Source organism: Cucurbita moschata, unplaced genomic scaffold (assembly GCF_002738365.1).
Source record: "Cucurbita moschata cultivar Rifu unplaced genomic scaffold, Cmos_1.0 Cmo_Scf00033, whole genome shotgun sequence".
In the NCBI taxonomy this organism is placed as follows: domain Eukaryota; kingdom Viridiplantae; phylum Streptophyta; class Magnoliopsida; order Cucurbitales; family Cucurbitaceae; genus Cucurbita; species Cucurbita moschata.
In genome coordinates this window covers 1,908,369-1,977,083 of record NW_019268549.1, presented here as the reverse complement: position 1 = coordinate 1,977,083, position 68,715 = coordinate 1,908,369, and the positions used below count along the sequence as shown (strand labels likewise).

At 34.7% G+C, this 68,715-nt stretch overlaps 2 protein-coding genes and 1 long non-coding RNA gene across 4 annotated transcripts; 2 read left to right on the top strand and 1 right to left on the bottom strand.

The window, feature by feature from the left end:
* Window positions 1–48,668: 48,668 nt before the first annotated feature.
* On the top strand, window positions 48,669–50,006 carry LOC111430186 (AP2/ERF and B3 domain-containing transcription factor RAV1-like). Its single transcript, XM_023066350.1, has one exon. It carries the CDS (start codon window positions 48,868–48,870, stop codon window positions 49,840–49,842), a length of 975 nt encoding a protein of 324 aa, XP_022922118.1. The 5' UTR covers window positions 48,669–48,867; the 3' UTR covers window positions 49,843–50,006.
* A 1,448-nt stretch (window positions 50,007–51,454) lies between these two features.
* LOC111430387 (methionine aminopeptidase 1B, chloroplastic) lies at window positions 51,455–68,003 on the top strand. 2 transcript variants are annotated; one of them, XM_023066607.1, is made up of 10 exons: window positions 51,455–51,628; window positions 51,825–51,906; window positions 57,334–57,571; window positions 57,760–57,921; window positions 57,993–58,034; window positions 63,552–63,623; window positions 64,059–64,138; window positions 64,489–64,586; window positions 64,687–64,734; window positions 67,617–68,003. In XM_023066607.1, the coding sequence occupies exons 1-10, from the start codon at window positions 51,490–51,492 to the stop codon at window positions 67,760–67,762; spliced, it is 1,107 nt and encodes a 368-aa protein (XP_022922375.1). In that variant the 5' UTR covers window positions 51,455–51,489; the 3' UTR covers window positions 67,763–68,003. The 2 variants fall into 2 exon arrangements, with proteins under 2 accessions (XP_022922375.1, XP_022922377.1); XM_023066609.1 differs by having other exon boundaries at window positions 51,457–51,550.
* Window positions 57,256–62,211, bottom strand: LOC111430388. Its single transcript, XR_002708321.1, has 3 exons — window positions 62,125–62,211; window positions 61,561–61,563; window positions 57,256–57,266 (listed from the first exon to the last, which is right to left on the bottom strand). It is a non-coding gene; the product is annotated as an uncharacterized LOC111430388 (long non-coding RNA).
* Window positions 68,004–68,715: the final 712 nt, after the last annotated feature.

The following is a 68,715-nucleotide window of genomic DNA, read 5'->3' as shown; positions in this document are numbered from 1 at the left end:
GGCAAAGGATGAGTGATAACCAAGAAAGAGAAAAAAGTGATTTTGAAGAAAATAGAGAAAATGTGAGTTTGGTTATAAGAATGGGAGAAATGAGGAATATGTTAGCCCAAGAACCAAAATTTGTACTTATGTGCAAAGGAATGTGTTTAGCAATGGAACCAAAAACTGATGATGTTTTGCCAAGTGCTTTTAAGTGTCTTTTGCGGGAATTTAATGACATATTTCCACATGAAGATGCATGTATGGGGTTACCCTTTTAAGAGGGATTAAACACCAAATTGACTTCGTACCTGGGGCAACTTCCAAATATGGCTGCCTATAGGATCAATCCCACCGAGACTAAGGAGATTTAGAGATAAATGGAAGAACTCATGGATAAAGGATATATTAGAGAAAGCATGAGTCCTTGTTCGGTTTCTGTGATTTTGGTACCCAAGAAAGATGGCACGTGGAGGATGTGTGTTGATTGTCAAGCCATCAACAAGATAACGGTAAAGTATCGATACCCTATTCCTAGATTGAATGACATGTTGGATGAATTGTATGGTGCTAATCTGTTTTCAAAAATAGATCTTAAAAGTGGTTATCATCAAGTTCGAATGAATGTGGGAGATGAGTGGAAAACGGCTTTCAAAACAAAGTTTGGGCTTTATGAGTGGCTCGTTTGCCTTTTGGCCTTACAAATGCACCAAGTACTTTTATGAGGCTAATGAATCATGTTTTGAGAGACTATATTGGAAAATTTGTTGTTGTATACTTTGATGATATCCTTGTTTACTCAAAAAGCTTGAATGATCATATTTTGCACGTTAAGAAAATTTTGTTTAAACTTAGAGACGAGAAGCTTTACGCCAACTTCAAAAAGTGCAGTTTTTGTCTAGACGAAGTCAACTTCCTAGGGTTTTTAGTTGGAAAGAATGGAGTACAAGTTGATGAAGAAAAGGTAAAAGCTATAAGAGAATGGCCAACACCCACAAATGCAACCGAGGTAAGATCTTTTCATGGTTTGGCTAGTTTCTATAGGAAATTCATTAAGGATTTCAGTAGCATAGCATCACCATTGAATGAACTTGTTAAAAAGCATGTGAAATTTGAATGGAAGGAAAAACAAGAGTATGCATTCAATGAACTGAAAGATAAATTAACCAATGCATCTTGTCTTGCTTTACCTAACTTTGATAAATCTTTTGAAATTGAATGTGATGCAAGTGGGATAGGCATAAGAGTTGTTTTAATGCAGGAAAAAAAGCTCAATCATGTTCTTTAGTGAAAAGCTTAATGGAGCACAACTCAACTATCCGACTTATGACAAAGAGTTATATGCAATTGTGAGGGCTTTGCAAGTTTGGCAACATTATTTGTGGCCAAAAGAGTTTGTTATTCATACGGATCATGAAAGTTTGAAGCACCTCAACAGCCAAACAAAACTAAATAGGAGACATGCTAAATGGGTGGAATTCATTGAGACGTTTCCTTATGTAATCCATTACAAAAAGGGGAGGATAATGTGGTCGCAGATGCATTATCAAGAAGGTATGCTTTATTTTCTTCCCTTACTGCAAAAATTCTTGGTTTTAAACACATGATTGAATTGTACAAAGTTGAAAAATCTGAATTTTATGATGTGTATATGCAATGTTTAGAAGGGAAACATGTGCAAGATCATATTGTGTTCGATGATATGCTTTTTAGGAAGGGTAAACTTTGTATCCCCAAATGTTCTATTCGAGAGTTACTTGTGAAGGAGGCTCATGGGGGAGGACTTATGGGACATTTTGGAGAATTTAAAACATATAGCATGTTGTGTGAACATTTTTATTGGTTGAAAATGAGGAAATATGTTAACAAAGTATGCAAGCAATGTTTTAAATGTAAGGAGGCTAAGTCTAAGACACAACCACATGGTCTTTACACACCTTTAGATGTTCCTAGTGAACCATGTGTTGACATTAGCATGGATTTTGTTCTAGGATTACCAAAAACTAGAAGACACCATGATAGCATTTTTGTGGTGGTTGATAGGTTTAGTAAGATGGCACATTTCATTCCATGTAACAAAACAGATGATGCTACCAATATAGCTAATCTATTCTTTAAGGAAGTGGTTAGATTGCATGGTATTCCCAAAACCATTGTTAGTGATAGGGATGTAAAATTTTTAAGCCATTTTTTGAAGGTTTTGTGGGGAAAGTTGGAAACTAAGCTTCTATTTTCTGCAACATGTCACCCCAAACCAATGGACAAACTGAGGTCATTAATAGAACATTAGGAGCCTTACTTAGGTCACTAATTTCTAAAAATCTTAAGTCTTGGGAAGAGACTCTACCTTTTGTGGAATTTGCATACAATAGAGCAATACATAGAACCACTCAGTGTTCACCGTTTGAGGTTGTGTATGGATTTAATCCTTTAACTTCTCTAGATTTATCGCCTTTTCCATCTAATATGTTTGCTAATGATGCAGCTTCTTCAAGAGCCAAATATATAAAAAAAAAATCACAAAGACATAAAAGAAAGAATTGAAAACAAAAATAAAAAAACTAGTCACGCGCAAGAACCAAGGAAGAAAGAAATTGATTTTTAAACAAGGTGACTCGGTTTGGGTCCATCTACGAAAGGAAAGGTTTCCAAGTCAGAGAAAGTCAAAACTTCAACCAAGAGGAGATAGTCCTTTTCAAGTACTAGAGCGGATCAATGACAATGCATACAAGCTAGATCTTAGAGGTGAGTACAATGTAAGTTCAACTTTTAATGTGCCTGATTTGGCTCCATTTGATGTAGGGAATGAAGACCTTGATTTGAGGGCAAATCCTTTTAAAAAAAGGGAGGATGATATGAATTTAACTGCTGACCCTTTGCATGTACCCGAAGGACCGATTACAAGAAGCAAGGTTAAAAAGATTCAAGAGGCTTATACATTGCATCTTCAAAAGCTAGCTAGTGTACAAGTTGAAACAAAGACTTTTGAGCCCAAAAATCTATATAGCATTAGCATATCAAATCAAGAAGATAATGGAGTGGTTGATATTGGAAAGTAATTAGAAGACTTGTCTTTGGGAGTTGAATTACCAATTAAGACAATTTATTAATGCCTTATTTTCTTCAATTTGTATTTAATAGCATTTATTAGTGATTTGTGGTTGGTAGCTGAACTTATTATGTTAAGGTTATCTTTTGGACCTATTTAAAGGCATGTAATATTCATGTTTGGGATGAATTGTTGAATACAGACAAAACCTTTGTGTTTTCTTGATACCCTTTTTAGTGTTATTCTTTTTCAAACCTTGCTTTAGGTTTGATGTTTAAACCGATTAGTTTTGATCAAGCTAATTCTGGAATTAATTGTCTTGGTATCTAAGAGTGACCATCATAGATTCCAAGTTTGATCTAAGAGTCATTCATCTTCTAACCAGCTCTTGGTTGGAATCAATCCGTTAAGTTAGCTTTCTCTGTGAACGTTTTGCAAGAATTCTAGAAGGACCTCTAGCCTTACAAATTCCAGCATTGTAGGTGCTTATCATGCATCCTCTTTCCTTAACCCCACAATATCACAGTTCGTCCAAAAATAAACAGAAAAAATGTCAGATTTGAGAAAAAGTAGAATGGCATTTCAACAGAAGAAGCAGATATGATGAACATTTACCTAGAGAGATTTTGGTCTATTATTACGGTTGACTCGGATTTCAAAGGATAGAATCAAACTTTCATTAAAGATATATTCGTGACAACAACTTAAGCTAGCCAAGTAAGTGACCTTACTATCGGCATGGTTATATTTGATGTTGACACGTGCCCCGTAGTTTTGCACGTGTCATGTATATTGATACGTGTGAATTATCTGTGGATCGATATGCTTCTTATATGTTATGCATATGTTATAATATGTGAATTGTATGATAATAATTATGGTACGATATGTTCAAGGATATGTTTGAGATAGGATACGAGAAGGATGCACAAAAGGAAATGTAACGATAGAAGTAAAATACGTTCATGAAACGCTAAGGTTAGGTTACATACCGGAGTGATATGGATAAGAGAGATTGATGAAAAAATACGGTTAGGTTACGGGTAGAAAGGGATAGGTTTGTGATAGATTGATAGAACGATAGCATTAGGATTGATAGAACAAGTTACGTTCTTGTGATGATATGATTGAGGTACGTTCACGTAATGATATGTCTGTGATAGGTATAAGAACATTAAGACTATGATAAGTTAGAAAACGATATGACAATGAAGTGTTTACGTTATGACTTATTTATGATATGATACATTGTGATGCAGTATGTCATGGTATGATGTGTATATGATGAAATGTTATGTTAAAAGCATAGAACGTTATGTTAGGTCTCTTAAATTGTGTGTATACAACATGATATGAATGACATGAAATTACGGTAAATGGCATGAAATATAACCCCGTTAGAATTATGTACGATTTGAGAACTGAAGAATGAGAAACGATATGATATGAATGATGAAAGATATCTGAAACGATATGAAAAATGATATGATATGTACATAATGCTAACGAGGTTGTATTAAAGGATAATGAAAATGGAAAAGTTTTGGGACTTCATGCATTATGTGTGCTCATGCATTTGGGGGGATACCCCTATCCCATCACGAGGGTATGGACGCATACATCCAATGGCAGGACAACGATCGTTATGCTTTGCATAGCGCTTCCGTGACGGTTACTAGTTCTAGCGGGTGTCCGGCCTAAAGGGCTCCAAGAGTATGCCCACCAGATAAGGAAAGTGGCCTAGCAGTGTGCTAACTAGCTGGTGAGCTCATACTTGCATGTATGAGCTGTGTGTAGAGTATTTGGTACACGTCCAAATTTACCCGTTAGGACAGCACCGTAGGGAAAACGGAATGAAAGATAGGTTCCATCATCTCATTGCATGTGATTGTTGCATTTAACCCAAATAGTGGGGTCACTTACTGAGTATTTCTTTAAATACTCAAGCTATGTGCTACTACATTTTTTTAGGTTAAGGCAAGAAATTCATGTACGGCTGATGACGGCATCGCAACTCGAGACCATGACACATGCATAGGGTAGTGGTATTTATTTTCTTAGACTTAGCTAGAATAGGATGTTTTTAACTTAAACTCTTATTTATGTTTAAGTCTTTTGTTGTGTCGTTCTAAAGATGTTTTCGAAACACGTAAGTCCATGGCTGTATTTTAAGATAAAGGTTATGTTTTACAGAATTTAAATGAAGTCTTCCGCATTTAATGTTTATGGTACGTATACAGTAGCGACCTTAAATTAAGTTGAAAATTTCAGGTTGTTACAGTTGGTATCAGACTTCTAGGTTATAGATCTTGTAGACTAGCCTACGATGTAGGCTTGGCATGTTCCATGATCCCACCGTCGATGCCCCGTCTTCGTCAGTTATGTCTTTCGTAAGATAAGAAAATGAAATGTCGTTGATTGTGTATGTTGTTCTTGCTTGGTCATTATAAATTATAACTCATAATTGGAATTTTACTCCATTGATTGTATTATAATTTATTGCATTATTGTTGGCGTAATTCTATATTTATTATAATGTAGAATATGTTATGTTTTACCTTGCATGGAATGTGAATGTAAATTTTTGTATTGAAGATGTTTCGATTTACTGAGATTATTGCTGTGAATGAGTAGCTATAGTTTTAGTAAGCTACTAAATGTTAGTGTATGCGTGAAAATGATTTTGCTAAGCAAGATCATATGTTTTAGTTAGACGTCTCGAACATAGATAAACTACTCAGTCTTATGACCATAGAGATGGGAATGAATGTACCAATGTATATTGAAGAGTAAGTAGTTTCAAATGAAATAAAATGACCTAAGAAGCTTGATAGATGTCAATATCTTATAGTATACTATAGATATTAAAAGTGGTAGTGTCTGAAAGAAAATTTTATAACTTTAAGTATGTAAAGATGAAATTAAAGTATCGGTAAGAAAAAAACAATTGAGTTAAGACATAAAAGTTTAAAACATGTATACTTAAATTGATTGGTGAATAACATAAGTGCCTTCAATGGAAGATGAGCTTTGGGAGTATAAGATGTAGAAAACTTTCCTGCCTTAATACGGGTTGAAAATTTAAAAAAAAAATAGTAATACAACCGCAATTATGGAAGTTGTGAGATGATTTAAAAGTATCGAGCCACAGTTTGGATGAGACATTACGATCATGGTCAAAATTTTAGAGGTATATGGAGAGGGACTACGGTATGAGATTGTCAAGGTACCTTAAATTTAAGAAACTATGATTTAAAATGAACTTGGGTGGGGGATACACGAGAATTAGAGTGGGACATTGTTTCAAGATCAACTAGAAGTTTTGTGGTAATCCTCTTAGGGTACACGAATGCATTCAGGAAGCTCAAATAAACAAATTGTTGTAGAAAATTACCAAAAATTTTTCCTAGCAATGTCAACTTGGTTAAAAGGTATTACCATAGTTAAAGTTTCAAGACTATCATTTTAAGTTTGATTTTCAAGTATCCAAAGTTTTATGGCATCTGATGATATCCACCATGCTTATATAATACCAATTTTTAGAAGAGAATTTTGTTAAGCCCATTCTTGATATTACAAAGGCGTTGAAAGAGTTGTGATGTCTTTCCATTATAGTTATAGGAACATTAGTTTTGGGGCTGTACTAGATAAGGTATACCAAGAGAAAAACCTATTTGACAATGTTTACAATGGAAGTTACCAAAATCTCAAACTCTAGCTTGGCCACAAATCAAATACGGTAAGTCGTTTATAGATCCATATGATTTCTAGTGCATTCAATTTGCATTGGGTTAGGGTGGAGTTTTTAACAAGTTTCATGTCATGATTTTGACTCCAAAAGTTTACTAGAATTGGGGTAGGTGTTGGGTTTTATGTGCTAAAGCTCATTGCTTGTAAAAAAAAAACATATTCTATAAAGTTATTATTGTTGTTTATTCAGTAAATATTGTTATTGAATAAAGTGAACTTTATGATCATTAACATAAATACAATAAACTAGGGCATCACATACTCATGCCTTTTCAACCACTTGCCCTAGATTACATAACTCGTAGTCCTAAACTCACTAGGTGCCCTTCAAACACTTTAGCCATGAGGGGCTTTGTAAATAGATCAACAATGTTGTGCTCTGAAGCTATCTGTGTGACGATCACATCTCCTCGTTGCACAATCTCCCTTATGAGATGATATTTTCGCTCAATATGTATTCCTCGCTTATGGCTTCTTGGTTCTTTTGAATTTGCAACTGCTCCACTGTTATCACAATAAAGAGTGACGGGAAGATGCATATTTGGAACGACTTCCAAATCAGTTAAGAACTTCCTAAGCCATATAGATTCTTTCGCTGCTTCACAAGCAGCAACATGCTCAGCCTCCATGGTGGAATCAGCAATGCAACCTTGCTTTATGCTTCTCCATATTATTGCTCCTCCGTTCAGAGTGAAGACAAATCCTGATGTCGATTTTCTCGAATCTACATAGGTCTGAAAATTTGAGTCAGTGTACTCTGTAAGGATCAGATTCTTAGCACTGTACATTAGCATATTGTCCCTCGTTCTCCTAAGATACTTGAGGATATTCTTAACGGCAGTCCAATGAGCACGTCTCAGATTAGACTGATATCTGCTGACAATTCCCACAGCATAGCATATGTCGGGTCGGGTACATAGCATGGCATACATCAGACTACCGACCGCTGATGCATAGGGAATGTGTCTCATATCCTCAACTTCTTGAGGTGTCTTAGAACTTTGTTCCTTCGACAAATGAACTCCATGCCTGAAAGGTAATAATTCTTTCTTGGAGTCCTGCATCTTATATCGAATCAACATTTTGTCAATGTACGATGTCTGAGACAATGCTAGTGTTTTGTTCTTGCGATTCTGAACAATTTGGATTCCAAGAATAAACTGAGCCTCTCCCAAATCCTTCATTTGGAATTGTGTCGCTAGCCAATGCTTAATGTCAGTCAGAAATCCCACATCATTTCCAATGAGTTCTCGTCAACGTACAACACCAGGAAAGCTATTGTAGAGTTGACTATCCTTTTATAAAAACAAGGTTCGTCAACATTCTGTTTAAAGCCATAAGATTTGATCGCAGTATCAAACTTTATATTCCAGGTACGAGATGCTTGCTTCAACCCATAAATTGATCTTTTAAGCTTGCAAACCCTTTGCTCGTGATCTTGTTCAATGAACCCCTCTGGTTGAGCCATATAGATACTCTCTTCAAGATTGCTATTTAGAAAGGCTGTCTTAGCATCCATTTGCCAAATTTCATAATCATAAAATGTGGCAATAGAAAAGAGTATTCTAATCGATTTAAGCATAGCATCAGGAGAGAAGGTTTCTTCATAGTACACCCCCTCTCTTTGGGTATAACACTTTGCTACTAGTCGAGCTTTAAAGGTCTGTACCTTATCGGTTTGGTCTTGTTTCCTCCTATAGATCAATTTGCAACCAATAGGTTTTACCCATATGGTTGATCTACAAGTTCCCAGACTGAATTGAAGTACATTGACTCCATTTCAAGATTCATGGCTTTAAATCCTCTGATCTCTATCTTCATCATTCATTGCCTGTTTATAGGTCAATGGATCCTCAACGCCATCATCAGGTATGATGACTTGAGTTTCTGCCAAACCCAAGTAACGATCGGGTTGAGTTATAATGATAAGCACCTACAATGTTGGAATTTGCAAAGCTAGAGGTCCTTCTAGAATCCTTGCAAAACGTTCACAGAGAAAGCTAACTTAACGGATTGATTCCAACCAAGAGCTGGTTAGAAGATGAATGACTCTTAGATCGAACTTGGAATCTATGATGGTCACTCTTAGATACCAAGACAATTCACTCCAGAATTAGCTTGATCAAAATTCAATGAATCGGTTTAAACATCAAACCTAAAGCAAGGTTTGAAAAAGAATAACATCAAAAGGGTATCAAGAAAACACAAAAGTTTTGTCTGTATTCAACTATTCATCCCAAACATGAATATTACATGTCTTTAAATAGGTCCAAAGATAACCCTAACATAATAAAGTTCAGCCACCAACCACAAATCACTAATAAATGCAATTAATACAAATTGAAGAAAATAAGGTATTCATACAAACTATTAATAAATGCTATTAAATATAAATTGAAGAAAATAAGGTATTCATAAATTGTCTTAATGGGTAGTTCAACTACCAAAGGCAAGTCTTCTAATTACTTTCCAATGTCAGCCACTCTATTATTTTCTTGATTTGATACTTGAATCTTCTTTGTATTGCTTCTTGTAATTGCTCGTTCGGGTACATGGAAGTGATCAGTTGTTGGATTCATATCATATAACCCTCCCACTACGTCGAGACATCCTCAACTCTTGAGAAGGATGTGATTGACCAGAAGTGTCAGCTCCATCAACAACTCTTGTTGAAGGACCAGCTTGATCAACAACTCTTTTTGTTTTATAAGTAGCTTCTTTAGAAATCTCACTTAGTACTAGTTTGCTGCGAGGTTGATGATTTCTTACGTGGTCTTCCTCTAAGAATGTAGTGTTTGTTGATACAAACACTCTATTTTCTTAAGGGTCATAAAACAAACCACCTTTCATCTCTTTGGGGTATCCTACGAATAGACATAATTTTGAACGACGTTCTAATTTCTTGGGGTTTTGCAACAATACATGTGCTGGACATCCCTAAATTCTGAAGTGACGTAAACTACCTTTACGCCCTTTCCATAACTTATAAGGTGTTTCTGAAACACTCTTATTAGGAACCATGTTCAAAATGTATGTAGCAGTTTCCACTGCATATCCCCAAAACGGATCGGGTAATTGAGCGAAACTCATCATAGACCGAACCATGTCTAATAGAGTTCTATTTCTCCTTTCTGATACACCATTTTGTTGAGGCATACCAGGGGCTGAGAGTTGAGACCTTATTCTATGTTCTATCATATAGTCCTGAAATCTTAAGTCCATGTACTCTCCTCCTCGATCTGATCGAATTGTTTTAATAGTTTTACCTAATAGATTCTCAACCTCAGTCTTATACTCTCTGAATTTTTCAAGAGCTTCGAACGTGTGACGCATTGGGTAAAGATAGCCATACCTTGAATAATCATCAATTAAAGTGATGAAATATTCATACCCTCCTCGTGCTTTGACATTCATTGGACAAGGGGCCCCATCCTCTCATTGGCCTGAGAGGGATTCGGTTTACTAGTTGGACCACAAACCAATTGGTCATTAGAGGATCAGTGAGACGTAAGGAACAAGAAGAAACTTCAGGGGTAAAACGGCAAATTGACCCAACTCTAGTTACAAACAACCTCTGAAGGATCGACTTACTAATCATGGTTATATCAAATGGACAAAAATATATCAATAATGAGGGGAGTGCAACTACTAGGCTATAGTGGAGTGTTCTAGTAGTTAATGAATGTTGGTTAACAAGGTTAATGAGTTTAATCGGTTAATCTTGGATCGTTAGAGCCCATGATCTATAGGTCCATTAGGTCCCTCTACTAACTCATATCAAACTAAACCATAGAATAGTGTGACGAGTGAATTCGAAGTGTTCGAATTCAAATTAGGGAATATGCTCTATATATATACAATATATTTAACCACATTTTTGTTTTATTTATGGATTAAACAAAAAGAGAGAATCTGAGATATTTAAATAAAATTTAAATATCTTAATCAAATGTGTCGGAATTGATTGGGATTGGCATTTGAATTAATATTAAATATTAATTAAATAGTTTAATTAATCATTTAATATTACTTTAATTTGAAATTAGTTATTCAAATTAATTGTTGAATTAAAATGAAGAAAGTCAAAATGTTGACTTCGTTCAATGGAAAAATCCATGTTAGTGGAATTTTGAGGTGTCAAAATTTGGTTTAACCAAACTTGCATGCTTGCCAAATAAGCCCCACAAGTTTGAGTGAAATTTTGAGTGTCAAAATTTGGTTAATTCAAACCTGCAGGCTTGCCACATAATCCCAAACATTTGAGTGGAATTTTGAGTGTCAAAATTTGGTGATCTCAAATTTGCATGAACATGCTAACATGACTCTATAAATAGAGTGATCATGCAACATGAAAGGTCTTCTTGGTGAAAAACCTTGAGAAAAACCTCTCACAAACACTCTCTTCATATATACAAAATCCCTCCCAAGTTTAGTCACTCGCTGGATTCAAGAATCCCGTTCTAAGGTCGGAGGATAGTGGAGAAGACACTAGTGATGGTTCGAAACCGATTCATGAGGAAAAAGGAATTTGAACTACAAAAGGTTAGTATCCAAACTCATTAAGTTTTAATACTTGTGAACATGCTAGTTATTTACTATAATTGATGTTCTAAAAGTGCCTAAGATCCAAATTGCTTCCGCATGTGTTATATTAACACCATCAGTAGGTAGCCGAAAGAGAAGAAATATTAAAAATTTCTTGATTTTGTGGGAAAATAGGCAAATTTGTATATTGGATTCATCTACAAAGATGAGACCTTAATGAGGAACCAAATCAATTGGACACTTTCAAACAATACAAATACAAACAATAATGAGGAAAGGAAAACAATTCTTTTTTTTTTTTAATTATTAAAAATATAGAGAACGACCCATTTTAATTGGAAACATTCCTCTAATGAATTCCCTGGGAACTTCTATAGTAAATGGACTATACAGAATTGTGATCAGTCAAATATTGCAAAGCCCCGGTATCTATTACCGGTCAGAATTGGACTATAACGAAATTTTGATCTGTACCGGCACCATAATATCTGTTTGGGGAGGAAGATTAGAATTAGATTTTGATCGAGAAACAAAGATATGAGTGCATGTGAGTAGGAAATAAAAAATATCTATTCTAGTTCTATCATTAGCTATGGGTTCGAATCTTAAGAGAAATTCTCGAGAAGGTTTCTACCCTAATATTTTTTTTTTTTTTTTTTGTCTTTCTTTAATGATAAGGAGAGAAAAAAATTTGGATCAAAAGAAAATGCCATTTTGGAGTTTTATCAACAATTTTCTTGTGTAGGTGGAGATCCGGTATTTTAAAATGTGATTTTGAGGAAGTATGGACAAACCGGTCAATTAATGAACCTTTAGTTAAGTGTAGAGAATCTAATTTGAAGAACAATGTAAATCAGAAACTAGTAAAACTATTGATCCAGTAGATGGAATCATCATAATAAATAAATAAATAATAAAAAAAAAAGAAAAATTGAGGAACTAGGTAAGTTCTCCAACCTTATTGTACACATGAACATTTATTTCAATGAAGTGCCTGAGCCACAAACCTTAGATGAATTATGTTGTCCATAAAATTTTAGAAGAAGACTCAATATGGCATGATAATGTTATATACGAAATTTAGTGACCATTAGGTTATGATAACGGGCTAAACCAAGTATATGTGTAAAATGACCAAAGTGACCTCTAAACGACATGAAATTTGATGAGAGCCTTATGTCATGGTGTAAAGGGATTACACAAAGTTATAAGGCCATTGGAATATGTGGAAGAACTAAACCAAGGTTTGGGGTGGTAAATGACCAAAAGACCCTTATGAAAATTCTATGACGTTTTCAAAATCCTAGAAGACTCAAAATACTATAGGAAAATTATATGAGACTCATTTATGATGTTAAGGGTAAGTATGAAAGATTTTAGGGAATTAAAACAAATCTAGTCACTTGATAAGAAACCAAAGTTTCTATGAATACCAAGTGATAGGCTTACAAAGTTTGATGCATGCAAATAAATGTTTGTGACTCATTTGGATTAGAGTTTACTTGTTGAGAATTTTTACTTATTGGTACTTGAAGACTTAACAAAGAATTCTTAGAATAAGAACCCGAGTTATTCCAAGATTAAAACACTTTCGAGAACGAAAGTTTCTTATAGAGGTATTTGATGTAATAGCCAAAAATAAATAATAATAATAAAAATAAATAAACAAATAAAAATAATTATAAAATATATATATATATATATATATATATATATATATATATATATATATAAATCAAAATAATATAATAATAATAATAATTCATAAATAAATAACTAAAAAGGATTTAATCAAAACATTGCACAAGGAGGTGAAGGAGAGAATTGAGAACCAAAATTTCAAAGTTTCTTCAAGGATTAACAAAGGACGGAAGGAAATCATTTTTAAACCTGGTGACTGGGTTTGGATACATTTTTGCAAGAAGCGATTCTCATCTCAACGGAAGACAAAGTTACATCCAAGAGGGGATGACCCTTATCAGGTCCTTGAAAGAATTAATAACAATGCATATAAATTAATAATAATGCATATAAAATTGATCTTCTCGAGACTTTTCAGTACAGTCTACTTTCAATGTTGCTGACTTGAGTTCTTTTGATGTAGGTGATGAATGTTGCTGACTTGAGTTCTTTGAATCCTTCTGAAGAGGGGGAAGATGATAAGAATCACGGTGTTCCAAATGTTCCAACTGGACCTATTACATGAAAGAAGATTCAACAAACATTCAAGTGAAGCCTAATAGATTTCAAGTTTATTTCTTTAGCCACTCAAATATATCAACATTTGTTAAAATATTTTATAGTTTTTTTGTTTTCATTTTGCAATGGTCAATTGGTCAAAATTGACTTCGTTATTTGTGGAGATTAAAGGGGATCGAGATTGAATCCCGGCCACAAACGTCTTTTGTCGGGAGACTATAAATACCCACAATATGTTATGTAAAAATCATATTCGTGGATGAATGTAATTTAGTTCTCAAATTGAGACGTTCCCCTTAGAAATCCGAGCATCATATTTGCCATTTCTAAGTTTCAAGCAATTCTTGTGGTAGAATTGCACCCGAGCCATTCAATCAAGCTTTGATCAAGTTAGATTATGGAGTGACTCAATTTAGAACAAGGTTCCAAATTTTGCTTCTAGATCTTCAATCGTAAAAGGTAATCTAATTCTAGCCTTGTCTCTTGGTTGATCTAAAGGAGGTGTTGATTACTTTGATTCAAGGGTTCTTGCTAAAACAAAAGCTTGGATCGTTGGGCTGAGGATTAAGGTTGCCTTATCATAATCTTTCCATAGGCGAAAGATCTCAACCCTTATAGTTCCATAGGAGAAAGATCTCAAACCCTAATATTTCCACAAGAGAAAGATCTGAAACCCTAATTTTTCTATAGGGGAAAGATATCAAATCTTAATAGTTTCACAGGGGAAAGATCTCTCAAACCTTAATTTTATCAAATGGAAAGATCTCAAACCACAATTTTATGATCGGAAAAGATTTCAAACCCTAATATTATCATAGGGAAAGATCTCAAACCCTAATTTTATCATAAGGAAAGATCTCAAACCCTAATAGTTCCAAAGGGGAAAGAACTCAAATTCTAATAGTTCCAAAGGGGAAAGATCTCAAACCCTAATAGTTCAACCCTAATAGTTCCATAAGGGGCAAGATCTCAACCCTAATTTTTTCATAGGGAAAGATCTTAACCCTAATTTTTCCGTAAGGGAAAGATCTCAAACCCTAATAGTTCCATAAAGGAAAGATCTCTCAAACCCTAATTCTCAAACCGATCTCTCAAACCCTAATTCTCAAACCCTAATTTTACCATAGACGAAAGATCTTAAACCCAAATTTTACCACTGATTCTCTAATAAACAATTTGCTTATGATCCAATCATAAACCAAGTTCTTCTCGGGTCAATGAGAGCGTGGGCCCCATGGTTCAAGTTCCGAAATCAGTACTTAACAGAACAACTCTTCTAATTTTTCTTATATAGGAAAGAGTGAATTCCATCTCATGATATTATGTTCCCAACTCCCTATTTGGTCAAGTCCCCAAAATGGTAGACATATTAAATTGGCTAAAAGAGCCATTCTTACCCACATAAATTAAAAGACATCCCCTCATACGTAGGAGTTCATAACTCGCTCAAGATTAAAATTGAGTCGCATATGATCATCATGTGAAATATTAAGCTTTTCAATTAATAGATTTATAAAAAGAGATTAAATATTTCTTGGTCTAGTCTTATACAAACTCATTGTATAGGATACCCCCACTTACATGTCTCTACATGAACGATTTGGATCAAATCATTTGTGACGATTACAAACTCGGTTGTATCAAAAGTGTTACTAAGAGAAGACACCCAACCTTATCCATATACTATAGATTCTTTACGTTATTACTTGAACACGATTCTCTTGTATGTCATAGGTAAATATCTTGTATAATATTTAGTCTTCCATTATGATTTACCATAGGTATCATATTTGACCTTTTATTATAGGAAAATATGTTGTATCCATTTATTTCTCTTTCCATTTCCTTTGTAATTTATTTGAATTTATAAATAATTATGAATAGAGAACTTTTCCAATCATTTAGGTGTGGTGGTTTTAGCAAATATTCTCATGGTATCAGAGCCCCTTCGATTTAGCTACCCTAATCCTTTCTTCACCATGGCTTCCGAATACTCTTCTCATCTTCTTCCTTTCAAAACTCTAATCCATATGGTCACAATCAAACTTTCTTTCTCCAATTATCTTATTTGGAAAAGCCAACTTCTCTGGAGAGTCAAGACATGTTGGCTGAGTTGATGGAACTCTGGAATCAACACCTCCCCTTCAACTAGAAACCTCCTCGTCTTCTTCTTTCTTCTCTTGCATTCTTCACTGCTATGACTTCCTCATCTACCTTTGTTTTCGTCATCCCTGTCGCTTTAATCGTCAGCTCTTTGAACCAAGCTCCAGGCGTTGAATCAGTCTCTTTGCCAACCAAGTCATCGCCCGCCTCATTGCCAAAATCAGCTCTTCCGTCCACTGCAACTCCTCCAACTTCAACACCGTCTTCGTCTCATGCTCTAGGGGAACGATTCCCTTTCCATCTACTAAAACTTCACCACCTGCTATGGCATCAGCTACTTCTCCATTGGCTCCGCTTACTACTCCTTCAGATTTACCAAAGCAAACTCCAATTGCAAATCCCTCGATCTCGACTTCTTCTACTCTAGCTCTGTCGCCGACCTCAACTCCTAGCAATGGTGGTGCTGTGAACAGAATCGTCGTCTCTAGATCTATCATCGTGGCTCTTCACCCACTCATGATGGACTCTTTATTAATCAGTTAAAATATGTTCGAGATATTCTTACTAATGCTCATTTGCTCGAAGCAAACCAATCCATACTCTCATGTTTGTTTCACAACACCTGACTATTGATGGTTCTTCTTTCTCTGATCCTACTCTCTATCGATCTTTTGTTGGCGTCTTTCAGTACTTGACCATTATGCGCCCAGATACTGCCCATGTTGTCAATTCTATCAGTCAATTTCTGCATACCCCTACCGCATATCACTTTCTTGCTGCTCATAAGCGGGCCAAACGTGTTGAATTAGATTATCATTTCCTTCGGGAACTTGTTGTTCGTTGGCATACTTTGCATATAGTATGTACCTTCCCATCTCCACGTTGCTAACATCTTCACAAAAAGTGTTTCTCAAACTCTCTTTTAATTTTTCAGACCCAAGCTTCACGTTCATTCAAAGCCGACGCTCAGCTTGCGGTAGGTGTTGAGGATATTTAGCCCTAAATTAATGTTTAACATATGTATCATATTTGACCATTTATTGTAGGCAAAATCTTGTCTGATTGATGATATTTAGTCTTCCATTACGGTTTACCATAGGTATCATATTTGACCCTTTATTATAGGTAAATATCTTGTATGATATTTAACCTTCCATTACGGTTTACTAAGAGGTATCATATTTGATCTTTTATTATAGCCAAATATCTTGTATCCATTTATTGATCTTTCTATTTCTTTTTGTAATTTATTTGATATGTAAATGATTATAAATAGAAAACTTTCACCACCATTTAGCTGTGGTGGTTTTGGCAAATATTCTCAGTGTGTGGAGCCAGAGTCTTACTTTTCATAAAACAAATAACCTATTTGAGGGATTAGGATTTAGGTTATCATGGCGCTTGGACCATCATCGTTGTAGATGATGTAAATGTGGCCACAAATTGACCCCTTCTTTTTCCTGTTTCCCTCGACTCCAAAGTTCACTGGTCTACGTTAATAGTTCCACATCCTTGTCTTGGTGAGCATGCTTGTCCAATCCTAAGAACGACTTAGAACGCGATCACATAACCCTGATAACCACGTGGGGCTACTGGACTTGGACATCTCCACTGATGTCCAAAAAAAACTTATCATCTCTTGGGTGATCCTTCACCCTATAGCTATTAAGTGACAGATCACACACATCGCGCTCTTGGAAGTCTATAAGCTTCAACCTAGCTCCCAAAAATTCCAACCAAAACCTTGCAAGAGCTCTTTAGCTCTTCTCTCAAGGTTGATGAATCTTATCTCTCCAAAAATCAGTTGAGGTAATGGTCTGCTTAAGTGGGTGCTTCATTCCTGTGGTGGTCGTCTTTTCCTAAATGATCTATATTGTCTAGGTATACTATGTGGTTTGCACCAAGGCATGCTCTATTTTGTCTAGGATTACTACGTGGTCTCCACGAAGGCATGCTGATATGAACCAAAATACATCAATCATACAATATACTTCTACTTCAATGAAGATGTGAAGAAAAGGTTGTCAAAATTATCAAATGATGTTTCAATTCATGCCACATTGAAGAAGAATGAAGTTTGATTGTTATAAATTTTGGGTGGGTTACAATTTAGAGTAATTTAGAGTTATTGTATTTTAAGACTTTTATTGCATTTACATAATGGCTAATTATGGCCATCAAGTATGAATGTTACAACCCTTGCAATGTCTTTAATAGTTTCATTTTTGAGGCTATATAAAACCATGTATGTTGTATTTGTAAGCGGACTTGGAAAGTATAGTAAAAGAAGCATTTATGCTTTTCTTTAGCCAATAGCTAAGTTTCTTTGCAATTCTATGTAGTTTAGGTTGCATGTAGAATCATTAAAGCTTCACATGATCAATCTTGCTTGTGGAGTGATTGAATCTCAATCAAGTGTTCTTGCCATGAGATATTTGATCAACAAGAATCATTCAAGCTAGATATGATCGATCTTGCTTGTGGAGTGATTCGAATCTCAAACAATGTTCTTGCCTTGAGATATTCGATCAACAAGGTAATCCGAATCTTACTCTCCTTGTAGTGATTTCCTCATATCATTTTCAATGAAGATGTGAAGAAAAGGTTGTCAAAATTATCAAAAGATGTTTCAATTCATGCCACATTGAATTTTGATTGTTATAAATTTTGGGTGGGTTACAATTTAGAGTAATTTAGAGTTATTGTATGATTGATGTCTTTTGGTTCATATCACATGCTTTGCATCGAAAATGATGGTCACAGGAGGCTGGGTCATAGGTACCTCATCTCGTACTAGACCTTAAGATATCTCATACACATCTTTATGGGTTAGACGTCACGCACTCTGTGGCGTCACCCCTCTATCTTTCTAAGGCTAGTGTGCTATCATGTGATCCCTCTCGGCCTCATCATTGTATCAAAACACTATAACTCAAATCCATCATCGACATATAGAATTAACGTTCACTATTTAATGCCCTAATATGTAATGATAACTATCACGTAACCCGATACAAATATAAAATTCTTAAAGATCTTACAACATATCATAAACTACTAACAGGGTTACACTGCATACCTAGTTGCAGCAAGGCCTATCATTGAGCCGAGTTACAGAGGTGTAGGACTCTCTATCCTAAGGATAAAAGTCTATAAAACCTATAACCCGACTGTTCTAATACCAATCTGTCACGACCTAATTTTCGATACTTCGAATCTCGGACCGTAACTAAAAAAGATGAAAGCATAATCAAAATAAAAGTAATATAAAATCAAAGATAAAAATCTGATAAATTTAAATCAAAATAAAGATAACAATGCCAAAATTAAATACAAAAATAAATTAAATTATAAGGCAGTGTTGTTTGAATGTATTACAAAAGGGATAAGTGGGTTTGAGATATAATTTCAAAACAAAATACAAAAAAACTCAAACACAAAGACGGGCTGACGCTTTGGAACGACCCCGTCTGTGACCGCATAGCTCTCGAACGCTCCTCCCCCTCGATCGACAGCCTGCAAAGACCTGAAAAAGAAAGAGGAAAGGAGAGAGTATACAAATATACTCAGTAAGCAACCTACAATATTACTTCCTAGTGATTCCTACAAGTATAACTTCCTATAATCTACGTGGTTACTTACTTAAATGACGTATGCCTTTTCGAGCTAGCTTTACCACGTGTTAGAAGATCCAAAATGCTGTTTTTCGTTAATCGTCAAGTGAAATCCGGTGAGAGGAAATCGTTTGACGGGAAGTTGTTGGAAGAAAATAAAAATGCGAAAAATAACAAAGAGAGAATTGAAGACTTTTGCTTAAAATGTGGTGCTTGCCTCCCTTGCCGACGAACAAGATGGTGTCTCGTGCCCTTCGATCTTGACGACAAAGCCGTCGTTGAATTTTACCATCTCGCGAATCCCCCGGTCATATGGTTTGTTGCCCTCATGTCAAGGACCCATCGCTGGTGCTCTTGCTGCTCGCCTCTTTCACCGATTTGAGCGAACCCCCTGCTCGTCCTCCTCGGATTGAGCCACATGGGCCTTCTCCTTGTTCTTGAGCTTTGCTCCAGGGATTGGCCCGTCATCAGTCGGCTCCTTCTTTTGATCCGCCTCTTTCCCGTGCATGCGCCCTCAAGATTTTCATGGCTTCTTACCGCTCTTTGCGGCTGGAGGACCCATTGCTCTCGCCGGTGTCGTCACGGAGCTTTAGGCGTGCAAGCCATTCCTCCTTAGTGAGGACTAGACGGCCCTCTCCAGGGATTGGCCCGTCATCAGTCGGCTCCTTCTTTTGATCCGCCTCTTTCCCGTGCATGCGCCCTCAAGATTTTCATGGCTTCTTACCGCTCTTTGCGGCTGGAGGACCCATTTCTCTCGCCGGTGTCGTCACGGAGCTTTAGGTAGACTGATGCAGGGACGTTAGGTAGACTGATGCAGTAGTCACCATGAAATGAGTCTGCTCGTCCGATTGCTCCAGGGATTGGCCCGTCATGCGCCGGCTCTTTCCCGTTCATGCGCCCTCACATGGCTTTTTACCGCTCTTTGCGGCTGGAGGACCCATTACTCTCGCCAGTGTCGTCACGAAGCTTTAGGCATGCAAGCCATTCCTCCTTAGTGAGGAGTAGACGACCCTTCACCCATTACCCTCGCCGGTGCCGTCACGGAGCTTTAGGCGTGCAAGCCATTCCCTCCTCAGTGAGGAGTAGAGGCTCTCTCCCGTGCATGCGGCTGGAGGACCCATTCTTTCCTCCCCAGTGAGGAGTAGACGAACCATGAAATTAGGCCTGTCATGCGCCGGCTCTCTCCCGTGCATGCGCCCTCACATGACTTTTTACCGCTCTTTGTAGCGGCGTGGACCCCAAGATGTGTTTACTTTCACACTTCGCATTTTCATCTACTCGAACCTAAGACCTGTGCGTTGTTAGGTCAACGCTCTAACCACTTAAGCTATTCAACTTGACTGTTGATAAGATTGGCTCTTCCGCAATGATATACCACTGATGGCTTCAACCGGGCTCTGATACCACTTGTTGTTTTTCGATAATCGGGAAGTAAAATTCGGTGAGAGAAAATCGTTTGACGGAAAGTTGTTGGAAGAAAATAAAAATGCGAAAAATAACAAAGAATTGCGGAAGACTTTTGCTTAAAATGAGGTGATGAAATCTTCTAACCAGATTTACCTACTTAAATATCTAACTTATCCTGAAAATGTCTGGAGAGTGGCCAACTAAATCTGTGCCACTTTCTACAAAATTGCCATCTAAAAATTTGGTAATCCAGTCGACGTGTTTTTCAAATGGTCAAACGAAGGTATTCAATCAACTAATGAAAACGTGTAAATCTAAATAAGAAAAACCTCAGGTTTTATTTGACACAAAATTCTTGAAATTTCTCTCTACACACACCATCATATGCGCTATAAAGGTAGCTACGCGAAGCTAATGCACAACTATGCCACACACGTCCAGTCGGTGTATTTGCACCCCCTCTACGACACGTGTTAGGGTGTTACTATGACACATGCGGAAGCAATTTGGATCTTAAGCACTCTAACTACATCAATTATAGTAAATTAGCTAGCATGTTCAAAAGCATTAAAACTCAATGAGTTTGAATACTAACCTTTTGTAGTTCAAATTCCTTTTTCTTCATGAGCCGGTTTCGAACCATCGCTTGTGTCTTCCCTACTATTCTTCGGCCTTAGAACGGGATTGTGGAATCCGGTGAGTGACTAAACTTGATAGGAATTTAGTATATGTAGAGAGAGAGTTTTGAGAGAATTTTTCAAAGTTTTTTAAAAAGAATTTTCATGTACCTTGATTTATAGAGTAATATTTGCATGTTCATGCAAATTTAAGATAACCAAATTTTGACACTCAAAATTCTACTCATGGGCTCCAACGATTCGAGATTAATCGGCTAAACTCATTAACCTTGTTAGCCAACATTCGTAAACTACTAGGACACTCCACTATAGCCTAGTAGTTGCACTCCCGTCACTATAGTTATATATCTGTCCATTTGATATAACCATGATTAGTAAGTCGATCCTTCACAGGTTGTTCGTAACTAGAGTTGAGTCAATATACCATTTTACCCCTAAAGTTACTTCTTGTTCCTTATGTCCCACTGATCATCTAATGAACAATTGGTTTGTGGTCCAACTACCAAACCGAATCCCTCACGGGCCAATGAGAGGGTGGGGCCCCTTATTCAAAACTTGGAGTCAGTACTTAAGAGAACAACCTCTCTACTATCCCTAACAACGGGTAGGAGTGAGTTCCATCTTAATATGTCCTCTGCTACTCACCCAGTCTTACCCCGAAATGTGATATGAATTCAACTGCTGACCCTTTGCATGTACCCAAAGGACCGATTACAAGAAGCAAGGTTAAGAAGATTTCAGAGGCCTATACATTACATCTTCAAAGGCTAGCTAGTGTACAAGTTGAAACAAAGACTTTTGAGGCCAAAAATCTTTATAGTATTAGCATATCAAATCAAGAAGATAATGGAGTGGTTGACATTGGAAAGTGATTAGAAGACTTGCCTTTGGTAGTTGAACTACCGATTAAGACAATTTATGAATGCCTTATTTTCTTCAATTTGTATTTAATAGCATTTATTAGTAGTTTGTAGTTAGTGGTTGAACTTTATTAAGTTAGGGTTATCTTTTTTTGCCTATTTAAAGTCATGTAATATTCATGTTTGGCAATCAATTGTTGAATACAAAAAAAACCTTTGTGTTTTCTTGATACCTTTTTGATGTTATTCTTTTTTCAAACCTTGCTTTAGGTTTGATGTTTAAACAGATTCATTGAATTAGTTTTGATCCAGCTAATTCTGGAGTTAATTGTCTTGGTATCTAAGAGTGACCATCATAGATTCCAAGTTCGATCTAAGAGTCATTCATCTTCTAACCAGCTCTTGGTTGGAATAAGTTAGCTTTCTTTGTGAACGTTTGCAATGATTCTAGAAGGACCTCTAACTTTGCAAAATCCAGCATTGTTGGCGCTTATCAGACACTCATGTTTAACACTCAAAGGTAGGCTTTTGGTACTCGGTCAAGAATGTAAAGGCTGGTTTTTTTTTTTTTTTTTGTGTAATCTTGCTTTATGCTTGATTATAACTCTCATTCAACGATCAACTCTAACAAGCTAAGACTATCTCAAGGATCAAGAGCTTGAAAATTTTGAACAAACTCAAATTTGATAAGAACTTAATATTTTTTTTTTTTCTCAGAACTAATTTTTTTTTTTTACTATAGATTTTTTTTTCCTACTGATTCTTTTTTGATAATCTGAGAGAGACAAAAAAAATTGATAGAAAAAAATAACAGTAAAGATATTTCACCTCTAGAGCGGCCAAAGAACGTCGACCAAATGCTCTGATACCAAATGATAAGCGCCTATAATGCTGGAATTTTCAAAGCTAGAGGTCCTAGAATCTTTGCAAACATTCACGGAGAAAGTTAACTTAACGGATTAATTCCAACCAAGAGTTTGTTAGAAGATGAATGACTCTTAGATCGAATTTGGAATCTATGATGATCACTCTTAGATACCAAGAAAATTCACTTTAGAATTAGCTTGATCAAAACTAATTCAATGAATCGGTTTAAACATCAAACCTAAAAGCAAGGTTTGAAAAATAATAACACCAAACCCTAAACCCTAAACCCAAAAAGATAACCCAAACATAATAAAGTTCAACCACCAACTACAAACTACTAATAAATGCTATTAAATACAAATTGAAGAAAATTAGGCAATCATAAATTGTCTTAATTGGTAGTTCAACTACCAAAGGCAAGTCTTCTAATCACTTTTCAACGTCAGCCACTTCATTATCTTCTTGATTTGATATGCTAATGCTATAAAGATTTTTGGGCTCAAAAGTCTTTGTTTCAACTTGTAGACTAGCTAGCCTTTGAAGATGCAATGTATAAGCCTCTTGAATCTTCTTAACCTTGCTTCTTGTAATCAGTCCTTCGGGTACATGCGAAGGGTCAGCAATTGAATTCATATCAATTAGGGTTTGGGATCTTTCTCCAAGATAAAATTAGGGTTTGGGATCTTTCCCTATGATAAAATTAAGGTTTGAGATCTTTTCCTATGATAAAATTAGGGATTGAGATCTGATAAGATAAGGAATCACTATAAGGAGAGTAAGATTCGGATTACGTTGTTGATCGAATATCTCAAGACAAGAACATTGTTTGAGATTCAAATCACACCACAAGCAATATCGATCATGTCTAGCTTGAATAATTCTTGTTAATCAAATATCTCAACGCAAGAACACTTGCTTGAGATTCGAATCACTCCACAAGCAAGATTGATCATGTCGAGCTTGAATGATTCTACATGCAACCTAAACTACATAGAATTGCAAAGAAATTTAGTCATTGCCCAAAGAAAAGCACAAATTTTTCTTTTTACTATATTTTCCAAGTCTTTTACAAATACAACATACATGGTTTTATATAGCCTCAAAATGAAACTATTAAAGGCATTCCAAAAGTTGTAACATTCATACTTATTGGCCATAATTAACCATTATGTAATTGTAACCTAAATAACTAAAAAGTCTTAAAATACATTAATGAAATACAATAACTCTAAATTGTAACCTACCCAAAATTTATAACATGAAACTTCATTCTTCTTCAATGTGACATGAATTGAAATATCTTTTGATAATTTTGACAACCTTTTCTTCACATCTTCATTCAAGTATATTGTATGCTTGATGTCTTTTAGTTCATATCAAAATCTTTACCTATGATAAAATTAGGGTGTGAGGTCTTTCCCTATGATAAAATTACGGTGTGACATCTTTCCCTATATTAAAATTAGGATTTGAGATTTTTCCTATGATAAAAGTAGGGTTTGAGATTTTTCCAATGATAAAAGTAGGGTTTGAGATCTTTCCCTATGATAAAAGTAGGGTTGTGAGATCATTCCCTATGATAAAATTAGGGTTTGAGATTTTTCCTAAGACAACAATAGGGTTTCAGATCTTTCCCTATGACAACATTAGGGTTTATGATCTTTCCCTAGGATAAAATTAGGGTTTGAGATCTTTCACTATGACAACATTAGGGTTTCAGATTTTTTCCTATGATAAAACTAGGGTTTCAGACTTTTTCCTATGATAAAACTAGGGTTCGAGATCTTTCCCTATGACAACATTAGGTTTGGAATCTTTCCCTGGTGATAAAATTAAGGTTTCCCTGATGATAAAATTAAGGTTTCAGATCTGTCCCTATGGTAAAATTAGGGTTTCAAATCTTTCCCTATGACAAAATTAGGGTTTGAGATCTTGCCCTATGACAAAATTAGGATAGATCTTGCCCTATGACAAAATTAGGGTTTAAGATCTTTCCTATGATAAAATTAGGGTTTGAGATCTTTCTCTATGGTAAAATTAGGGTTTGAGATCTTTCTCTATGGTAAAATTAGGGTTTGAGATCTTTCCCTATGGTAAAATTAGGGTTTGAGATCTTTCCCCATGGTAAAATTAGGGTTTGATCTTTCCCCATGAGGGTTTGAGATCTTTCTATGGTAAAATTAGGGTTTGATCTTTCCCCATGGTAAAATTAGGGTTTGAGATCTTTCCCCTAGTAAGATTAGGAGGGTTTGAGATCTTTCCTATGGTAAAATTAGGGTTTGAGATCTTTCCCTATGCTAAAATTAGGATTTGAGATCTTTCCCTTTGAGATCTTTCCCTAAGGTAAAATTAGGGTTTGAGATCTTTCCCCATGAGGGTTTGAGATCTTTACCCATGAGGGTTTGAGATCTTTACCCATGAGGGTTTGAGATCTTTCCTATGGTAAAATTAGGGTTTGAGATTTTTCCTATGGTAAAATTAGGGTTTGAGATTTTTCCTATGCTAAAATTAGGGTTTGAGATCTTTGCCCTAGTAAGATGAGGGTTTGAGATCTTTCCCTATGCTAAAATTAGGATTTGAGATCTTTCCCTATGCTAAAATTAGGATTTGAGATCTTTCCCTATGCTAAAGTTAGGATTTGAGATCTTTCTCCATTCAAATTAGGGTTTGAGATCGGTAAATAGGTTCCGAGATCTTTCCTGGTAATATTAGAGTTTGAGATCCTTCTCTAAAATTAGGGTTTAAGATTACCTATGGTAAAAGAGGTATCCCCTAAGGCATATTATGTCTTCTGCTGGTCTTACCTAGTTGAAAGCCAAGATCACTACTACCACTAAGGAAGTTTTCAGAATCACATTGTGGAGAAGCTCTACCTCTACTTAAGCTGAAGGGAATAAACTCTTCATCCACGTAGCAGAAGCATTGGGAATTGTTTTGATATTTATTAAGAATTAAAACAAAACAATAAATAGAAGAGTAAGAACTTTACCTTTGTCGAAACCCTAGCTTGCAAGATTCCTCAGAGTATTCCAACCATGCAGAAGTTCTTAACATTCTACAAGATCTACTTGCTATGACTCAAACACAAGGCCAAGAATTGTGGGAGCCTCTTGAAAAAAAATCCCAAAGGGATTGGAGAAAAAGAAAGAGTTTTGAGAATTCTCTGAAAATGTAATATTCTCTAGAGAAAGTGGGAGAGATTGATGTCTCTCTAGTTCAACCCGAGGGTCCTATTTATAGGGACTCTCAGAGAATATTTTCCAACTAATATATTTGCATATTTAATATATTAGAATATTATACCTCATACAAATCATATATAGATATTATAAGATATCCTAATATATATTTAACTAATTTGAATCTCATTCAAATTTCAAATATATTTTTATTTAATGTATTAAAATACATTAATTGATTTAATATTTAATTGTATCTAATACAATAAATATATTTTTCCTTTAATATATCTAATATATTAAATATTAATTTGAACCGTTCAAATTAGATATATTTTCTCTATTTATTTAATATATCTCATATATTAAATATTAATTTGACATTTCAAATTAAATTTATTTTTTCTTTTATATTTAATATATCTAATATATTAAATATCAATTTGAACACTTCAAATTTTCTTTCAAATAAATTGAACCTTTTAGCGTTACTATGAGTTAGCAAGGGGACTTTATGGACCTACAGATTATAAGCTCCAATAATATAAAATCAATTAATTAAACTTTTTAATTAATCAATTTCCGTTCATTAACTCTAGGTCGCTCCACTATAGACCTAGAGTTGCACTCTTATGCACTATAAGACAAGTTATGTCCATTGATATAATCATTACAAGCAAGTCGATCCTTCATGAGTTATTCATAATTACAGCTGGGTCAAAAGTCCATTTTACCCCTGTAATTATATCTTTCACCTTAAGTACCAATGATTCTCTAATGAACAATTTGTTTATGATCTAATAATAAACCAGGTCCCTCTCGGGCCAATGAGAGGGTGGGGCCCCATTGTTCAAGTCCGAAATTAATACTTAAGAGAACAACTCATCTACTTTCCTTATATGGAAAGGAGTGAGTTCTATCTCATGATATTATGTTCTCAACCCCCTATTTGGTCAAGTCCCCAAAATGGTAGGCATATTGAATCAGCTAAAAGAGCCATTCTCATACATGTAAATTAAAGAACAAGCCCTCATAGGCAGGAGTTCATAACTCATTCAGGATTAAGATCGAGTCGCATATGATCATCATGTGAAATATTTATCTTCTCAATTAACGGATTTACAAAGAGAGATTAAATATTTCTTGGTCTAATCTTATACAAACTCATTGTATAGGATACCCCCACTTACATGTCTCCACATGAACGATTTAGATCAAATCATGTGCAACGATTACAAAGTGGGTCGTATCAATAGTGTTACCCGGATAAGGCACCTAACCTTATCCATATACTATAGACTCTTTAGGTTATTACTTGAACATGATTCTCTTGTATGTCAACCACTACTATTCAAGATTACATTAATAACCTTAAATTTTCATAACATGGATAACAATTAAATTACAAATAAAATAATGTAAATTATGGTTAAAAAAACTAAATAATTAATTAGGTATAGGGCATAAATCCCAACAATCTCCCACTTGCACTAAAGCTGGTGAGACATGTGTCCTAGGGCATACTCTATACCCAACATGTTCTCCTACTTGCCCTAGAGAAGATGAGACATGTCTCGTAATCCTAGACATTCTAGATGACCCTCAAACACTTTAGCCTAAAGAGTCATTTTATATAAATCAAAATAATTATCATTAAAAGACATCTTGGTCACTATCACGATGCTTTCTCTCTCAAAACCATTCTTTATAGATTGATCTTCTATAATTTCCTTAATATTAGTCTTTGTATCACTATCATCACAATAAAAGTGACAAACTGTATCACATCTGACACCTTTCAAATGTTTAAGAAATTATTAGTCATACAAGTCATTTTGTTGCTTTAAAAGCAAAAAAAATATTCCACTTGTATACCATACTTCACAATCTATGGTAAAATTAATCTTAACATAAATTTCTCTAAATTTATGTAACTAGTGTATCACTTAAAGATCAAATCTTTAACTCCATACACAAAATTAAAAAATTCTCATTATTCATCGATACTCTGAGAAAACTTTAATTTTTCACTTAAGGTCATGCCATTAGTTTAACTAATATAATCTAACTAACTGTATATTTAACTTAATTCTCATTTACGCATTAATTGTCTCCCACTCAAGAAAGATAATTAATCATACTCTCAACGTTTGAGGTTACTTATGATACTATTCCTCTGACTTCATATTTCAATGATAATTATCATTCTTTGAAGTCTTGCATCAAATATTTGACAACAATTTTGTCAATATAATATACATGAGACAATATTAAACGTTTATCCTTAAATCTTTATTTTTAGGAGATACATAATTATCCCAAATCATTTATTTGAAATTGGTTAGATAGTTTATTTACGTTAGATTGAAAGATTACATCATCATAATGAGTAATGTGTCATAAAATTGGATAAAATCCACTCATCAATAATTTTCTTGTTTTCACAAGCTCATTACAATTTATTTAAAGTCATAGCTTATCAAACCTTTTGATTTTGATCTTTAATAATAAATCCATATAATGATATGTGTAGATGCATCCTCTTAGATTTCTTTTCACAAAAGAATTCTAAATATTCATTTAACATATTTCATATAAAAATGAATCAGAAAATAATAATAGACTCTAAAGACAATGAGAAAAAGTATCAAGAACATCTACAAATCCCTAGATTTTATGACTTTAACTTATTTATCCTTCGTCATCATCCCTCATAACTATTCGGTAATAAGCCTTCAAATTGGTCATAAGCCTTCAAATTGGTCATCTAACATGAAAATTTGAATTTTAGTAGGATTGAATCATCTCATAATTCTCCCACTACGATGAGGCTTAATTAATGACCAGGATTCACTTAACTCTCAAGCGAAATTAAATTGTTAACAACTTTTGTTAACTGTTAGCGGCTTCACTTGAAACTATTTAATTAACACTGTTTCACCTCATTAAAGGTGTATGTCCTTCTATTTGAACTTTTTTAGAAAATTACATTTGTCATACAAATATGTTTTTCTATTTAGAATTAAATAAAGGACTATTTTGTTTCTCTTTAGGAGTGGCCTACACTTGGGCATAATTTTGACATATTTTGACATATTTATCTCAGTATATATGATTGATTACGATTATTGAAATGTTGTAAACTAAGTTTACTACATTTCCATAAATCCCAAAAATTGTTTCAGAGACAATTTTGAAAGCAATCATGTTCACTATACAATCCCTATTGCATATCCTAACAAGAGCTTAGGTAATAGCGTATATTTTTTTTTTTTTTTTTAAATACGTGACTATATCTAATATAGTCTTGTTTTCTCCTCCTACATCACAATTTTACAAAATTGTATTGTGCTTGGAGTTGGAAATCAATTCCACTTTCTAACAACTAATTTTAGTACACAATGTTCTCGTACTATTCATTAGGATCGGATCATCATGTCTTGATAGATTTACCAAAATGGATCTTTAGTCTCATTTTTCTTGAACTTTTTTAAAAAAAAAAAAAGTAAGGTACATTTGATAATGATACTTATATATATTGAATAATCACGAATCGGATTGATAAAATATTAACAATATTCTTTGACTTTTGCATTCAGACCACTTGGGTCAGAATGCATAAGCCCAAAACCCTCTTTGGTCTTGCAGCCTTATTCAATAAAAGCCCAATGATTATCTTGCATGAAAAGCGAGATCTATAGACATGTAAAGTAATTAACTCCAACCTTAAGAGAATTAACTTCTACTAGTATTTTCATTGTATTCAATTTGACATTAATCAAATGAACTGTCAAAGACAAGAATCATCTTTGCGAGAAAACAATTTGCCTTTTTATATTTACATTAATCTGTATTCAACTTGACATTAATCAAAAAAGGATAACGAGAAATATATATATTCAATACTCATACAGTCTCTAATGCTCACATGAAGTTTACCATTGTAAAATTTAGAGAATTGAAATTGAAATTGATGTTATGGTTCATATAGGTTGGCTTGGATACAAAGAACAAAACGGAACTTGATAAATTAGTGATACCAGTCTAAGCTAATCAGGTAAGTGGCGTTACGATAGGATAGGCTAAAAATTGTATGAGTTACAATGATGTATGAACTATGTCGTACGATGTGGTATATGAGTTATAATAATGTATGAGTTAGGATGATGTGTGGGTTACGATACTTGATGATGTGCTCAATATATATATATTTTTTTATGAATATCGTACTTGATATGTTTGATGCACTTTGTGGCAATGTGAAGAGTATGATGATTGATTAACGTTTACCTTAATATGATGATGTTTTCCATATTGAGCATGCTATATGATGATGAGTGCCATATTGCATCATGTCGCTAGATCGACATAGGACACAACCCTAAGAGTGTGAAAATGATAAATATCCACTAGTATGTGTTACCTAGGGTAACAAAGAGATGAGACTAAAGGGTTGTGTCAGAATAGATACTATGATGGATTTAGAGGGACCTCATGCATATTGTATGTTCATAAGCATAAGGCTACTTCCCCTAGAGATGATGAGTGCGGACGCGCACCGTATGACGAGCGCGAATGCGCACAGGTGCGAACGCACACAGATGAGGGTGTTCATGAGGCGCATGACACTATGGGGTTCCGCTGACCTCCGGACGTCGCTACAGATTAGCTTGACCAGAGGGTCCAGGGGGTGTGCGAGTGCCCTAGGGATTCACACTCGTACGTGTGAGTCGTGTGTAGGGAAGTACTGCACATCCAATTTGTCCGTGACTGGAGGCCACCCCTAAGATGATTAGAGATAGGTTCCTAAATCATAATTGCATGTGTTTGCATTTACATGGCCCCTATAGTGGGGCCACTTACTGAGTATTCTTTGAAATACTCAAGCCGTGTGCCACATTATTTTTCAGGTAAAGGCAAGGCGCACTTGTACGGAGGACAGCGACATCGCGAGCAGAGACTGTGGCACGTTCATAGGGTAGACTCATATTTAAATTCTTAGTTTTAAGTTACAATCAGTTGTTTTGCATTCCATTGTTTTAAATTATTTTGTATTTGTTTTTATTTTCTCTAAATTTTAGTATTTTGTATTTAAACACGTAAGATCATGGCTGTGTTTTCCAGAGAAGAAGTTGTTTTAAACGTTTTTCAAAGTTTACGTTATAAATGATGTTCATGTAAGAGTTATATTTCCGCATTATAGATGAGCATGAGACGTTAATGGCGACTCAAGATATATGAAAATTTAGGGTCGTTACAGAATTTCTCTCATGGTTACTAAAAATACCATGTTCAGCATTTAGTAACAATTTTTACTTACATCTTAATGTCTCCCACTACACCTACTGAGATTGATTTCCTAGTGTCAACCGATAGAATCTATTCTACCTCATCAACTATTTTTCAAGAATTACATATAGAACAAATCTTGATAGTAGATCTTATATCAACTATTCAGGTGTCACTTAGTCTCCAACAAAAATCTAGTAAATCAAATTTACCCGTCATTTAGATTTTTCTTTTCATGGAGTAATTTCAAAATTTTCTCTCACTATGAATGTGGTCGTTAATTAGGAACTATTTCCTATCATAGCTTCAGTCCTAGGATTTTTCTTGAATTTTTGTAATACTTAACAAAGCTTTTTCATCACCTTTGATTCACCAATCATATGCTCTTCGAATAATTCAATTCATATTGACAATAGATTTTGAGAACATTTCTAATAAAGACAACAAAAAAAAAATTATATATTACCATCGTATAGTGCTAAATTATTTTTCCAAATATTATAATTTTCTTAATCTGACTTATTAGTAATGAAAATTAAACAAGAGAAGGAATTTGAACATAATATTTGAAATATATAAAATATTATTTAATTACAAACAATCAACTATCCATTCAATTTCAACCTATGGAAAACAAACAATTTTATAAAATGAACTCTGTAAATCATTTCTAAAGCTATGATACTTTAGTGATTAACAAGTATCGTTGTAGGGTAGGAAGTGTTCCTTCACTAAACTGAGACAATCTCAACCAAATATTATACTAAAATAACTCTTATTCCTATAATATTTAGTTACCATTAGTTTGGTCAAGAACATAATTAACAACTTTAATGATTTCTTATAAATGTACCCATCATTTTAGATTTTGTAGTTTTATCCCAACAAGTACCGCCTTAGGGTAGGTCAAGTATTGGAAATAAAATTACTATCTTATCCTTGTCAAGAGTTCACCCTGATATTGACCCATGCAAACACCTTCCGTAGGGGAACGATCTAAGTCGTTACGAGGCCTTACATAGATCTCACATTATGAACCAATGATAGAGACCGTAGGATATGTTGACACATTTCCTTCGCCCATTTACTATAAATACTTTCTCAAGATTCACCTTGATATTGCAAAACACCTTCTGTAGAGGGACGGTCCAAAAGTCGCCACAAGGCCCCGCATGAATTTCACTGTGTGAATCAATAATAGAGAACGTAGGATATCCTGACATATGTCTTTAATATCTTTATATTGACAGACGTCCTTCTCCCACTAAGTATTTTGAAATAGGGTTTTCTATTACTCAACAAATTAGGCTAATCTCATTTATCTAAGTTTCCAATCTACCCTTTCATAACTCTTATGTTGGTTGGATTGTTTTGAACCTGAATTATCAAGTTTTTAAACTATTAAAAACTAATCACATTATGAGAATGCTTAATGAAATTAAATAAAATTTGACTAATTCAACTCCGAGGTCGGTTCCTAGGTAGAAATGTTCCATTTCTGTCAGCTTAAATACCTCAGCCTAGCCAGAACCATTTTTAGACAGAGTTTCCTTATAGTCAATTTTTATTTATCATTCATTAATCTTTAATTAACTATTAATTATTAGATTAATGAACATAAGTGAATTAAACGGCTTTTAATCCTATTCAAAACTAATTCACTTTAGGGAATAATCTTAAAATTCTAACCTTCTAAACCCTTTAAAAACAAATTTAATAAATTACTAAAAAAATTCTAATCATATTAGAACATACCTAATCCAATTAGGTAAATATCATAATTAGGTAAATATCATGCCTTCAATTTAAGAAATAAATATCCTAATGTAAGAAAGCATAACAATTATACTAAAATGTGTATAGAAAATATATGCTTATTAAGGAAATCATCTTAATTTATTTGGAAACGACGTAATCAAATTTTTTCAAATATAATATTTATACTCAAAATTAAATAAAATGCATGATTGTGCTTAACCTATGGTAGGATTTTAACATAAATAACATACCTGGTACATTCAATCAATTAATTTAAAACCACGTCATATGCATAATTAAATTTTTTTAAAAAAATTAAAAAAAAATTGACCGACATATTTGGTATATCCTAGAAATTAAAATTGGATTAAATTACAATAATTTAAATCCAAGACATATATCCGTCTCCAATATTTTCTTTTTGAAACAATTCCGAATTTAATAGCATTAAATTTTAAGATCTGTCCTGTATGTATCTATATATATATAGAACCCTTCCAAATGTAACAAATTCTTTTCTTTTGGAACAATTCCAAATTAAAATGAAATTTTAACATTTTTCCTTTTAGAACCATTCCAAATGTGATATCTGTCCCTTGAACCATTCCAAATTTAATATATATTTTCCTTATTTTCCTAACAATTTCAAATTTAGAATTTTTTCGAACAATTTCAAATATACATATTTTTCTTTTAAAAAAAAAATCTAAAGGTAGATCTTTTACTCATGAAATAATTCTAGAGGTAATAACATTAAGGTTTCAAAAAACCCTAAATTGTACCGTGAATTGATGAAAGTCGTCATAGCCGCCGACGTCTCTTTTCAATTTAGAATAAACCTAATCGTATACATTTGTCTAACAAATCGGTAAATCTAATGCCACACCAATATGCCAAAAACAATCAATTTTACAAAACAATATAACACATATCACATAAATGATTTGAAATCAAACACCCACCATACTACTTTTAATTTAAAATAAAAATCAATAGGCTCTCATACCAATTGAAGGGAATGAACTCTTCATCCACATAGCACAAGCATTGGAAACCGTTTTGATTTTTATTAAGAATTAAAACAAAGCAATAAATAGAAGAGTAAGAACTCTACCTTTGTCGAAACCCTAGCTTGCAAGACTCCTTAGAGTATTCCAACCATACAGAAGTTCTTCAACATTCCACAAAATCTTCCTTATATTCCACAAGATCTTCCTTGCTATGACTCCACAAGGCTAAGGCTTGTGGGACCCTCTTGAAAGAAAATCCCAAAGGGATTGGAGAAGAAGAAAGAGTTTCAAGAATTTTCTAAAGATATAATTTCATTCTCTTGAAAAAGTGGGAGAGATTGATGTTTCTCTGGCTCAACCCGAGGGTCCTATTTATAGGGATTCTCAAAGAATATTTTCCAAATAATATATTTGTATATTTAATATATTAGGATATTATACCTTATACAAATTATAAGATATTCTAATATATATTTAACTAATTTGAATCTCATTCAAATTTCAAATATATTTTTATTTAATATATCAAAATACATTAATTGATTTAATATTTAATTATATAAAATACAATAAATATATTTTTCTTTTAATATATCTAATATATTAAATATTAATTTGAACCCTTCAATTTAATATATTTTTCTCCAATATATCTAATATATTAAATATTAATTTGAACCTTTCAAATTAAATATATTTTCTCTATTTATTTAATATATTTAATATATTAAATATTAATTTGACATTTCAAATTAAATTTATTTTCTCCTTTATATTTAATATATCTAATATATTAAATATCAAATATCAATTTGAACTCTTCAAATTTTCTTTCAAATAAATTGAACTTTTTAGCATTACTATCAGCAATGCAAGTGACCTTATGACCCTACACATTATAAGCTCCAATGATATAAAATTAATTAATTAAACTTTTTAATTAATCAATTTTCATTCATTAACTCTAGGTCGCTCCACTATAGACCTAGAGTTGCACTCTTATGCATTGTAGGACAGGTTATGTCCATTGATATAATCATTACAAGAAAATCGATCCTTCACGAGTTGTTCATAATTATAGCTGGGTCAAAAGTCTGTTTTACCCCTGTAATTACATCTTTCACCTTAAGTACCACTGATTCTCTAGTGAACAATTTGTTTATGATCTAATCATAAACCAAGTCCCTCTCGGGCCAATGAGAGGGTGGGGCCCCATTGTTCAAGTCCCAAAATCAGTACTTAAGCGAACAACTTGTCTACTTTCCTTATATGGAAAGGAGTGAATTTCATCTCATGATATTATGTTCCCAACTCCTTATTTGGTCAAGTCCCCAAAATGGTAGGCATATTGAATCGGCTAAAAGAGTCATTATCACCCATGTAAATTAAAGGACAAGCCCTCACAAGCAGGAGTTCATAACTCATTCAGGATTAAGATTGAGTCGCATATGATCATCATGTGAAATATTAATCTTCCCAATTAACAAATTTACAAAGAGAGATTAAATATTTCTTGGTTCAGTCTAATACAAACTCATTGTATAGAATACCCCCACTTACATGTTTCCATATGAACGATTTGGATCAAATCATTTGCAACGATTACAAAGTAGGTCGTATCAATAGTGTTACCAGGATAAGGCACCCAACCTTATCCATATACTATAGACTTTTAGGTTATTACTTGAACATGATCCTCTTGTATGTCAACCACGTACGGTTCAAGATAACATTAATAACCTTGGATTTTCATACCATGGAAAACAATTAAATTACAAATAAAATAATATAAATTATTGTTAAAAAAACTAAATAATTAATTACGAGGCTTTAGGGCATAAATCCCAACATAAGCATGCTTCATAAGTATGCCTATCACAATCGTGTGTGTTGGGATATTTACCCCTGAATTATGGTTTACCATATGTTTCATATTTGACCCTTTATTATAGCAAATATCTTGTATAATTACGGATATTTAGCCTTTCATTCCGGTTTACCATAAGTATCATATTTGACCATTTATTATAGACAAATATCTTGTATAATATCTAGGCTTCCATTATGATTTACCATAGATATCATATTTGACCTCTTATTATAGGCAAATATGTTGCATCCATTTATTTCTCTTTCCATTTTCTTTATAATTTATTTTAATTTATAAATAATTATGAATAGAGAACTTTTCCCATCATTTAGGTGCGGTAGTTTTAGCAAATATTCTCATGTTATCAGAACCCCTTCGGTTTAGCAACCCTAATCCTTTCTTCACCATGGCTTCCGAATACTCTTCTTATCTTCTCCCTTTCAACACTCTAATCCATATGGTCACAATCAGACTTTCCTTCTCCAATTATCTTATTTGGAAAAGCCAACTTCTCTGGAGAGTCAAGACATGTTGGCTACGTTGATGGAACTCTGGAATCACCATCTCCCCTTCAACTAGAAACCCCCTCATCCTCAACCTCAGTAACTGAAACTTCCCTTCCCTTCCCTCTTCCATATTCGTCTTCTTCTTTCTTCTCTTTGCATTCTTCGCTTCTATGACTTCCTCCTCTACCTTTGTCTTCGTCGTCCTTGTCGCTTTAATCGTCAGCTCTTTGGACAAGGCTCCACACGTTGAACCAGTCTCTTTGCCAACCACGTCGTCGTCAGCCTCATCGTCAATTTCAGCTCCTTCGCCCACTGCAACTCCTCCAACTTCAACACCATCTTTGTCTCGTGCTATGGGGGCACGACTCCCTTTCCGTCCACTAAAACTTCACCACCTGCTATCGCATCAGCTACTTCTCCACTGGCTCCGCTTATTGCTCCTTCAAATTCACCAAAGCAAACTCCAATTGCAAATCCCTCGATCTCGACTTCTTATACTCTAGCTCTGTCACCGGCCTCAACTCCTGGCAATGGTGGTGCTGTGAAGAGAATCGTCGTCTCTAGATCTATCATCGTGGCTCTTCACCCACTCATGATGGACTCTATATTAATCAGTTAAAATATGTTCAAGATATTCTTACTCATGCTCATTTGCTCGAAGCAAACCAATCCATACTCGCATGTTTGTTTCACAACACCTAACTATTGATGGTTCTTCTTTCTCTGATCCTACTCTTTGTCGATCTTTTGTTGGCGTCTTTCAGTACTTGACCATTATGCGCCCAGATACTGCCCATGTTGTCAATTATATCCGTCAATTTCTGCATACCCCTATCGCATATCACTTTCTTGCTGCTCACAAGCGGGCCAAACGTGTTGAATTAGATTATCATTTCCTTCGGGAACTTGTTGTTCGCTGGCATACTTCGATCACAGTATGTACCTTTCCATCTCCAGGTTGCTGACATTTTCACAAAAAGTATTTCTCGACCTCTCTTTTAATTTTTCAGATCCAAGCTTCACTTTCATTCAAACCCGAGACTTAGCTTGCGGTAGGTGTTGAGGATATTTAGCCCTGAATTAATGTTTAACATATGTATCAATTGATGGTGTTAATATAACACATGCGGAAGCAATTTGGATCTTAGGCACTTTTAGAACATCAATTATAGTAAATAACTAGCATGTTCATAAGTATTAAAACTTAATGAGTTTGAATACTAACCTTTTGTAGTTCAAACTTCTTTTTTCTCACGAACCGGTTTCGAACCACCACTAGTGTTTTCTCCACAATCCTCTGGCCTTAGAACGAGATTGTGGAATCTGGTGAGTGACTAAACTTGGGAGGAATTTTGTATATATGAAGAGAGTGTTTGTGAGAGGTTTTTCTCAAGGTTTTCCCCAAGAAGAAGGAGACCTTCCATGTACCATGATCACTCTATTTAAAGAGCCATGTTTGCATGTTCATGCAAATTTGAGATCACCAAATTTTGACACTCCAAATTCCACTCAAATGTTTGGGATGATGTGGCAAGTATGCATGTTTGAGTTAACTAAATTTTGACGCTCAAAATTCCACTCAAACTTGTGGGGTTTATTTGGGAAGCATGCAAGTTTAGTTAAACCAAATTTTGACACCTCAAAATTCCACTAACATGGATTTTTCCATTAAATGAAGTCAACATTTTGACTTTCTTCATTTTAATTCAACAATTAATAGAATTAATTTCAAATTAAAGTAACATTACAGAATTAATTAAACTATTTAATTAATATTTAATATTAATTCAAATGCCAATCCCAATCAATTCCCACACATAATTGATTAAGACATTTAAATCTTATTTAAATATCTCAAATTCTCTCTTTTTGTTTAATTCGTAAATAAAACAAAAATGCAGTTAAATATATCGTATATATGTAGCGCATATTCCCTAATTTGAATTTGAACACTTCGAACTCACTCGTCACACTGTTCTATGGTTTAGACCGATATGAGCTAGCAGAAGGACCTAATGGACCTATAGATCATGGGCTCCAACGATCCAAGATTAACCGGTTAAACTCATTAACCTGATTAACCAACATTCGTTAACTACTAGGACACTCCACTATAGCCTAGTAGTTGCACTCCCCTCACTATAGATATATTTCTGTCCATTTGATATAACCATGATTAGTAAGTTGATCCTTCACAGGTTGTGCGTAACTAGAGCTGGATCAATTTACCGTTTTACCCCTAAAATTACTTCTTGTTCCTTATGTCTCACTGATCCTCTAATGAACAATTGGTTTGTGGTCCAACCAGTAAACCGAATCCCTCTCAGGCCAATGAGAGGGTGGGGCCCCTTGTTCAAGACCTAGAGTCAGTGCTTAAGGGAACTACCTCTCTTCTATCCCTAAAAGTGGGTAGGAGTGAATTCCATCTTGCACCCCACGTCCCCAGCCATTCACCCAGTCTTACCCCTGAAATGGGAGGCCTATGGAGTCGGCGAACTAGAACCACTCTCACCCATGCAAATCTAAGGATAATTCCGAATAAAACAGGAGTTCATGGCTAGCTCAAGATTAAAACCGAGTTACCTAGGTTATCGAATGAAAAGAAAATCAGTCTCAACAGTAAACGATATTATAAAGTGAGAGTGGTTTTCTTCATGGTCCGATCTTATGCAATTCTCATTGCATAGGACGCCCCCACTCACATGTCTCCACATGTACAATTTAGTGATCACATTGTTTATATCATATACAAAAGTGGGCCGCATCCATAGTGTCCCCAGAATAAGGTACTCAGCCTTATCCTTATACTATAGATCATTTTGACTATATACTTGAACTTGATCCACTCTTATGTCTCTACATATAGTTCAAGTAATCATACTATAGCCATAGTGTTCTTAGTTTATTGGATTTAGATTAATGATCGTAAAGTTTACGTTATTCAATAACAATCTTTACTGAATAAACAACAATGATAACTTTATTGAAAATAGAATATGTTTTTGTTTACAAACTATGAGGTTTAGGACATAAAACCCAACATCAATTTGACCATTTATTGTAGGCAAATATCTTGTGTGATTGATAATATTTAGTCTTCCATTACGGTTTACCATAGGTATCATATTTGACCCTTTATTATAGGTAAATATCTTGTATGATATTTAGCCTGCCATTACGGTTTACTAAGAGGTATCATATTTGATCTTTTATTATAGCCAAATATTTTGTATCCATTTATTGATCTTTCTATTTTCTTTTGTAATTTATTTGATTATGTAAATGATTATAAATAGAAAATCTTCACCACCATTTAGCGGTGGTGGTTTTAGCAAATATTCTCAGCGTGTGGAACCAGAGTCCTACTTTTCGTAATCCAAATAACCTATTTGAGGGATTAGGGTTTAGGTTATCATGGCGCTTGGACCATCATCGCTCTAGATGATGTAAGTGTGGCCACAACTTGACTCCAAAGTTCACTGGTCTACATTAACGGTTCCACATCCTTGTCTTGGAGAGCATGCATGTCCAATCCTAAGAACGACTTAGAACGCGATCACATAACCCTGATAACCACGTGGTGGTATTGGACTTGGACCTCTCCACTGAAGTCCAAAAATACTTATCATCTCTTAGGTGATCCTTCACTCTATAGCTGATAAGTGACAGATTGCGCACATCGCGCTCTTGGAAGTCTATAAGCTTGAACTTAGCTCCCAAAAATTCAAACCAAAACCTTACATCCATGACCTTTTTAGCTCTTCTCTCAAGGTTGGTGAATCTTATCTCTCCAAAACTCAGTTGAGGTAATGGTCTGCTTAAGGGATGTTTCATTCCTATGGTGGTCACCTTTGCCTAAATGCTCTATATTGTCTAGGTATACTATGTGGTTTGCACCGAGGCATGCTCTATTTTGTTTAGGATTACTACGTGGTCTCCACGAAGGCATGCTTGGCATCGAAAATGATGGTCACAGGAGGCTGGGTCATAGGTACCTCATCTCGTACTAGATCTTAGGATATCTCATGCACATCTCTATGGGTTAGATGTCACGCACTCTGTGGCGTCATCTCTCTATCTTTCTAAGGCTAGTGGGCTATCATGTGATCCCTCTCGGCCTCATCATCGTATCAAAACACTATAACTCGGATCCATCATCGACATATAGAGTAAACGTTCACTATGTAATGCCCTAAGATGTAATGATAACTATCATGTAATCGGATACAAATATCAAATTCTTACCGATCTTACAACATATCATATACTACTAAACAGGGTTACACTGCATACCTGGTTGCAGCGAGGCCTATCATTGAGTCGAGTCACAGAGGTGTAGGACTCTCTATCCTAAGGATAAAAGTCTATAAAACCAATAACCCGACTGTTCTAATACCAATTTGTCATGACTCGATTTTCGAGACTTCGAATCTCGGACAGTAACTAAAAAAGATGAAAGCATAATTAAATAAAAGTAAAATAAAATCAGAGATTAGAAAGAGAATCTTCTCATTTAGAAAATGCTGAAGCAATTGTAGCAGCTCCGGCACCCATTGATTTTGCACCTTCTACCCCCGAGTTGGAGAGGGGTGAAAGAGCTCGACCAAAGGGCGAGTTCAGTCGCTTTACCCTCATTTTCTTCGTTTACTTGAATAGGTTCCAATCATTGACTCAAACCTCAAACCTATTGTCGAACCCCACTCAGCGCGGGGGGACGGGACAAGAAACGGCTCCGAAGAAAGCTATTTTGGTTCCCATCTATGTCAGCCTTTCCGTCTGAATGCATTCAAAAGGACACGCTTTATAGATGATCCCTATACAAGAGGAGATTTTCTTTTTTTTTTTTTTCAAAAAAAAACAAAAAAAAAAATAATATCTGATAAAATTTAAATCAAAATAAAGATAACAATGCCAAAATTAAATACAAAAATAAATTAAATTATAAGGTCGTGTTGTTTGCATGTATTACAAAAGGGAAAAGTCGGTTTGAGATATAATTTCAAAACAAAATACAAAAAACTCAAACACAAAGATGGGCTAACGCTTTGGAACGACCCCCTCTGTGACCGCATAGCTCTCGAACGTTCCTCCCCCTCGATCGGCAGCCTGTAAAGACCTGAAAAAGAAACAAGAAAGGGGAGAGTATACAAATATACTCAGTAAGCAACCTACAATATTACTTCCTAGTGATTTCTACAAGTATAACTTCCTATAATCTATGTGGTTACTTACTTAGATGACGTATGCCTTTTCGAGCTAGCTTTACCACGTGTTAGAAGCTCCAAAATTCTTGATATTTCTCTCTACACACACCATCATATGCGCTATAAAGGTAGCTACGCGCAGCTAATGAACAACTATGCCACACGCGTCCAATCGGTGTATTTGCACCCCCTCTACGACATGTGTTAGATCGATCATTCTAAGGTCACATTCTTGAATACGATACACGCAAGTAGGGATGTACATTCAACCCGACAACTTGGACCAACCCAACCCTAGATTAGCATTTCGGGTAGGGTTGAGTTCATTTTTCTAAACCCGAATTGAATCGATTCCGTTTCGAGTTTGTGGTGCAAAACCTTCAAGTTGACCCGAACTAAATAAAAACATATAAATATATTAAGACTTTTACTATATTAATGGGTTTGCCATTGTTGTTCTTTGGCCTGTCTAAGGATACTCACGCTTGAATTTGACGCCATGCAAATACATATCACAATTTATATATAAATAGAATATTTTTATAGTATTTTTTATTTTTGTTATATACCCTAACCATTTTTATATATAAGTAGAATATTTTTATAGTATTTTTTATTTTTGTTACATACACTAATCATTTTTATATATAAGTAAAATATTTTTATAGTATTTTTTATTTTTGTTATATACACTAATCATTTTTATGTATAAGTAGGATATGTTTATAGTATTTTTTTATTTTTGTTATATACAATATCTCTAAACTAATCATTAACCAATTCTCACGAAATATCGGTATTTAGTTGTCTTTAGTTTTATGTGTTGAACTATGTTAATATGGTATAATTTTTTATTTATTTTTTATTGATTTTTTTTTTCTGTGAATAATTATAAATTGATTTGTGTTTGTTTGTGAACTTTTTAATATATGTTCTCTAATAATGTAGATAAATAAAACTTTACAAAAAAAAATTTGACAACCCGACAACCCAACCCGAAAATAGAGGGTTGGGTTGGGTTGGGTTACAATCCAACCAACCTGAACCTTTTGGTTGGGTCAAAAAAATCCCTCAACCCAATCCAACCCAGACCATGTACACCCCTACACGCAAGCATAAGTTTTTTCTGAATTAGAGTAGCGTGACGCATGGTACACTCAGCAGGTCGGAAGATGGGTTGCAAGCGGGTCCTTGGGTCAGACTGCGTGTTGACAATGGGTCAACATGAAGCGTGTTCACTGCTGATTGCAGACACGTTTCGCCTCCCATTCATCGACGCGTGTTGCTATTGCTTCGAGCCGCGTTCACCTCCCCTTTGTGTGACGCGTATCTTCTCCAAAAAAATTCATCTTCTTGACGTTCGAAATGCCACTTTTTGGCAACTTCACCTTCCTTGGTAAAACTTGTGCAAAATCCCAATAATGGTTCTCCTGCGGCCACTAAACAATTCTGATGCAGAAACTCTAACAAAATTCGGATTCCAAATGGCCATTTGAAGTGGATTTTGACTCTCTCCGACTCTCTCTCTCTCTCTCTCTCTCTCAACAATCCTAAACACCCATTTTCTTTTTCTCTCCCTTTTCCTTTTCTTTCTTTTCTTCTTTTCCTTCATCATTAGCCATCTATTCAGGTCTAACCTAGACCCTCAATTAGGCAAGGGTTAAAAGGACGATTTTCTAAAATTTTAAGTATTTTTATTATAATTTTATAAGTTTCTTAAGTTATTTGAGATTTTTTTGTAAGTACTATTTTCTCTGCCATATCTTCAAATTTGACCTATGTAACCCTCAATAAAATCAAATCTATGAAGTTTGATTAAAAAAAAAATGATTCAGTATTTAATTTCTGATTAGACTCAGATGTTATAATTTTAAATCTTCAGAATTTTCACGTCTACAACTAAATACAATTACTTCAATTACCATATATACAAATAACATGATTAAGTCTATTAACTTCATTAAAACAACATGTAATAACACTTGACTTAATTTTCAAATGAGTAAACAATACTTCATCTGTGTAAACTCTAATCTCTCCATAAGATTATTGTCGAGTCTCCCACCAATTAATGTCTCTTTTTAACACTCATGAATCATCACTCCTTTTAAGTTTAATTCAGAAAAAAGAAAACAATAATAAACAAACAAAAGTTGTTGAAGTTAAGGTTTGTGAAAGGCCACATCAAAAGGAGAAGAATTCAAATGAAAATGTGATCTCAAGTTGTCCGATAAGATATGTGCAAGTGGCGCTAAACCCTATGCAACGCCAACTCCCCAACTCGTTTATTTGATTTTTCTTTGCTCATGTTGCCAACTTGCCCTTTTTATTTATTTATTTTTATTTATTTGGAGAGAGACAAATCAAGTGTAGGCGTTCACATGCTAATCATTTGTAGGCATTGTAGAATTACGTCATCTTTGTCGTGAGATGCAGTGGATGGCGGGCCCCGCATCACAGCTATTGGTAGTCAACAATCTTAGTCAACCAATGCAGCTACGAGTTGTGGAATTGATTCCTTAATAAACCCTTTTTAATTTTCCCAAATTTCCCTTCACATTGCTTTTAAGCTTCATTTATTTTGGTTTTTAATTTCAATTTTGTTTTCGCCCCTCCATTTTTTAATATTTATTCTTTTTTTTTCGTAATTTAAAATATTATGTTTTGTTTTTTACTCTCAAATTTGATATTGCACTTAAAAACAAATTTATTCGAATTTTAGTGAATTTATACTTTATAATTTAACATTTTAAAAAGTGGCTACTACTAAATATAATATAAAAATTACAATAAACACTTGCAATTTTTTTATTTCAAATATAATATGAAAAAAAAAGTTGAATGATGAAAAAATAATATTGAATATTATTATTATTAGCATTAATTAGTGTATTATGATATTTACGTAAAGAATTTGGATAGAATAATAAAATTCGGGTGTATCATGATGAAAATCAAAACTTTATTATTTATTTATTTATTTTTGTAAATACTCCGGCTTTATTTTATTTTTTCTTTTTTTGGTCTGCTTAGCATTGACTTTGACCAAAAATGAATCCGTTCAAAGCATCAGATTTTTCTTTGTGGAAAATAGGTCACAAGTTGGGATATTTATTTTGTTTTGTTTAAATCCTTGAAAAAATAGAAAAATATGTGGGTCCATTGAAGGGAGGGTTTAAATTTTAATTAAGTAAAAAATTAGTGGAACAATTCGAACCAAATTAAGATTAAAAAATATATTAATTGGTGGGAGGTGCTAAAAGCAATTTGATCACGTGCGACTTTGACCCGAAAAATGTGTTCTATGTCCACGTATGCACAAGACCAAGCAGCAGTCAAAGATTCCTAACCTCATAACTTCAATCCTTTCTTAGTTTCTTAATTTTAATTGCTTACCGAGCTTTTTTTTTATTTATTATTTTTTTTTATTTTTAATAATTTGATAAATTATTTATTTATTATTGTTGCAATTATTTAAACTCTGTGCCAGCGTGTGAACGGGTTGAAGAAACCATGAGAAATGGAAGACAGTGAGGAAAACAATGAGCTGCTGACGTGGCACATGTTCTTTCTTTCTCTCGTAATCAATATTTTTGGATTTGGGTTTATATAGTAAATTATATTTTTTTAAAAAAATTATGTGGAAGAAGAGGGGAAAATAAATTATATATTTCTTTTATTATTATTATTATTATTAGATAGGAATATAGAATTGTATTTGGCCCCCAAAATATAAGAATATATTATTTTTGTTTACTAATTTTAGATTTTTTATATAAAAATGAAAGAAATAAATAAGAAATATTTATTAAAAAGTTAATATACTACCCTTCTTTTATAAAAATAAAAAAAATAAAATAAATATAATAATAAATATATGAATAATCTCTCTAAAAATAAAATTTTAACTTGAATTTTTTTCATTCCTATCTTAGAATAATAGCGTTTGACAGATCATATCTATAAAAGGGAGTAAATCGCCTAATCTCATCAATTTTGATCATTACTTTTAAAACATCCTCAATTAAAGTTTCGATAATACAAAATTTTATTAGAATATTTAGATACTTTTTTGATAAACTTCCTTCCCTTCCCTTTCAACCCTCTAACATTTCACTTTCAATATATACTTAAGAATAGGGAAAAAATAAATAAATAAGGTATTAATTATGATTTAAATATATTTGGAGCCCAAGCTTCTTGAGTAATCAACCTTATCATCACTCCTAGATTATGAGATAATGATCTATCATTAATCTAATCTTTCTCGTCAAAACAATAATTCTTTTCTTCTTCTTTTTATTCCCGATTATCCCAAAAGAATAATACTAATAAATCAAAATTTTCCTTTTTGATTTATTTTTAGAATATGATTCCATAATTCTATTTCTATGTTTCAAATAGTGGAAAATGAATTTCATAATTTTGTAATTTTTTTTTTTTTTTTGCACATTGCGTCTCTCTTGTATGTTCCTTGTTTCTATTTCGTTTTTCTTTTAAATTCTTTTTATGAAATTGAATAAATTAAATAATATATTTTTTGTTTTTTTAAAAATATGTTTAAATACTACCATTATTTTTCAAGGAAAATTGATGTATAGAGTAGGTTCTCACTAGCAGTCAAAAAGTTATTCTATGCTCATTCCATTTCAAGTATAATTGCCAACCTATATAAGAATGTAATTTACAGCTATTACTTAAATTTTAAATACACATAAAAGATGGGAAAATATAGAAAAAAAAATTAAGAGGAAAATAAATGTGGGGATGAGGTGGCAATGGTAGGTGAAGGAGAGCAGGAGGGGAACGACAAAAGATGATGTGTCGGATTAATATGATTCATATAAAATGTCAAATCCAACTGCACTTGCCCAAAAGTGCCAACATGTCGTTCACGTTCTCATCTTTTCTATCTTCTCTATCCTTGTGATTATCTCAATTTTCATAATATCAATAAGATAAATTAAAATTTTAGGCTTAATTTGAATACATACATTAAACAATTTTCATTTCTTTCTCAAATCACTCCTTCAATACTCCAAATCGAAGTAATTTGGTCATTTGCGTGTTATTTCTTTTCTAAATTTTGAAATCATTTGGTCACGAGTGGTACGTAAAATAAAATAATTATTTTTATCATAAAATGAAAAAAATAAAAATAATAATAATTAATGCGGTGCTTTTTACAACAACTAAGAATTGCATCATTTTTATGTTCATCTTCTTTGAAACATATCTTAAAAACTGAAAACCTATTATTGAAAATTTATGTTTGGACCACTAACTAAAAATAGACATAGTGAAAGGGATTTGATTAATACATATGTGGGGCATCCAAAGAGATGAGGCATAATAAATGGATATATGGAATATTGCGTTAACAAGAAAAAAAAATGACATTAGAGAGCGAATGCGACAAAATTGGATGACTCCTCAAAATACTAAACAAAATGATATTGGATTATGGGTTTCATGAACATGCCTTTTTTATTGCCTATTAATCATAATATTCCTTTTCATTTTTTCAAATTTTAATCATAATTTCTACTTCAAAAAATTTGATGAATTTTTCATTTTGGAGTTATAAACTTATTGAATTTGGTTAACTTCAAATAAATGAAAAGTTTTATAAATTTTTCAAAAACTAAATTAGATTAAATAAAACCAATTCCATTGTTAATTTTAAAAATATATTTATTTATGTTAAATTTTATTAAAGGTAATCTTTTAAAATATGTATTCAAAATGAATGGTAAATCTTAATGAGATGATTAAAAATAAATAAATATATGCTCTACCGATTAATATTCTAGGTTTATTAAAAATAACCATGTGAATAAAAGATCCCAACAATTCAAAAAATTTATAGTTCAAAAAGGTTACGACCCAAACAATTGGAGGTAACAAATGTCCAAACCTAATCTAATCCAACTCACAAATATTTTTAATTTTTAATTAATTTAAATTAATAGTTATCCACTCACAATTAAAATTTAATTATTTCAACATTACTCGAACGTGTAATATTTGTGGTTTATTTGCAAATGTTAATATCTTTTGGATGAGATGTGAAAGTTTTGATTTAAGATTGGAAAAAAAAATGTAAGATGGGAGTGGATAACATTCATTAATTTTGCTGAAATAGATTAAAAAGTTGCCCAATAAAAGGCATACTTATTTGAAAGAAATTCATAGTTAAATAGGAGGAATAGGTTAGTAAATATTTATATTACAACAATATTAAATGTATTTTCTGGATTCCACTGGGCCCCACCAAAATGACTATTTTATCCCCATTTATTCCGTACAATTTTATGTATGCGATGTTGGAGTGGGGTGGCTCACACACTCCCTAGTCCCTACCCTACCATACTATACTCCCCCAATCTCCACCGTCCATTACTCCGACTTTCTCCAATCCAAGGGTGTGATGAGAGTTATGGGTTTGTATTAATCTGTAAATGAAATTAGGATATTACGAAAATAATGTGAATGGGAGATGGATTGAATGTGTTGTGAAGAAGCAGGCCCACAACACCGCCCATATCTCATTATCTTTACACGTGGTGGGAGTGGAGCGGGGCTTGTGGGGCTGTCTTCTCTTCCCTGTAATGGGAGAGAGAAAGAGCGCGCGCGGGGGGCATGGGATGAGCGGTACAACAACAGGAGTGGCAGCAGATTTGATAGGCGATAGCCGGGGGGATGAACCTGTATCTAATATCTATTCCTCGCTAATCTTACAACTTTCAACTTCATTTTTAATTTAACCTAACCAAAAAAGAAAAAGAAAAAATCTTGAATTAATATATTATATATGCCTATCTCTAACTTCACCCACATACCCATATCTCCCACACCTATAATAATTGGATTCCATCCCTTCCCCCCTCCTTCCTCCATTCATTACTAAATTTAAATTAAATTAAAAAAAAAAGAAAAAAAAAAGGTCTTGGTTGCAATATGTATGTATATATTCCTCCCCCCATCAGTCCCTCACTTCCCATTGATTTCTTTTTTTTCTCTCTCTCTCTCCAAACAAAATGGATGCGAGTTCTATAGACGAAAGCAGGGGCAGCGACTCCACCTCCATTTCTCCCGTCACTCCATTACTCTTCCACTCATCCCCAGCGCCTGGGATGCCCCATGAGGCGGAGTCTCGGAAGCTTCCATCTTCCCGTTTCAAAGGAGTGGTCCCTCAGCCCAATGGCCGATGGGGGGCCCAGATTTACGAGAAGCATCAAAGAGTCTGGCTGGGGACATTCAACCAAGAACACCACGCTGCCAACGCCTACGACATCGCTGCCCTGCGCTTCCGTGGCCGCGACGCCGTCACCAACTTTAAATCCCTGGACGACGAGGATGATAAGGATGCCATGGAGGGCGAGTTTCTGAACTCCCACTCCAAGCTGGAGATCGTGGACATGCTCCGGAAACACACCTACAATGAGGAGCTGGAGCAGAGCAAGCGGCAGCGTGGGGCCATAGCGGCGGCTAATACGGCTGTCCACCATTCGGGGGTTGATTCGAAGAGGGAAGTGTTGTTTGAGAAAACGGTGACGCCGAGTGACGTGGGGAAGTTGAACCGGCTGGTGATACCGAAGCAGCACGCGGAGAAGAATTTCCCGATGGGGGAGGGGGTGGGTTCAGGGAAAGGAATGCTTCTGAACTTGGAGGATATGGGAGGGAAAGTTTGGCGGTTCCGTTACTCGTATTGGAATAGTAGCCAGAGCTATGTGTTGACTAAAGGGTGGAGCCGGTTCGTGAAAGAGAAGAGTCTCCGAGCCGGGGATGTGGTTCGGTTCCTCCGCTCCACCGGGGCGGATAAGCAGCTTTACATCGATGGAAAGGCGACAAGTGAAGGGGGGGTGAAGGCGGTTCATGTGGTCAAGCTTTTTGGAGTCAATATTCTGGAAGTGCCGCTGCCGGTGGGTCGTTGCGGCGGGGAGCCAAAGAACCAAGGGGTATTATTGGAATTGCAACCTTCCAAGAAGCAGAGAATAATCAAAGCTTTGTAACATTTTTATTTTTATTTTTATTTTTATTTTTATTCTTGGTGTGCCAAGTTGGGCAACGTGACGTATTAACCCCAAAAAACGGATAAAAGCAAAAAAGAAAAAAGAACAAAAAGAAGATGAAAAGAGATTTACGTAAATGAAACCCATCCTTTTTTGACCTTTTATTTCCTTTTTCTCTTGTCAATTAATTACTTCTAATTTTAACCAATTTTTGTGAATTAATGGTAGCCCTACATTCTAAACTTTATCCTAATGCTTACATATTTACGTCCATTCAAATTTCTTCCCATCCTAATGTACATTAATGCTTAAAATATGTGTTCCGTGAGTATGATTTAATTGGTTAACGTTCAAACACATCATACTTTTATTTTAATCATCAAATACTCATGGTCGTAATAAAAATAACTATCAATTTTCTATTACCATCCCATTATACTCCTGTCTCAAAAAATCAAAAGCGTGTATAGCAATTTACGATAAGAAAATTCTTAAAATATAAGAAACAACCCACAAAAAAAACTTCATTGAGACTACAAACATTCAATTAATATATTTTAAATAGTTTGTTTGATAAATATATATATAGAAAGGCGCTTTGGGCTTCCCTAAAAGGCCTCATGCCAATGGAGAGTGTATTCTTTGTTTATAAACTCATGGTTATTCCCTAAATTAGCCGATGTGGGACTTTCATCATCCAACACCTCCCCTCAAATAAAGCACATCTCCCCTTAATCGAGGCTCGACTCCTTTGGAGTCTTAGTCATTTTTTATTGTCTTCGAGGAGGCTTGACTCATTTTTCTTTTGGAGTTCTTTGTTCAACATTCGAGGATTTACTAATCTATTGGCATGACTAAGTTTAGGGCATGACTCTGATACAATGTTAGACGAACACGACTCTCTACAATAATATGATATTGTCCACTTTGAGCATAAGCTCTCATGGCTTTGCTTTGGGCTTCCCCAAAAGGCCTCATGGCGACCACAGTGGGAGGGAATGATCATAGGTTTAAACAAAGAATACACTTTCCATTTGGCATGAGGCCTTTTGGGGAAGTCCAAAGTAAAGCCATGAGAGCTTACGCTCAAAGGGGACAATATCGTACCATTGTGGACAGTTGTGTTCGTCTGACTATAACAACTGTCAATTTTCGAAAATCAAATCATTGATTCTTTATCATCCCATTATATTCTTGTTTCAAAAATCAAAAGCGTGTAATCTACCATAAGAAAAATCTAAATATATATTGTGGTTTAAAAAATAATATAGATAATTAATTTATTTTAAATAGTTTGTTTGATAATATATATATATATATATATATATATATATAGAAAGGCACATTGTAAACATAATTCCTAGTGTAGTAATTGATTTTAAGAAAATTGTATGATCAAGATACTCACCATGGTAATAAAAAAAATGAAGAGCTGGATACGTTTGGGCCTAAACTAGCGAGTCACCATGGAATGACAATAATAATAAATAAATTTGGATCCTAAATGGGCCTCATGGGCCGTACTCTATAAAGCAGACGCCTTCTTGAACAGGGCCCATGTAAATTTGCCCGCCCATGTAAGTACCTCCAAAACGTTATCCTCCGTTCCTCCTGCTATTGTTCGTGAGTTGAAATTTCTAGTGGAGAATGGCAATTAGCGCTTCGCTCGTTCGAGTTTCATCATTCAAGCTCTCTTCAGTCTCTCATGGTGATGATTTCTCACCTTCGTCGAAGTCGTCGTCCTTCATGGGCGTGCCACTTAATTTTCTTCCCTCTTTTCGCTCTGGTATGTTTGTCCTTCTACCTTGTTTGCTTCCATGGAATATACGGAAGCTTTATGACTTCTCATTCTTTTTCTTATCATTCATTTCACTCACGAATTGAGCGCATACGAACTATTTAAGTTCATTTTACATGTTAATGGCTCGGTCTGCTCTTCTTTCACCTCACTCATGTTCATCTTGTTTTCTCGTTCCTTGCAGGGAAACAAAAGCAGTTTCATGACAATCTTGTCGTTGTATCGAAGAGGACGTCGGGTCTGGAGGAAGCCTTGAGAAATTTGAGGTACACCGGACTGACGGGCTTTATGGCTCTTTAAGCACGTATGAGACTAATTATTTTTTGATCTTGTACGCTCTTTTCTTATTGATTCCGGTCGAATGCCCTGCTTCAATACGCAAGTTGTTGATGGTCTTTCTTTATACTTATACTCTTTTCTAAGTTCTACGAATTGCGAATCTTTGATAAAGGAAAATAGAATAACAATTCTCGATTAGAATTCTTGGGAAGTTGTTATGTGAAACCCCAAAAGTTCTGAAACTTAAACGGAATAGGTTCCCAGTACGTCTCGCGAGGAGATTCGTAGAATCATATGAGATGCTCCTCTCATTGTTAGAAGCAGTACAGGAGTATTAAGTTGACCTATCATTTGCCCCAAGGAATTGAGCAATAGAATAGAGAACTGCTTGCCCCCCTTGTATTCGGCCATGAGAAACAAGAAAGACAAACATCGTTTAGAGAAAAGTCACTTATGAGTTAATTGAGATAACCCATACTGCCAGTACAAGTATTGTTTCCTACAAAAGATTCTTGAGATGTCGACCTAATGTCGAGTCACTTCTGATGCACCAACAATCACTAATAGACCATAAGATATTTTTTTAAAATTAATTTTAGTTTAAATGGTTAGAGATCATGTTGTTTTGCTAGAGGGAGGAGAAACAAGAACCTGATTGACTTTCTAGACAATGGGGATATCTTGAAGGAAGATAGGGAGATTGAGGAGGAGATCATCTCTTTCTTTTCAAATCTCTATGCCCCTTCTGGCCCCTAGGTCTTTTTTGGGATGGGTTGGATTAGAGTCCCATCTTTGATAGAGAGAGGGAAGAGTTGGAAGCCTTGTTTACGCCATGGTGGAAATCTGGTAGGTGGTCTTTGGGTTTTTTTAGAGTAACAAATCCCCGGGGCCTAAGGTTTCATGATGACCATCTTTTAGAAAAGTTGGAGTGCATAGAGGAGAATTTATGGAAAGTCTTTAGCAAGTTTTACAGGGGGGGAGGGGGTCATAGTTGCTACTATGAATGAGAGATATGTGTGCTTGATCCCCAAGAAAGACAATGAAAACCAGGTGAAGGATTTGCTACTATGAATGAGAGATATGTGTGCTTGATCCCCAAGAAAGACAATGAAAACCAGGTGAAGGATTTTAAGGCCAGTCAACCTAATTACGAGTCTGACAGATCATTGGTAAAACTGCTTAGGAAAGTTCTTCCTATTACCATTTTCGATTCTCAACGACCTTCATTAGAGGTAGACTATTCTTCCTAGTACCATTTTCAATTCTCAATGAGCTTTATTGTTGGTAGGAAAATCGTAGATCAAATGTTGATTGCTAATGAAAGTTTTGAGAACTATTAGAGGGAAAAGAAGGATGGAAGTCTTCAAGATTGATTTTGAGAAAGTTCGGATACGACATACTCATGACACGACATAGACATGAAGATAGATTTCTTTTAAAAAAAAATCTAGGTCACAAACACGAGAAATGCATATTGATTAAAATATGTATGTTTTAAAATATTTATCATTTTATACCTTGAAACAAAATTCATAGGTAATAAATTTATTTATGCATTTATATGCTTTAAAGTGAGTTTGATCTGTTTTGCGTTCAAAACTTATTATTTTTGTCTATTATGTGTTTGTTTAGTATATTTAACAAATGTTCAATACATGTTTGACAAATGTTGAGCTTATAGTGATTTTGTACAACTAGTGTCTTATACATTGATTGTGCTAACAAGTGTTCGATACATGTGCAAAAAGTGTGGGGAGTGTTAAAGTGTCTTAACACTTGTCAGACACGATCACACTAGATACTAGTCAAACTAAAGTTTTTATGCTTCTTAGCCTATGATGATGTTAAAGTTTTTATGCAAGACATTTAAACTCCGCATGCTCACACTGTTGTACAGCTGTTTATGATCCGTCTGTAAACAAAGAAGAGTAGGAATGAGTATAAAAATACTCAATAAGTTTCACGATTGCACTTTCTATGGACCTCGCAAAGTGATTGTGCGACACTCACTCCCATCAAGGAGTAAGTCAACCAACTCAAATTTGGGTCACCGTTCGCACCGGCGAAGTATACTCAAGCCTTTAGCTCTGCTATGAAAAAACATGGGTAAAGAGATTTCGGAAAACGTTTTGAAAGAAATTTTAGAAAGCTGTGTTTTAGGTTAGCAAGCAAATAAGGGAAAACAACGACATTGATAACATATAACTTGGGTAAGAAGAATTGACGACTACTCGCATCTCCCTATAGTACATTTTGAGACATATTAACTTTCATAAGAGTAGACATGACTTTTGCAAGAAGTGGACATGTGGCCATGGGAAACACGCCTTGGACAAGCATGACCATGACATCTTCCCCCACTTAATTTGTTGACGTCCCAGTCAACCGTCTTCTCTTGAACTCAACAATGTGACTTGTGGCAGATTTCAGGTCTTCAACACGTTCCCTACTGATCTTAGCATCATGGAGTTCCTTCTACTTTACCAAGAATTCTTATACATTTTGATGCGGGTTGCCGACTCGACGCATTCGCTCGGTCAACATCCCGTCTACTTCCTTCTCAATAGGATTCTTCATTGTGATCGAAGGTCGTGTCGTTTTATTGTGCTTGTGGTCTTCCTCATCAGAATGATATGGTTTCGAATTACTCACACGGATAGTACGATGAATTTTCATCCATGAAGGTAATTGAAGCCTATATAAGGTCTTGCTAACCTTCTCAATGACTTTGACTAGACCCTCATATTTTTCGTTCAAGTCGTTGATCCCTATTGTACTGGAGTCAAATTTGTATTGGTCGCAGGTTGATCTAAACTTGGTCACTAGCTTAGAATTCTAGTGGCAGGCGTTTCGATTATGCCCGTTTCTTCATCGGTTAAGATTCTCTTTCTAAGTAAGCGCATGTTACTTCAGAAGTTTGTTTCCACTCTTTGGTGATGTTATAGGCTGGCTGCTCTTTCCAACATATGGGTGGTCAATGGCATGAGACATGAATGACTGTCTCATGCACACTACCTCAAAGGGCATCTTTCCGGTCGAGTAACTTTGTTGGCAATTGAAGTTGAACTGCACAATATCAAACATTTGGGCCCAATTTTTCTCGATGAAGTGACACAAAAATTCTTCAAGAATATTGTTGAACTTTTCGGTATGTCCATCTATATGGGGTGATAGCTTAAAGAAATATTTAAATTTGATCCAACAACTTAAACAATTTTGTCTTGAAGGTTCTAGTGAATCGTCCATCTTGATCGTTGATGATTCTCGTCAGCACACCTCATAGGTTGACAACATTTTTGAAAAATAGTTGAGCTATCATCTCAGCGGGACACGACCTGGGGGTCGCAGTCAGTGTAACGTACTTCAAAAATTTGTCAACAATCACGAGGATTGACTCAAGTTCCCCAACTTTGGGGAAGCGAGTGATGAAGTCAAGAGCACTTTCCCACAGTTGTGATGGGACTGGAAGGGGCTCCAACAGTCCTGCAATCTTGGTTTTTCGACTTTATCTCGTTGGCAAATAAGATATGTTTTCGTGAATGGCATAATATCATCTCGAAGATTAAGCCAGTAATACCCTTGTTAATTCTCGAAGATTAACGTCATCTTGATCAGAACTTGGTCACTGGCTTAGAATTCTAGTGGCATGCGTTTTGATTATGCCCGTTTCTTCCTCTATCAAGATGCTCTTTCTTAGTCAAAAGTTTGTTTCCACTCTTCGGTGAAATTATAGGCTTGCATGCTCTTTCCAGCATATGGGTGGTCAATGACATGAGGCATGAATGACTCGTCTCCCCACACTACCTCAAAGGGGGTCTTTTGAGTCGAGAAACTTTGTTGGCAGTTGAAGCCAAACTGCACAATATCAAACATTTGGGCCCTTTTTTTTATTGTGCATCGTTCAGAGGGCGATCGCGGAGACACTAAATGAAATCCTCTGTTTCTCGATTAAGTGACGCAAAAATTCTTCAAGAATACAGTTGAACTTTTCGATATGTCCATCTATTTGGGGTGATAGCTTAGAAGAAATTTTTGATCCAACAACTTAAACAATTTTGTCTAGAAGGTTCTAGTGAATCGTCCATCTCGATCGCTGATGACGCTCGTCGGCGCACCTCATAGCTTGACAATATTTTTGAAAAACAGTTGGGCTATCATCTCAGGGGGACATGACCGGGGGTCACAGTGAGTGTGATGTGCTTCGAAAATTTGTCAACAATCACGATGATTGACTCAAATTCCCCAACTTTGGGGAAGTGAGTGATGAAGTCGAGAGCACTTTCCCACGGTCGTGATGCGACTGGAAGGGGCTCCAACAGTTCTGCAATCTTGGTTCTTTCGACTTTATCTTGTTGGCAAATAAGATATGTTTTTGTGAATTGCATAACTTCATCTCGAAGATTAAGCCAGTAATACCCCTGTTTAAGTAGGGTGTAGGTTCGCTGCCACCCACTGCCCATGGGGTGTCATGACATTTTTTCTGTAGAAGTCTTCTTTAAGTTTCCTTAACTTGGGACATATAGTCCGTTGCCTTTGGTTTAGAGTAAGTCATTCTCAACCTAAAACTGACGGGGTTTTCCCTCTCTAGATAATGGCATCATGGCTTGGGTGGCTGTGTCCTTGAGTAAATGTTCCTTGTTGTCATCTTGCATTGTCCCGCATAACTTACTGGCTTGTAAGTGAGTCAACATGCACAGGGTTGCATGTTCATACTTTCGGCTTAGGGCAGGCCTAGTTTGCTCACCTAGATTTATGCTCGAACTAGAAGTCAAATTCTGCCACACGATCTTGCCAAGAGCCTGTTAAGAAGACAACTTAGATTTACTGGCTTGTAAATGAGGCAGAGAGGAAATATGCCATCTCTGAGAAAGAGATGTTAGCAGTAAGACACCCATAGAGCATGATTTGAGGCATCTGTCTCGACCTCGAAGGGTCGCAGTACATTGGCGATTCCTAGCACTAGCCCTTCCATCATGGCTTTCTTCAAGTTATCATAGGACGCTTAAAACTTTCAATTTCACTTGTTGTCTTCCTTCAGTAGTTCAGTTAAGGGACCTATGTGTTTTGAGAATCCTGCAATGAATTGCCGATAGTTCAGTTAAGTTGTTTCTTGCATGTTCACATACGCCTTTGTGTTGACTGTTGAAGGTGTCTGATACCACTTCTTACTAAAAATAGTGTATTCATACTTTCTTGTCCTATTTTTCTTAAATTTGTTGATTTTATTTAAAGAAGCAGTCTTAGTATGCCTAATCACAGTTCAATTATAGGTGCATTATGTGGCTACCCAGGTCCTTTTATTATGAATAAAAATTGCGATGACGATGTCATTTCTTGAAGCTCATTGCTTTTATTGTAATTTTCATATTATTTCATTGTAGCTACCTATATAGTTTATTTATTTTATGATGTAGAGAGCAAAAGCTTGAAACTGTGAGAAAAGTTAGAAGGATACCACCATTGAGGCGTGGGAAAGTATCTCCACGTCTCCCTGTGCCTGAACACATTCAAAAACCTCCTTATGTTGGTTCTTCTATACTGCCAGAAATTTCAAGTGAGTATCAAATGCATGATTCTGAAGGAATTGCTCAAATGAGGGCTGCATGTCAGCTTGCCGCTCGTGTGTTAGACTATGCTGGAACTCTAGTTAGGGTATGTTTTTGGCTTCTACATTCAATATCAGTTGCTTTATCATCTAGTACATTGGTATGGGAACCCTGGTTGTTCATAGTGTTCAATTGTTTCTGATTTAATTTTTTTTTGACATCATATTAGGATGATGTGGATGTTAAATGTTAAATGACATTTTGAGTTCTCTTGGCACAATATTTTTGTTTCAGCCGTCAGTAACAACAAATGAAATTGACAAAGCAGTGCATCAGATGATTATTGATGCTGGTGCTTATCCATCACCTCTTGGCTACGGGGGATTTCCAAAGAGTGTTTGCACATCAGTTAATGAGTGCATGTGTCACGGAATACCAGACTCTCGTCAATTACAGGTTCCATTTTTTTGTTTATCAAATAGTTACAAAAACTTCATGTTTTTACTAACAATTACTCTTTTGTGCAGAATGGTGATATAATAAACATTGATGTGACGGTCTACCTAAATGTATGTTCTTAATTGTTTCTCATTCTAGATTTCCGTCCATCTCCATATATCTTTCCTGCTTCTTGTCGTACATATAACATTGTCGCAATAGCGGCAGTGCTCTTTTTAAGTTTTAGCACCTCTTTTCTCTGGAATCTCCTTAAATGTTTGATTTAGTTTACTCCGTACATTCTGCAAACCTATATTCTGGAAGCTATGGTTACTCCCAATTCATAAATGAGGAAAAATAAAGGAGAGTAAAAATTGTAATGATGAAAATGTCACTTCGGTTGTTTTTTTTTCTTTTAGCAAGAAACAATTTCTCGTTCATAAAATTAAAATGAATAAATGTTCAAGGGATACGAGCTCTTAGGGAGTGAAAAAGAAAAAGAAAAAAAAAACAATGTTATAGAGATTAGCCATAAATATTTAAGAACCAAGAACTTCTCCAATATCTTCATTTGAAAGGCATAGAGAACTTGTGTGATATTTTTAACAGTGTCAAGTTTTAGTACAGTGATTTAGAGTCCACACTCCACATGATTGATGACATATAGAATTGGTGAGAATGAAGGAACTAAATAACTAATAAATAATGGAAAACTTCAAGAGGAGAAAACATAGGGAGTTAATTTCATTAATTGAACTATCGTTTTAGTTAATTAAACACCGATGGCCTGAACAAAATAAAAACACCATAAGCCAATAAGCCAAGAAGTTGTAAGTTCATAACTATCGTAAAAAATCAAGCTTAATTGATTCAGCTGTGGATTAAGAATTGCTAAGATTGTTCCTTTGTATATTCTAGGAATTAGGAATTGCTAAGAATGTTTCCTTGTATACTTGGTGTATATTTTTTTCCAAATAAGTTTAGATTGACTACTTAATTCTAGTTCTTTGATTGAGAAATCTCTTTTATAAATGTAAAGATTTCCTCATCACTCAATGCATAAGAAATACCTTTATGTCATACATCTTCATGGTATCAGAGCCTTGAATTTCTTCAAACCCTAGGTTTGTTCCCAAACCCTAGCTGCTATCGTCATTGGACTTACCTTCCTTCCAAAGACAAGCCTTCGCCAGAATAACGTGTCTCACTATCCCTCTTTCTCTGCACGGTTGAATTGTCATCTCAATCACTCTTCCGTCAAGTACATGCACATCCCATTTGCCTTTGCTATCAAAGTGAAGAAGTTTAATCCTTAGCAATTCATCGTAGACGAGGTTGAATCTGCTCGTCTCGCATGTCATTGCTTGTAACAACCCGAAAATAAATAAAAGACTTTTTTCCCAAAAAAAAAAAAAAAAAAAAAAAGAGAGAAAGAAGGAAAGCAGGATGGCAAGCGCGCAAGTTGGAAAAGATGATCTTACAATCAACGGTTAGGGCATATTGAGGAAATTTGAAATATCCTCGAAGACTCGAAACAAGCTCAGGAAGTCTACAATCAAGTAAGTAACCATATGGAGTAAGTTTCTAAGAAATACTTGTAGGAGTCAATTAGGATCGAGGGTAATGATGGAGTATTATGCTTAGGAGTCTAGTTTGATATTGTCTCATGATAATTGTGCTCAGATAAAGTGAAGAGCCACTTAGTTCTATTTACACACGCATGATTGTGAATTTTGGTAGATCATTAGCCGCATGATGAGCATGTTGTATGCCTTTATACATTTATTATGCGTGATTTAGAGTTTGTAGGTCACTGTAACTAACCCTCTACATACCTCCTTTAAGGAGTACTCAATCCCTCTCAGTTTACAACCTAGGGATCTTTTGTTTTCTCTCTTGGCTCTAGGTTTCACGTATGTCTTGGTGCTTCGTTTGTCTTGCGCAAAGTGCGCATCGAGTCGCTATGGCCCATAGAAAGACCCATGGTAATACTCACAAGTCTGGAGGTGTTGGACAACATCTTAGTGGTGGATTCTCCTTAGTGGTGCTGGACAATATCTACTTGTTCCTAAGATCAGTAAACTACATATCACTATGCCTTTCTAAGTTGGAACGGTAAACTACCTACTCATGTACCCTTCTTGGGTTAGTACAGTAAAACTACTTGTCTTAGGTATAGTACCTACTTATTACTTCGTCTTTTCAGGCTAGAACAGTGAAACTACCCGTCACTACGTCACTCAGGCTGGAATAGTAAAAAGACCATGACTCTCCCCACTAGGCACCACCGATAGTACTTCAGTAGTATACCCTCTATGAGTCTTGAAATCCTCTATGGGTAACAACTAAGCCATGTGTAACAAGTAGACTCTAACCTCTGTTGGTTAGTTCACGAATAGGGATGCAACCCCCTATTCATCCCTACAAGTAACTGGTCAATTCAAGGAGACTATGGAACTCATGACTAGGTACTAGGACTAAAATACGCAAGACATTAACTCATAGTCTATGGAAACCATAACTAGTTGATAAGAAAAGGAATCAATACAAGGAGAATAAGATTCGGATTACCTTGTTGATCGAATATCTCAAGACAAGAACATTGTTTGAGATTCGAATCACTCTACAAGCAAGATCGATCATGTCTAGCTTGAATGATTCTTGTTGATCAAATATCTCAATGCAAGAACACTTGTTTGAGATTCGAATCACTCCACAAGCAAGATTGATCATGTCGAGCTTGAATGATTCTACATGCAACCTAAACTACATAGAATTGCAAAGAACCTTAGCCATTGGCTAAAGAAGAGCACAAATGCTTCTTTAATTATATTTTCCAAGTCTTCTTACAAATACAACATACATGGCTTTATATAGCCTATAAATGAAACTATTAAAGACATTCAAGAGTTGTAACCTTCCTTCATACTTTAGGGCCATAATTAACCATTATGTAATTGTAACCTAAAGTAAATAAAAAGTCTTAAAATACATTAATGAAATACAATAACTCTAAATTGAAATCCACCCAAAATTTATAACATGAAACTTCATTCTTCTTCAATGTGGCATGAATTGAAATATCTTTTGATAATTTCAAGAATATTTTATTCACATCTTCATTGAAGTATATTGTATGATGGATGTCTCTTGGTTCATATCACTAGTACTCTATAGCACATAGCGATAGTCCAACTCATAGTCTATGGAAACCATAACTAGTACTCTATGACACATAGCGATAGTCCAACTCATAGTCTATGGAAACCATGACTAGTACTCTATGGCACATAGCGATAGTTCAACTCATAGCTGGGCAATAACGGGATATCCAAACTCTAAATCATGCATAATAAATGTATAAAGGCATGCAACATACTCGTCATGCTCATTAAATGATAATAATCCAACCTCAGGATACTAGAAAGCATAAAAGCCTAATGATCTATCGAAATTCACAATCATGCGTGTGAAAGCTATATAACTGTAAATAGAACTAAGTGGTAAACTCTTTACATTATCTAAGCACAATTATTATGAGACTGGGTCAAACTAGACTCCTAAGCATAATACTCGATCATTGCCCTTGATCCTAATTGACTCCTACAAGTATTTCTTAGAAACTTGCTCCATATGGTTACTTACTTGATTGTAGACTTCCTGAGCTTGTTTCGAGTCTTCGAGGATATTCCAAATTTCTTCAAAATTCCTCAATATGCCCTAACTGTTGCCTGTACGGTCATTTTTTCCAACTTACGCGCGTGCCATTCTGCTTCCTTCCTTCTTTTTTTTTTTGTTTGAAAAAAAGTCTTATTTATTTTCTTAAAATTCCAGGTGTTGCATTGCCAGCATCAGACGAAGTCATCATCGTCCCTTTTGGATCTACAAAATAAAGGGTAAAGAAAGAAAACTCTCACTCATGTGTCAATTGTCGTTCTCGATGTGATGTGCCACGATCTTCTCTTCAAAATGTCTTCTAGCCCTCAACATTGAGTAGAAATTGATTTAGGGATTTTTCTCTCCAAAAAGGATCTCCCAAAATCGGCTGAAAAATGTTGAATATATAGGCAAACTTACCTCATTGTCTAGACGCTAGGAGCAACCTCTTGATGCTGTCCCAATTTTTCTTAATTTCCATGAGCCCAAATCGTAGTGTTGAGATACTCACCCAAAGGAGTATCTCAATGCTACAGAAGAAAATTCCAAACCATGCGCATGCACGTTGTGTCTCAACACCACATGTGCGGGTAGATTAGCTTGACTGTAACATTCTCGGGAGGGCATCTCAATGCTATCCTCTCCGGAGTTCGGCCTGCAGGACTTCTTCTCTCAATTTTAAAGCTCCAAATCATTTCCAATTAGTTCATTTTTCTCCACAAACACTTCAGTTTGTTCCTATAGAAATAGACAAATATACTCGTGAAACTCGTCATTTCAACCTCAAAATTAACATAAATCCAGTCCTAAGGATAACACTCATAATGTGTGCAATCAACTTGCGAATGAATGATGAAACTATGAATAAGGCCTCCACCAAACACTGAAAATCGATAGCTACTTCAACCCTTTCAAAGAAAACAAAAAACAGATCACCAGCCAACAACTATTAACCCATTGAAAGAAGCTTTGGTGGAAGCATTACCAGAAAAGAAATAAAAATTCTCCTCATGCAAGCCACTTCTCTACTGTTTAGTAGCCATAATACCAAAACAAAATAATAACATGAACCTGAGTGGGTTTTCCTTCAAACCAAACCAAGCAAAGAGGTTCAAATCTTGGATTAAGAAATTTCTCACATTGATAAATAAGATTTTCAGAATAGTGTTTAATTAACATTGAAGGAATGATGGTAAAAGTTTTGATTCTTGTAACTACTTCTAGCTTTAGTAATAAGGTTGTGTGTAGGGGAAAGCCTTTTCAGTTTTAGTTTATCGTTGATGTCACGAAGAAGTGTATGATATTATGATCCTGAGCCTGAGATCAAAAACAACACATGTCAGCACATAATTTAGAAAATTTCCCCTCTAGGAATTAATAGATTTTATTTTTTGGATCTGATTTTGATTTTATCTTGCAAGTTTGAAACCATCTCGCTGATATACGTTTTTACCTTTGGACATGTCTTAAAACAAAATTGTTCATCCTTGAAGTTAAATTTGTTTATCAAATGTTTGGGTCCCAGTTACATAGAATATTTTCAAGGAACGGCCTATATGCAAGAAGGGGTTTTAAATGTTGAAGGGAAAATGTGGAATCATGGATTTAATTTAATTTTTTAAGAGTATCCTTTTTTATGACAAAAGGTTGTATTCAACTTGAAAAATAGTTTCTTTTACATTGATGTAATTGTTCCAGTCTAAAAGAATATAAAAGGGTATCATATATATACTCAGAGCAAAACTTACTTTCACCTCCTAGGGATAGCAACCTGATATGTTGGACTTCAAAATGAAGTACGGTACAAGTTAGGGTTAAATCTCCCAATCATATAGTATCATGTTCCCAGAGAATTTCCTTACGTTAAAAAATTTGTATGCACAATTCCATGCGATACCTGCCCTAATTCATTGACTTTTTGTTAGTTGACATGCAGTACGTATGTGTTAGTTCTCTCCTGAGATGGCTAACTTCCCCCCCTCAAATGTTAGGGATATCATGGAGACACATCGAAGACATATTTTTGTGGAGATGTAAGCGACGGAATGAGGCGTCTAGTGAAGGTACTTTTTTTTTTTTTTAAAAAAAAAAAAAATTCAGAATAAGTTATTTTATAATGAATGACTTTATAGTGAAGGTTGTTCATAGTTTGTCAATTACCGACCTTTACGACTTCTTTGCTAGGCTTATCGTTTGCCTTTTTTTTTTATAGCTTTTGGGCCCCCTCACCCCAGCCTCCTAGGATGTTCCTTATTGATTATATCTCAGTTTCATGTAAAATAGAAAAAGAAAAAAAGAAGAAAGAAAAGAGTTTCTTTGACTAACTTGTTCATATCTTGTGTACTAGTTTCTTTCTTTCTTTCTTTCTTTCTTTCTTTCTCTCTTTTTCTGAAACAATCTTCTGTACATATGTCAGTGCTATACTTATCCTAGTATTCTATTTTATGGTATTTCTTTTCTTTTCCCCCTTTATTGTTTATATTCTTTTGGTGTTTCAGGTTACAGAGGAATGTCTCGAGAGAGGTATTGCTGTATGCAAGGATGGTGCTAGTTTTAAGAAAATTGGGAAGAGAATCAGGTATTTCATATATTCTCAATTTGTTTTTATGGGTACTAACAGAGATAGGAATCCTAAACACACAGGCTCTTTTATAGGGTACTTTTAGTAAAATGATGAAGTATAGAACAGGAAATTTCCAAGACAAAGAAATAACAAACCACCTTTTAATTTTCACATCACAGGGAGAGTATTCATAGAAAAGAACTGAGTAGGAATTTCAAAAAATGACCACAAAAATACTAATGTTCCAAAATTCTATACTATGATGTATATGTGCCATCAGTTAATTTTGTCTGAGCTACGTTGAAGGATTGATATTTTTCTACAATTTACACTGTTCCTAATGATCTACTATGCACAATTACCAGTGAGCATGCTGAAAAATATGGCTTTGGGGTGGTGGAGCGTTTTGTTGGACATGGTGTGGGATCTGTATTTCACTCTGAACCACTTATATATCACCACCGTAAGTAGTCCTCTCTTCTTTTTGGGGGATCCTTTTGCTTGCATCTTACCTAAATGATAGTCTGTTTTTTTTGTAACTCATTGTTATTCGGTATGGCCAGGCAATGAGGAACCTGGACATATGGTCGAAGGTCAAACTTTTACAATTGGTGAGTAGTCGACCCCTGTTGCTCTAAAATCCAATATTGCCTTTTAGTGTAAATGCAACTTTAGAATCTGTTGCTAACGTTTACCTTTAGCATCTAATTGAAAATTTATTTTGTTCGTTAGATAGAAGGGTAAATTTGTTGTTCCTAGGCACTGCATTAAATTATTTAGGATAAAGGGAGAATAATCAATTTTTCGTTGGGCTGGAAATTAACAAATTGAATACATTGTACATCTGATGTTTGTAATAAATTTAGTAAAAATTTGTCCAAGTAATGTAGCATATATTATTGGTCCAAGGTAGAGGAAAAATATTGAATAAAACTGATAGATTTTACGACATCATTTGCCCGAAGGAAATTTCCTTTTCCTTTATTTTTCGTTTTAAAAGAAATGAAGTCGTCATTACGGGGTCAAATATGGAAGAAAGGGAAGACTGGTCAGTCTTCCTTAGAAAATCCAAGGGAAGAAATTCCTCTCTTTGGTTTGAATATTGAAAGAGTTATTACTAAAAAAAGATTAGCAAAGAAACCATCATTCTGATAAAAATCGTCTTAACTTTTGTCATCGACACATTCATCCTCCTGAAAAGCAGAATGATTTATTTCGAGATAAATTCCCAAAATGTAGCACCCGTTGAATCTGTAAAACTTGGTTTTCCATACAAATCATCTTCCAAAACTATTGGAATGATAAAATCATCAAAGATGAATGGGCGCACCTTTGAAGATTGACATTGAGCCTAAATTTTGGATGGATGATAATTTAGAGTTATGGTGTTTTATTAATGTATTATAAGACTTTATTTACTTTAAGGTTACACTTACCTAGTGACTAATTATGGTTATAAAGTGTGAGACCACTCTTGAAATGCCTCATGGAAGGTCAAAGTTCTTCATTTTGAGGCTATATAATCCCTATGTTATCTTTGGAAAGTAGACTTGAAAAATATAGTAAAAAGAGCATTTATGCTTTCTTTTAGCCAATGCTAAGTTTATTTGCAATTCTATGTAGTTTAGGTTGCATGTTTAGAGTGATTCGAATTTCAAAGAAGCGTTTTTGTCTTGAGATATTCGATCAATAACATAATTCAGGTCTTACTTTCTCTTAGGGTGATTGAGGTTCTTGGATATATTTAGATTTGAAGGTCTTATTCTTGAATAAGGTTAGTTGGATCAAATTCTTGCCATCATTTGAAATGAAATCAAATTCATTCGGGGATTTTTGCATTAGTGAACTAAGCGTTTGGATATCTTGGACTTGTGAGAATTCTTAGATTCAACTTGCTAGGATTTTCATATCAAGCATGAGGTTAGATTCATCCAAAATATTTCGATTATTTAGAAACGAAAAAGAAGAAATTGTATGTTTGGAGGTCTGTATGTCCAAATAAAACATGAGAAACATATAGCACATTCTAAGATCATCCGCTTGATAAACAAGGATAAGAGTATGTGAAAGACTAGTCGAGCTCTCTAAGTATCCTTCTAGAAATTTATTCTACAATCTAAACAAGTTCCTGCACTTGGTAATGTGAAATCATGGGATACCTCGTGCTGCTAAATCTGCAGTAACAAGTAAACCCCCTGTGGACACGAGTTCCATGCTCTCAGTAATGCAGCGTGGCAAAGCTCTTTGGAGAATCTCCGCAGCCATTTAGAAATTGAAGCTAGATGTTCTTTGCCAAGACTTAGGATATTTTATTAATGTATTTTAGAACTTTTTATACTTTAAAAGTTATATTTACGTAGTAGCTAATCATAGTCATAAAGTATGAAAGTTACAACTCTTGAAATGTCCGAGGGAAGGTTAAGGGTTTTATTTTGAGGCTATATAAAACTGTATATGTTATCTTTTTAAAGTAGACTTGGAAAATGGAGTAAAAAGGAGTTTTTTTTTTTTTTTTTTTTTTTTTTTAAATTAGGTAAGGACTAAGTTTCTCTGTAATTTTATTTAGTTTAGGTTGCATGTTTAGAATTATTTAAGCTTGATACGATCGATCTTACTTGCGGAATGATTTGAGTCTCAACAGAAATTTATTGGAGTGATTTCATCAACAAGGTAATCTAGACTTTACTTTTCCATAGGGTGATTTGTTATCGATTTGAAGTTCTTGGATATTTTAGATCTAATAGTATTATTCTTCAATAAGATTGTTAGATCAAATTTTCAAGAGTTGCAATCATTTGGAACGAAGACAAATTGTGATTTTGGGGTTTGCATATCCAAAACATTTATTGAGGGTTCTTAGTTCCCATTGGCTAGGATTATCATATCACACCCACTCTCCAAAATACTCTCCAAATGATATTAAAATGAGTTACTCCTTATGTTTATTTCTGTAACGCACATAAGAATAGGGACTCCGTACTCATAATTAATTCCTTTAGCTGGACACATTGTTATTCCCTCTGACAGTTCCTGCTTATCTTGATATTCCACCATTGACGTAGATATCTTTTAAAGCTTGTGACATGGTCAGTTATTGGCTGTGGTGAACCAAAAACTGGTCCATCTAAACCCAACCTCTTTCATTTTCAATCTTCCTAAGACACTGGAACCCTTTTGTCTCGAAACTTATGCTCTATTTTCTTCTCTAAGATGTATGCACTTTCTTGTGTGTGAAGAAACTAATTGGAAGGAGAAACCAATGTGCACAGAAGGGTAGAGTAAGTGAGGGTAAGAAAGCAAATTCATGTGGGGAAATTGATTAGTAGTTGTGATTATGAAGCTAGGAAGATGGTACATGTAAAAGTTCAAACTTGCAAATAGAAGAATTTTTGTTATTCTCTCTCTTTTATGGCACTTAATTGAGCATACATACCCTCCAAACCGACCATTCTATTTCACTTTCATATTGGTAGTTTTAATTTGTTCACTGCAGAACCAATTCTTACGATGGGAGGCATTGACTGCATAACATGGCCAGACAACTGGACCACTTTAACAGTTGATGGTAGTCCAGCTGCTCAGTTTGAGCACACTATTTTGATAACTAGAAGGGGAGCTGAAATTTTGACCATCCCTTGACATTTCATGTATATACGCAAGGAATGTATGCAGCTTCGTTTACCATTTTTATTGGCCAGTGATGTATCTCAATTTGTTGCATCCAGATGTAGAAATGTTGAGTAGATAGAAGTGGTTGAATATTGTTTGAAGTCATCGCGCCCCTTGGTGTTCTTGGTGACACTTGTATGGTACTATATACTATATACACTGCTATATGGAATTTTTTTAATTACAACGGTATTATATATCCTATTCAACATTTGATACCTCTTATTTTATTTCATAGATTTTATACTTTTATGCTAAACAATAAATAGAGATAATATAGTTTTTTATAACTATTGCACTAGAAAATTCACTGTTATATTTAGGGATGACTATTTTATATATGGGGATCCATTCCATGCGGAGTTAGGATTTCCCGTTTAAATAGAGAATGAGGGAGTGAGTGGGGAGCATTTTTCTACATTAGATAAATGAGGTCGGAAACAAGATTATATTCTTCATCTCTGTCTTGCAAATTCTCGGTCTTAATTAGTATAGATATATTTTCAATGTATATTAAAAACTATTATTTAAAATAGATATATTTTCAATGTATATTAAAAACTATTATTTATAAAGTAGGATTTCTAGTCCAAATATATTTTTTTTTTGTCTCTAAAAAAAAAAGTTTTTGGTTTATGCTTTTGGAATTTTAATCTCCTATAGTTTAGTGTCAAATTTTTAGAATTTATGATATAAAATATTATATATATTTATTTAAGAAATATATTGAATATAAAATATTATATATATTTATTTAAGAAATATATTGAATATAAAATATTATATATATTTATTTAAGAAATATATTGATTTATTAAGATTTTTTTACCATTTTTTTTTAATAAAGATTATATTGAAAATTGGTAGATATTTTAAAACGAGAAAAAATTTGGGTAGTTTTTTTTTTTTTTTTTTTTTTTTTT

Bases quoted from the DNA above. Each gene is read 5' to 3' on its own strand.
- LOC111430186 (XM_023066350.1), top strand. From the start codon at position 48,868: ATGGATGCGAGTTCTATAGACGAAAGCAGGGGCAGCGACTCCACCTCC.
- LOC111430387 (XM_023066607.1), top strand. From the start codon at position 51,490: ATGGCAATTAGCGCTTCGCTCGTTCGAGTTTCATCATTCAAGCTCTCT. The intron at 64,139-64,488 runs GTATTTCATATA...CACAATTACCAG, and splicing joins AAAATTGGGAAGAGAATCAG to TGAGCATGCTGAAAAATATG. The intron at 64,735-67,616 runs GTGAGTAGTCGA...TGTTCACTGCAG, and splicing joins AGGTCAAACTTTTACAATTG to AACCAATTCTTACGATGGGA.